Source organism: Xenopus laevis, chromosome 1S (genome assembly GCF_017654675.1).
Source record: "Xenopus laevis strain J_2021 chromosome 1S, Xenopus_laevis_v10.1, whole genome shotgun sequence".
NCBI lineage: Eukaryota > Metazoa > Chordata > Amphibia > Anura > Pipidae > Xenopus > Xenopus laevis.
This window is the reverse complement of record NC_054372.1, coordinates 89461213-89520244: the sequence shown is the minus strand read 5'-3', so window position 1 is coordinate 89520244 and position 59032 is coordinate 89461213. Positions and strand designations below refer to the sequence as shown.

At 40.2% G+C, this 59032-nt stretch overlaps 1 protein-coding gene across 2 annotated transcripts; it reads left to right on the top strand.

Moving 5' to 3' along the window:
- Window positions 1-12873: 12873 nt before the first annotated feature.
- Window positions 12874-43663, top strand: arrdc2.S (arrestin domain containing 2 S homeolog). Of its 2 annotated transcripts, none has more exon segments than NM_001127823.1 (8): window positions 12874-13427; window positions 37879-37945; window positions 38243-38390; window positions 38881-38983; window positions 40424-40680; window positions 41075-41255; window positions 41900-42051; window positions 42165-43663. In NM_001127823.1, coding segments are annotated over 8 exon segments (1239 nt in total). In that variant the 5' UTR covers window positions 12874-13150; the 3' UTR covers window positions 42219-43663.
- The last annotated feature ends 15369 nt before the right edge of the window (window positions 43664-59032 follow it).

The following is a 59032-nucleotide window of genomic DNA, read 5'->3' as shown; positions in this document are numbered from 1 at the left end:
TTTACATGAAGCAGGGTTTTACACATGAGCTGTTTTACTCAGTATCTTTTAATAGAGACCTACATTGTTTGGGGGGTATAGTTTTCCTTTAATGGAACTCAGGGATTCTACTCAGCAGGGTTGAAGTTATGAAATGTATCTGCTAAAGTCTGTGACCCTGCCCCCATTATTGAACTGTTTCAAGGAGGTGAAACATTAACATATAACGCAGTTGAAAATTTTATTTTCTGGTGTATTTTTAAACATTGCAAATCCTTGGACAGTGAACTTTAACTTACTCTGTATTTTTAATTGTTCAGTCATTTATTCTCAGCCTTACTCACTCTGCTCTCTTGCTCTTTCCATCTGTTACATTTGTCAAGGTGCTCCAGTATACAAAAAAATTAAATAACAGGTTCTTAGCAGATGTTAATTTCCGTTAAAGATAATTAATAGAAACAAAAGTAACTGACTAAAAGCCCTATAGTTAGCAAATTGCTCCTTTAAAGGACTATTGTGTATTTTTATCTATAATGTAATTCTAGTTTAAGCCACTTCAGTAATATGCACACATCACGTGCAAGACTTCTTGCTTGTGAACACCTTGTAGAATTTGTGAACTGGAAACAGATCTAGCTGCAATATAGTTTGTTTGGGCAAGGAAGGGGTTACACAATGGTCTGACAAAGTCAGTAATGTGGATTATAGGAATAGAAAAAGAAAAGATTACCTTGTATACCCCAAATGTATAAATTAAGCACTTCCTTTAGAAAGAAATATTCTCTCAATCAATTCATTAAACAATTTTTTTCCCTTCAAATATAATTAAGCCACATACCCCAATTAATTAATTAATACTGTTCAATGAATTCATGTAATTACATCAAATCCTGTGATTCCTTATTATACATAATGGATTGTGTATCCTTAATAAACTTCACCTATGTTGACCCAATGTGCTTTATGAATGCATTATTTGAGATAAATTAATTAAATAAATACCTGTGCAAACCAATTATTAACTTATATAGCTGAAAGTGCTTTCTCCAGGAGTATTAGCTTAGGGATCTTCTCCCCAAATCAAGTGCCCAAATTAACAAATAGATTTAATTAAAGAGTTTAACAAATAAAGTGACTGGCGCTGATTTGAGGTAATAAACCTTTAAAATTTCATGCTCAAACTCATTCAGATTAAACGTTTTGAGAAGAGGAAATTCATAGAAGGTGGAGTTGGTCCATAAGATCTATTTCAGTTTTTTTCTACCTTCAGGACACCACAATATGGAGGAGTGGGAGTTTCAGGGACTGTGGTCTCAATTGTTAACTTCACTGTCTGCTTTTACTGTCTTAGCTAAAAAAACATAAATCCCTGGACTCTTAAGCTGGCCATAGATGTTGAGATTCTTAAAAGATCTGATCGTCATTGTGAGACCACGATTATCTCGGAACGATCGAACGAATTGTCCATCAACTAAAAAGACCAATTTGCCAGGAAAACAAAGGGTAGCTGCCTGCTTGGCCCTGCAAACATAGATAGATTGCACTGGGACCAACAAAGATTTTTTAACCTGGCCGATCAATTTCCTGACAGATGTCTGCTGGAAAAAAATAAATAAATAAATAAATATATATATATAAACCGCACGATAATTTCAAAGGATTGGTTGGACTTTGCTAAAATCAGTCGTTCGGCAAGAGAAATCTTTGTGTCTATGGGGACCTTAAGGAGTATAAAATAGCAGAGAATTGACTCTCATGACAAGCTTTAATAAAGTAAACTTTAAGGGATTAGTGTTTTAAATTCAGATATATCCTGGTATCTAAAGGAAAGTGTTTATTTACAAGGCATATCATTTCATGGATGGATGACTCCGTGTAGGGAGATAGCAGGGCTTCCAAACACCATCTGTTACTCTTTACATTTTAACTTTTTTGTTGACAACGAAAAATTGTGTGTGGGGGAGGGGTTCATTGCAGAGTTTATCTCCAGTTGAATTAAATATGTACCAACAATTTATGTAGTCTTACTATCCATCACTTGACCCTGCTGACATTATTTGCAGAAGTTCCAGCTCTGAGATCATACTGTATATCAGATCATATTCCTGCTTAAGTAAGCAGTCTAGCATGAATTAACCAAGTAACTATGTGCTATAATCAATGTACCGTACAAGCTGTTAAAGTCAGGACCTGCGTCTTCACCTGTAGTATCTAAATAACACACAGCATGTTTTGTTAAATACATTAATATGTATTAAACAGCTCACAAACCGCACTCCAAGGACTTTTTAGGTGAAAAAACAAAAATATACTTTATTTCAACGTTTCGGCTCTACCACTCTAGCCGTCTTCAGGAAAGTGAAAACTCCACAGCAGTGAATGATTCACTGCGAAGACAGTATCACATGTATCACTGTGAAGACAGTCATACATGGTGACAAGCATCATGATATGGGAATGTTTCTAATACTATGGTGTTGAGCCTATTTATCACATACCAGGGATCATGGATCAGTTTCATTACATCAAAATACTTGAAGAGGTCATATTGCCTTATGCAGAAGAGGAAATGCCCTTGAAATGTTTCAACAGGACAGTGACCCCAAACACACCAGTAAACTTTCTCTGGATTCTAACTCGGATATAATAAATGCATATTGGTGGCAAAACAATGCTACTGGGTTTATTTAATGTTCAAATCATTTTTTAGTAGACTTTAAGGGGGTTATTTATTAAAGTCAGATTTTTTTCTAGTCTGACTTTTAAAGGGAAAAGAGATTTGGTGGGAGTCATTTTCAGAAAATAGTAAGAATGTTTTGAATTTTGATAAGTAAACCCCCTAAGTATGTTGATCCAAATTACAGAGAGACTTCTTATCTGGAAAACCAGAGGTCTGAGTATTCTGCATAACAGTCTCATAACTGTACTGGACTTTCTGTGTCACATAAATTGCCTTTTAATGACATTTGTGTTAAGTATAATATTTACTGGCCATCAATAGTAAGGTATTATGAGTAAGGTACTATACATACTGTATTTAGTGAAGTTGTGAATTTTGACGAAATTCAGTGGGAAGGAGAATGACCTTGCAGTTAAGGTATTTTTAGCTCTGCAATACCATATACATTGCCCTAAACTGTTTTTCAACGAAAAAAAAAAGCTAATGTTACAGACTGTAGTGTAAAGAAGCCTGGCTGGGCGTGTGAATGCCACTCACACGCATGTGCAAGCGTGAATAGACGGGAAGAGAGAATAGACAGTTGGGGAGAGAGGGGACCGGACTAGGGGTAGGAGGCAAGAAGGTACATGCCTGGTGCCCCCCAGCTTTGCGCCCTAGGCACATGCCTACTCTGCCTACCCCTATTTCCGGCCCTGCTTTCATGCATGCGTGTGCTCCCAAGGTTTCCCAGGAAGCTTTTCATGATAAAGCTTTACCAGACGAGGAGCATGAGTATCCCTAGCTTCAACTCAACAGCTCTCCTCAGGACCAAACCCCTGCCAATGGATAAGGTATTGAATGTAACCTCTAAGCTTGCGAGAATCTAACTTCAAATTCCTGTTGCCCTTCGAAAGAAATCGTAGAAGAAGAAGCAGAGAACCTATTGCTGACCCCAGGCTTGAGGACAGTGCCCGGCCAAGTTGGACGGGCACCCAAGTCAATCCGGGCAACTACATCGCCCCTCCTGATGTGCACGCATTAGTATGCACGCATGCACACGCGCGGACAAACGCACAAGCCGAACCTGCGTGCGCAGGAGAGAGTGCGGATTGAAGAAGCAGGGATTGCTGCCACAGGTGGGGAAACAAGGGTCTGAACTAGGGGGAAGGCAGCAGAAGAGGTACCGTGCCTGACGCCCCTCCATCTTTGCACCCTAGGCACATGCCTCTTCTGCCTACAAAAAAAGACAAAAGGCACCTCTCCAATACTCACGATCCCATAACTGCTCAACTGAAAGGTCCGGGTGCTCCGTCCACAGCGTCCCTCACTGTCCACTCAATTTCAGCAACCAAAGAAATGACAGCACTCCGGATTGAAAGGCAGGTTTATTGCAAGCTCCTATGGATCGCAGTCGCCTTACGCGTTTCGGGAATAAATCATAGGCTATTCTGCCTAATCCTCTTCTGCCTACCCCTAGTTCTGGCCCTGCTTGTGGAGGGAAACTTCAAACAAGTTCTACATTTTCATACTGGGAGGAGCTTGACACACAAACAGGGTTAACAACCTCTTTGATTTTAAAAAGGACTAATGAAGTAAGGACCCAGTTTAGATGAAGGAATACGAAGCTTGATATTCTTTGTAGACAACCACATGGAATCTCCAACCTTAAAGCTAGGAACCAGTTGGCGACATCTGTTAGCGGCATCATCTATTGATAAGAAAAAGCTTCTACAAGAGTCTGATGAGCATTAGACCAAACAGATGGACAATAGCTTGGGCAGCAGGAGGCGAAAAATCTCTTTGATAAAGATGTTTGCAAGAAGAGTGGCAGAAGGTAGCTTCTTTAAAGGAATGAAATGAGCCATTTTGTGAAAATGATCCACCAACAGAATTGTAGTAAAATCTGCAGATTTTGATAAATCTACAACAGAGTCCATAGAAATGTCAGACCAAGGTTGGCTTGGAACAGGCAAGGGAAGGAGGAGACCACAAGGAAGGGAGCGATGGTGCCAATTTCTTGCAAACATGACAGTGACAATATTATATTATATAGATATCCTTCCTCCTAGTTGCTCAGGCCAAAAATCTCCAATTCAGGCTCTGACCCCATTGGTTTATGTAAAGGCAAGGGGTGGATAGCAAAGGCATGTGCATATTTTTTCCTGTCCACTTTTTTCTTTCCCGCTACTGTAATGGAAAGTAAAGAACTTACCCCACGGGACATCCAAGATGGCGACCTCCTGCTCCACCATGCGGCTCTTCCTGGTCGTAATATGACTGCGTCAGAAACGTGTCGCCCCAGGATTGGTCGCCGGCGACGGAATGGACGCCGGCGTCAGAATGTGCGCCGGCGTCAGGACGCCAACGTGTGGACGCCGGCGTCGGCGTCATGACGTCAATGCGTCAAGTTTGGCGCCAACTTTTGGACTATTTAATTCCAAGTGCCCTTTCTGTCCTTGCCCAATTATAGGTCTATCTTGTATAGTTCCTGGGTGTGATTTCTTGATATTCTGCAAACCGTGTACCGACTTCTTGCCTGTTTCATCGATTCTGATCCTTGCCGCCTGTATTGACCATTTGCCTGATTACGACTATTCTTCTGATAAATCCTTTTGTACCGCAAACTTGGTGTTGTTGTCTCCTCCTTGGTCCACACTACAACAGAGCCTTCGGGCCCTGACAGTATAATTGGGCCATGGACCCCTCTGAGGAGCCCCAAGTTCCTAATGATGTCGGCAGAGCCGTTCGTGGATTGGCTTCCCGTATGCACACCTATGAAGCCCAGCAAACCCACTTCGGCCAGGCACTTGAAGCAATCCTGGAGAAATTATCTGCTTTATTTCCTGTGGCTCCAGTCCCTATGCCGGTTCCTGCAACTCCGCTACAGGTTTCCGAGCCTCGCATCCCTGCACCTCCTCTGTATAGCGGTGATCCGGAATCATGCCGTGGTTTCATCAACCAGTGTGAGATCCAATTCACCCTGCTTCCAGGTCAGTTTGTCTCGGAGCGAGCTAAAGTGGGCTATATTATTACCCGCCTGCAAGGGAAAGCTCTGGAGTGGGCTTCTCCTCTTTGGGAGAAGGAAGATCCGGTAATCGATGATGCCAAGGCCTTCATCCAGGACCTTCGCACAGTCTTCGATGCTCCTGGTCGGGCTACTTCTGCCTCGGCTCGTTTATTCCAGCTGCAGCAAGGGACTCGTTCTGTTCCGGAATATGCCATCGAATTCCGAACCCTCGTGGCTGAAACTTCGTGGAATAATGACGGATACCATGCTGCCTTCTACAACGGCCTGGCGATGCGCATCAAGAACGATCTTGTTTCTCGTGAGATTCCTTCCCGATGGGAGGACCTTGTTGCGTTGGCTGTGAAGGTTGACACCCGACAGAGGGAGTTCCAGGTCGAACTTGACAGGGAGTGTGCTAGGAAGTTTTCCAGGTACCAACCCACCCTGGCGCCACGCTTCCAAAGACCCTTACTTCCCAGTCCGGCTTCCAACCTTTCTCCTCCTCCTCCTCCTGCGGCACCTGCTACCTCTTCTTTACCACCTGAAGAACCAATGCAGATCGGGCGGGCACGCCTTTCCGAACAGGAGAAGCTCCGGAGAAGGGCCGCTGGGTTATGCCTCTACTGTGGGGGAAAAGCCCACTTCGCCCAGGAATGCCCAGTGAAGCCGGGAAACTCCAAAACCTAGGTAAGCTTGGGGAGACTTACCTGGGTGGAATTTGTTCTCCTCCCTATTCCTCTGCTCAACGCTTTCTTCTTCCTGTCCAAATCCAGTTAGGCTCCAAGAAGATCTCTTCTCAGGCTTTCCTCGATTCTGGTGCTGCTGGCAACTTCATGGATCGTGCCTTTGCTGTTAATCATACCATTCGGCTCCAACCCTTGGCAACTCCTCTTCGAGTCCTGGCGATTGATGATCGTCCCCTTTCTTCTGCCATCATCTCACAGTCTACTCAAGAACTCTCCTTCAAAGTGGGCACTATGCATTTGGAAAGACTGTCTTTTCTTCTTATCGACTGCCCTTCAACTCCCGTTGTCCTGGGATTGCCTTGGCTGTGTGTTTATAATCCGGTCATTGACTGGTCCTTTTCTCAAATTTCCCGTTGGAGTCCATTTTGTATACACAACTGTTTACCTGCTGTTCCTGTTGTCAAAGTTTCTTCAGTATCTTCAAGTTCTTCTCTCCCTCCTGTGTACCAAGCCTTTTCCGATGTCTTTGATAAGAAGTCCGCTGAGACTCTCCCACCTCATCGTCCCTATGATTGTCCTATCAAACTTTTACCCAGCTCCATGCCTCCCCGAGGCCGCACTTATCCGCTTTCTCCCTCCGAAACTTCTGCTATGAAGTCCTATATCCAGGAGAATCTTCAGAGAGGATTTATTCGTCCTTCTACCTCCCCTGCCGGAGCAGGGTTCTTCTTTGTTGAAAAGAAAGACGGTAGTCTACGGCCCTGCATTGACTACAGGGGGTTAAATAAAATCACCGTAAAGAACAGATATCCTCTTCCTCTCATCTCTGAACTTTTTGATCAACTCAAGGGGGCTAGTTTCTTCACTAAGCTGGATCTACGAGGGGCCTACAATCTTATTCGGATTCGTGAGGGAGACGAATGGAAGACCGCTTTTAATACTCGTGATGGGCATTACGAGTATCTCGTCATGCCTTTCGGTCTTTGCAATGCTCCTGCGGTCTTCCAAGAATTGGTCAATGACATTTTTCGTGATCTTTTGGGACAGTGTGTGGTCGTGTACTTAGACGACATTCTTATTTTTTCCAAAAACCTTTTTGATCATCGTTGCCAAGTACGTGAAGTTCTTTCCAGGTTGAGGAAAAACAATCTTTTTGCCAAATTGGAAAAATGCACCTTCGAAGTTTCTTCCATTCCTTTTCTTGGCTACATCATTTCTCCACAAGGTTTTAAGATGGACCCCGCCAAAGTTTCTGCAATTTTGGATTGGCCCCTTCCTACCAGCGTCAAGGCAGTTCAGAGATTTATTGGCTTCGCCAACTATTATAGACAATTTATCAAAAACTTTTCTTCCAAGATCCATCCAATCCTTGCCCTGATCCGTAAAGGGAACAAACCTCAACACTGGCCTCCTCAAGCTCTCGAAGCCTTCAAGACCCTCAAGGAAGCCTTTTCTTCTGCTCCAATTCTCAGACACCCTGAACCCCTTCAACCTTTCTTCATTGAAGTCGATGCCTCTCTTGTAGGAGCTGGAGCAGTTCTATCTCAAAGATCTTCTTCTGACGGTAAACTCCACCCTTGTGCCTTTTTCTCCAAAAAATTTTCTTCCCCTGAGCAGAACTATGATGTAGGCAATCGGGAGCTACTTGCCATTAAGTTGGCCTTGGAAGAATGGAGCCGCAGAATGGGTCAATCAGGCTTTGGAACAGTTTCTTCGTTGTCATGTGTCCTTGTGCCAGGATGATTGGTCGGATCTTCTTCCCTGGGCTGAATTTGCCCACAACAACGCTCTGCATTCTTCTTCCCAAAAGTCTCCTTTCTTCTGTGTTTATGGTCTCAATCCTTTGGCTTTTTCCCAAGATTTTCTTCTTACCAATGTGCCTGCGGCCAATGACCAAGCTGCTCACATGTTGGCTATTTGGCATGCTACTGCTGCAAACTTAGAGAAGAGTTCCCTGGTGCAGAAAAAGTTTGCTGATAAAAGAAGGATTTCTTCCCCTCCATACAGTCCTGGTGATAAAGTTTTTCTTTCCACAAGCAACATTCGTCTCAAGATCCCTACACCCAAGCTTGGTCCTAAATTCATCGGCCCCTTCCCTATCATCGAAATCATCAACCCTGTGGCTGTTCGTCTTCAACTTCCTCCTGAGCTGCGGATACCTAATGTTTTTCATGTTTCCCTGCTTAAACCTGCTATGTCTTGCCCCTCTTCTTCTTCCTCTCCAGCTCCTGTTTTGGTTGACGATCACAAGGAATTTGAAGTCAAAAGGATCTTGGACTCTCGTATTTCCCGAGGCTCTCTTCAATATCTTATCGAGTGGAAGGGGTTCGGTCCAGAGGAGTGTTCTTGGGTGAAAAGCTCGGACGTTCATGCACCTGTCCTGGTTCATAAGTTCCACAAACTTTTTCCTTCTTCTCCTAGCCTCGGTGGTCCTGAGGCCCCCCCTAAGGAGGGGGGTACTGTAATGGAAAGTAAAGAACTTACCCCACGGGACATCCAAGATGGCGACCTCCTGCTCCACCATGCGGCTCTTCCTGGTCGTAATATGACTGCGTCAGAAACGTGTCGCCCCAGGATTGGTCGCCGGCGACGGAATGGACGCCGGTGTCAGAATGTGCGCCGGCGTCAGGACGCCAACGTGTGGACGCCGGCGTCGGCGTCATAACGTCAATGCGTCAAGTTTGGCGCCAACTTTTGGACTATTTAATTCCAAGTGCCCTTTCTGTCCTTGCCCAATTATAGGTCTATCTTGTATAGTTCCTGGGTGTGATTTCTTGATATTCTGCAAACCGTGTACCGACTTCTTGCCTGTTTCATCGATTCTGATCCTTGCCGCCTGTATTGACCATTTGCCTGATTACGACTATTCTTCTGATAAATCCTTTTGTACCGCGAACTTGGTGTTGTTGTCTCCTCCTTGGTCCACACTACAACAGAGCCTTCGGGCCCTGACAGCTACACACTGCTGTTTTTAAACTAAGCTGTGCTAGACCAGGGTCTCATTGGATTCAGTAGGATGACAGCACATTCCTTGTGTATACAGTACCCCTTGCATTCAAGCAATGAGCAAAGGTTTGTGTTTTAGACTGAATGTAATAACCTGATTAATAAAGTATGCACAGTTTTCACAGAACATATAGTTAATGACAAATGTGCAGGAATGTTTCATAAATATTGCCTTTAAAACACAATAAAACAATGCGGACAGGGTCGGACTGGGGGGCCCACCGAGGCTGCTTCCACACACACATGCGAGTACCTTTTGCCTCAACCGGAGCAGGAGAGGGAGTTCAGGACAGCAAGGGCAGGGAGAAGGTCTGGGCCGGCAGGACCCACAGTTCGATCCTGAATTCTAGAACATTTATTAAATGTCAATATGATATACTGTAAATATAAAAACAGAAAATGATAAAATGAATAGTCTTAGTTGTGATAAATCAGATCAGGATCTTTTTTTTCTTGTGCAGCACAATGCCTAGAGAGGTCCCCTGAACTGTGGGGAGAGGTGCAGCTCCTTTCCTCCCCCCTCCCTTCTTCCTTCCTTCTTATCCAATGTCATCAATAGGTGCCGCATGCGCAACTCCTCTGCTGGACTTGTGCAGGGGAGTGTGATGTCATTTCCGCCCCCTTAGACAACGAGCACCAGACAGAACAGTGCAGGGCCAGCAGCATCCTACCCCCCCCCTTCATCTAAGCGGGACAAGCAGGGCCCCATACGAAAAAATTTCCTGGGCCCCTGGGCTGCGCCCACCACAAGTCCCACCTACAGGTCCACCCTCCACACCCGACAGGCCCACCACACACTTAAAAAAAAAAACATTGGTGCCTATGGTTCCAACGTTAATAAAAAAATATTGGTGGTCAGGGCCCACCCATTGGAAAAAACATTTGTAGTCAGGGCCCCCCCATTAAAAAAAACATTTGTGGTCAGGGCCCCTCATTAAAAAATATTGGTGGCTAGGACCCCACATGGGGGAAAAAAATTGGTGGCCAGGTACCCCCCCCCCCACGTTATAAGAAAATTGGTGGCCCCCCTTAAACGTCCATGTAAAAAAACTTGCCCCTCCAGAAGTTTAAAAAGAATTTGGTGCCCAGGGCCCCACCACACAACAGGGACCACTAAGGGTTACCTTTAGGGGGGCCCTGCCATGCTGTACTTACTTCATTAGTCCTGGTAAAGCTGCATGGTGATTGGATGAGCTGGAGAAGTTCAAACCTCAGCTATCCAATCCCTGAGCAGCTCAACCGGGACTTAAACTCCGTGACCAATAAGGTGAAGTAATGGACAGAAAATACCTCCCCTTGTGCTCCCGCCCTGCCTTCCCGAAGTCAGCAGCTCTCAGAAAGCAGGGGGCCCGGCTAATCAAGAAAGTGTGGCATGGCCGGGCCCCCCTTACCCTCGGGCCCCCTACAACTCTCCCTCCTGTCACCCTCTGATGGCTGCCCTGGGGACAAGCCCCTTGCCCACACAAAGAGCATACCGTGTGTGTTGTGTCATGAGCACTGGGGTGCACATTAAATTGTATTGTTATTGATTGTTTTGATCCTTGCAATATTTTTATATGGATAAAAATGGTTCTCACGTGCCCATTGCTCTTGTAATGGCCGGCATTGGTTTTTGGTTTGGTCTGAAATGGTTATTTAAAAAATTGTTCATTTAGTTATATAAATATGTGTTTACAAGTGTGCAAGGTTCACTGAATAAAACATGATAATAAATCTGTGACTAACCTTCATCCACAAGTGAGCCTCTGAGACAGTTTTCCCTGTCGTCCCCCCCAGCCCGTCACCTATACTGTAGAACAAATAACACTGGAACTGAGTACAGAACTTTCTCCTTGGCTGCAGATGGCAGGTTGGCAGAACCATTCCTTGGTCCCACCTCCCTCAGCCTGTTATTGTACTTAAAGGAGAACTAAACTCTGAAAATGAATATGGCTAAATATCCTATATTTTACATACTGAACTTACTGCACCAGCATAAGTTTCAGTTTCTCAACAGCAGTAATGACCCAGCACTTCAAACTTGTCACATGGGGTCACCATCTTGGTCTGCAACACTCACATACTCAGTGGGCTCTGAGCAGCTGTTGAGAAGCTAAGCTTAGGGGTCGTCACTAATTATCAAGCAGAAAATGAAATTGGCCTGTAAAATAAGCTGATGCTACAAGACTGATTATTACATTCTGATACTAGTTGAACTGATTTCTGTGCTGCCATGTAGTAATTATCTGTATTAATTACTAGTCAGCCACATATTGTGACAATTGTATTCTGTGTGTACTATATATTATGTGTCGGCCCCTAAGCTCAATACGTGACAGCAGCACAGAGCATGTGCAGTGAATCAGCAGAGAAGAAGACGGGGAGCTACCGGGATTCTCTGGAGGTACAGATCTTCCCTGCTGTGGTTGCCTTGGGATGGTACAGAAACCCAAAACATAATGTGCAGCATTTCTAGCCTACTTCTGTAGTTAGGTTTTAGTTTTCCTTTAATGCTGAAACTCACAGAGAAAGGCCCCCTCCCCAGCCTGTCATTTTAAAGTACTGATAAGGTGCCTTAGAGAACATTTCCTCTCTAGCACTGCGCAGAGAATGCTTTAGGTAGGAAACAGAGACTGCTCATCTTACTCGTACATAGCCAATTACAGTTATAAATAACCATATTCTATTCCTAAAGGCTGAATGGCGTTTTTTCCAACAAAAAACAAGTAAGTATGAGCAAAAATCAACACAGCATCCCCTTAAAACACTGACCTGCCCCTCTGCTCCTCCTCTGCTTCCTCCCCCAACCCGCCCACTTTTTTTCCGCCGTGGCTAGCCCCTTCCTTTGTTCTACCTGAGGGGCTAGCTGGGAAGGGTTGGGGGATGCTAAACACGGGCACATTATGGGGGAAGGGGGGCCTGGCCTAAATCCATTCCTACCTAGACGGTCCTCATTCCCCCTAATGCTGAAACTCACAGAGAAAGGCCCCCTCCCCAGCCTGTCATTTTAAAGAACTGATAAGGTGCCTTAGAGAACATTTCCTCTCTAGCACTGCGCAGAGAATGCTTTAGGTAGGAAACAGAGACTGCTCATCTTACTCGTACATAGCCAATTACAGTTATAAATAACCATATTCTATTCCTAAAGGCTGAATGGCGTTTTTTCCAATCAACACGAGAGAATAAAGTAACTAAATAGGGACTTTTTAAAGTTAATAACAGCACAGTTGGATGTTTTGTGGAGTCATTTTCTACAGGGATTGGGGACCTCAATCAGGGTATAAATCAATGACACCCACAGGGGCTTGGGGAAGGCAATTAAAGAATATGCAAGAGGATATTTTAAGCATAACATTTTCCACTGCATTCTAGGCATGTGCTTCTTCTGCCTACCCCTAGTTTCAGCCCAGGACTCAGTGATGTTATTTTTTAAAAAACAAAAAAAATGGGCAGTTTCCCTTTAAAGGTCACAGGGGCCGTGTATGGTATGATCCACCTACTATGGGAGGAGCTAGTGTTTAGATTCCTTTCTGTCAGTTGTTGCTCAGAGCCAGGGAATTTGTAACGCCTTCGCCTTATAAACCGTGACAGCAGCTGTGTTGGTTTCTTAAACAAGAGAGGGGGCACCTCAGGGGCTGCTGGGAAATGGGAGAACAGTAATGGCAATTGTGTGCTAATATGTAGCAGACAGGGAGAAGAGACGTCTGTAGGAAGCACTTTATTGCAGACTGTCCACGTCTGGAAAGAAGATTTCTCAGAGCAGATGTGTCACTTAGGGCTGAGCCCCTCACACTGTGCATGTGTCATAGTTACTTAAAGGGAAAGCCACACTCAATGGTTCTCGGAATCATAATGCACCTTAGAAAAATAACTGATTTTAGCTTGGACTTGAGCCCCCGTATGCATGGGGTGTACAGTGCTGGTGAACTGGTGGAAGGCAAAGTGGTCTTGAAACTGTGCAAGGAACTACGGGTGTCTGCCTTAGAGGTGTGTGGCAGGGGACTGGCAATGGTTCACTGGCTGGAGAGTCGCAGCGTTGGCATGAACACCGTTTACAGTGACTTCACCTCATATGAGACCTATCTGCGGAGACGCAAGCATCTAATCAGAGGTATTTATTGTAACCCATTAAAATCACAACCGGTTTTCATCTATGTCTAGCATTTAATATTCCCAGTTTTTAATTGCAAATAATTTTTCTGCTTGCACAGTATGAAAATAACCTCATGAATGATAGTATTTGTGTTTGCATGGGCAAACAGGCGCTTACTGTGTGGCGTAACTAGCACAGGTTACCTCTATAATATATCCGTGGGTGATGCCACTGCCACAGTAGCATCTCAAACAGTTGTTGCACATAGAATTGTCTGTGTGGCTTACTATATTGAATCTGATAGAACCAGTTCTCTGATTTTTTTTTATATACAGTGAGATACATGCACAAACAAGATGATGTTTGGCATGTTCCTTTGAGGTATGCACTGTTTTTCAATTAGTTTACTATTTCTATCCATCACAGTATACCCAGGCAAAAAAGTATTGTAATAAAAACCAGGATAATTTGTGTGCATGCTCAAGCAGTTAACGAGAGGGGGGCCACATTAAACATCAGAATTTCAGCTCTTAAAGTTACCAGGAGTGGCTTTTTGGCATCCCTGGTAACTTGTGGGGTGATGACACTTGAAGCAAGTTTCTAAACTTGCCTCATTCGTGCAGCATACATGTGCACAAGTATCACAAGTATTAGCAATTATTACTAGTAATTTATAATCTTGTTAGCATTTTAATTATTCATAGTACTCTGGCCGAGTGGCATGCACTTCTGCTTTGTAGCACTGGGGACTTGAGTCTGATTCCAACTTGGGCACTATCTGCAAGGAGTTTGTATAAATGCATTCTTCCCACATCTGCATTCCCCCATGTACTCCAGTTTCCTTCCACACCTCAAAAACATACAGGCAAGTAAACTGGCTCCTGATAAAACTGTCCATAGTGTGTGTGTGAATGTGATAGGGAATATAGAATCCTTTCGTATAATATGTTTCCTTCAGGTTCATACTTGTGGATTTTTTTATTAACATCAATTTTCCCTGTTAGTTTTGTGTGGTACATAAGCACTCTACCACTCAAGATGGTCAGTATGGAACTTTTGTTCCCTGCCACATGTGAAACAAATGTATACCTCCCTTTATGTCACCACCCTTGCTATAGGCATCTGTAAAGTTGGCAATACATGCTACAATTACGATCTTTCGTAAGAAAGATCTTTCGTTCACTCTACTAATGTTAAGAGCTGAATCGTCAGATATGCATTGTGGTAGAGTGACTAGGAAAAGGTGGAAAAAGGTCACTCTAGCCTTTAATTTCTCCCCAGGTACTGAGATAGGCTCCAGGAAGGGAGCTATTAAACAGAGAACCGGCGCTCTGTTTAAAGACTTTGGTAGCCAGGGACTCCATTCCGCAGATCCAGTCCAGAGATTGGAGTTCACCTTCCACAGGAAAGCTGTCCTGTGGAAGGGCTATTTAAAGTTAATTGGAATGGGAGAGTGTGTCTCTCATCAGGGCACAGCAGGTTGGAGATCTGGCTGTGTTAGGAACTCCCAGAGGAGCTGGGAGTGACGCCTGATACTACATGAAGCAGAGGGATCCTGTCGCTGTGACTAAGAGCCAGATTTGTTGTCTGTGTGGGACATTGAAGAAAAGCCAGGAGGCTAAAAAGTTCGCTCCAAGACTGTGAGTACAGGGGTGAGCCACAACAATTGTTTTGTTTGCTGGTAGTCCACAGGGGGCCCAGCCTAGTCAGGGACTGCTCCAGAGTTGGAAGGTAGTGCCCAATGGGCTAGGTTTTTATTTTATTATTTGTTTGAATGATAAAATGGTCACCCCTGTGTCTGTGGACAATACACTGTGTTTGTGCAAAGTGGGAAAACAAATGTGTGTTTTCCTTGAAGAAGCTGTGTGTCCCTGTCTTTATGCTCCTTTTTCCTATGCTGCCTGCCTAACTGACTAATTCCTCCTAAAAGTTACGTGTTTAAGCCAGCTTGCCACAGCATGTAAAAACAAAAATAATTCTATCTGATAATTCAACATTAACGGTACAATGTTGGAGCACCTTCAAAGGTGCCCATTCAAAAGTTTCAGTCCTGCCCAAACAAGACGACCAATATCCAAGGCTTTTTACCGATCTTGGTTGCCTTGTCTCCCACCACACATGCACTGATTATTGCACAAAAGTTATTTTTTACTATAATGTCGGTGCACTCTATGGTCACCTTAAATATTTGATTGGTTCCTTTGGGTTGTTAGATTTGGTACAACCTTTATTTTATACCAACTAAAGGGGAAAATAGACTTTAACAAGCATTAGGCCCTATATAATAGGGCCCATCAAAATCACTGTAGATGGTGTTTTTGCTTAATGTTCTACCAGCAGTCTCTTTTCCCTTACAATATGCCCAATGGATGATGTCACCACTCACTCCACCCTGCACTTTGTGTTTGGTGATCAGCAAATATTTAGTATCAGGAGTTGGGAAAAAAAGGTGGGGATGATGGTGGCCAGGGAGCTCAACCTGTGACTGGAGTTATGGTGTACAAGGATCACAAAGGATTGAAGAAATATAATCAGGGACCTAACTATAGAGGAAGCAGACTCTTCAACTGCTGGGGGCCCTAGGATGTATAGGGGGCCAAGAGCAGCATTAATTGATAAGCAGTTTCATAAGAACATTTCATATATGTTTAAATTATTTTGCTCTAAGATGCAGCAACCACTAAAAATGGTATTGGCGATTTGGGTTGGACTGCCATATTATGGACAAGTTGAGTTTGAGTTTATAGTTCCTGAGCCAGGGATAAGACATTGTATGTTCATGTTATTCAGTCTTCTGTATGCCTGTATTCCCCCAAATACAAACTAGATCCTTGTAATAGTTGCAAGACCTAGCAACTGTTGCTTCAGCAGCAATAATCCTAATGGTAATGGCACAATGGACATTTTGTCACCTGCTCTAAACTTCCTCCAACCCAGGTGACAAAATACCTTTCTTCTGATCAATGTCAATTTGAATCTCTAATTACCTCCTCCTTTTGCTGATTATGCAATTAAAATCTTATACTGTTGGAGATTCATATTCAATACATATTCACATTCAATACATATTCAATAGAAATGTTTTTTTGGATGTTTTGTCACCCTCAATGGAGAAGATTTATCACAGGTGACAAATGTCCCATATACCACCAACCTAAAGCTGGGTATTTTTACTGGTTTCTTTTTCTGTAGCTGAAACATCACTAAATATGTATGCATACTATAGGTAATGTCTGAGGTTATAAGACTTTCTGCTGCCTGTTTGCATAGGTAATTCAGAACTACCAGCCACATGGTATTTAGAATTTCAAGCCTGAGAGTTGCAGAACAGTTGGTGTGAGGTTTATATTTTTATTAGAGTGCAAAAAAAATAAAAATAACAAAGGTGGTATATACTGTAGGTGATACATTTATTGGCTAACTAAGATATTCATAGCAAGCTTTCAGGAAATTATAGTTCCTTTTTGATATTCAGCTTGAAAAATTAACTAAAATCTTCTGAAAGCTTGCTATGATTATATTAGTTAGCCAAAAAAGATATGACCTTTATACCACCTTTTTGTTGTGTGTTTTTTTTTGTTTTTTTTGCCCTTTGACTTTCTAACATGGTACAACAACTTTAACTGGTATAAGGATGCCAGAAATGACATTGTAGCAGAAGGAATAGTCGTTACTTAAACAAAATACTGTTGTAGCAGAAAGAAGGATACAATAAAGATGTACTGCCTAAATAAATCCTTCTCTTAATATTAAAAACTTCAGGTCTCTGCAGATGGTCTTACTGGAGCAAACAGAGGCTTTATAAAAGGGGAACCCTGTTCACAAGGCACTCGCAGTAGTGCAAACTGAAGACTTTTGTCATTATCGCTAGATTGATCATAGGTGTAAAGGTATGGTAATTTGTTTAAATCAAACCAACCACAATTTTCAAAAATGATGGATTTGATTAATATCTATGGTATAAGGATATCTATTCTGGTGATTTGTTGGACACACTAGTTCCTGGAATTGTATGAAGCCTTGTATCGGCAATAACAGTATGTATATTATGATCACATTAGTTGGCCTTGTAGCACTACCATTACCTGGTAAAGAGGCTTTCATCTGCTGTCATAATTCTCTCGCTATAGCTAAAACAAGGTCAGATGACCCACCTCCAAGCTTATGAAAAGCCATAGCATACTGTATCTCTAGTCATAATCAGCAAATGTTTACACATGCTTGGAAAACAGTATTTCTGAGTTTAATAACAGCTGTAATTTAACAGTACAGAATAAAATCATGAAGCTAGTCACAAATGGCTTTTACAAGGACAATATATGTTATATATGCATGTTAAGAGGTGGTATTCACTGGTATGATTCAGCATAAACAGAACCATTGATTGAATGGTTAAGATTAACCAAAATTCCTATAACATTCAGGCAACTTTCAAAGTGCTACATCATAATACTTAATGTTTGCAGGCATCAGGGTCAATTGGGTAAAGCCAGAGCATTTGTCAGATGAGGCTGGAAGCAATCTACCATTAAACTGGATGTGAAATGATATGCTTTCATTTTAATAAATGGAGAAATAATTGTCATTGCTTTGACATCATAGGGGGAATTTACAATGTGAAAGACAGTGTACCGGGTTTTTGCATACTGCACCCTGCCTTCTACAATAATTGCCTGCATTCTTTTTTTATAGCACATGGTCACCCCATGTGCGGTGTAAGCCCCCTCCAACTAGTACATTATCCAATGAGAGTGGTGGCAGGCTTAGTTCCTTGTACTTACTGCCTGCCCTATTGGTGGTTAGGACAGTGCTGGTCTGCACTTTTAACCAGATGTTTTAGGTTGCATAAAACCAGGCTCCAATTTATTGTGAGTGAGAATGCAGGGACAGTATGCACAGTATCATGTATTGATGGGTAATATGTTATTTTGGGTGCATGGTGCAGTAGAAGAAAATCATACCTAAGTATCCAGATCTAAGAAAAAAATCGAACTGTGCTACCTAGTGAATTATTTAATTTATTAAAAATTTGTGTTGATTATGTATACAAGGCAGAAATGGGTGTGCACCACAGATTATTTTGTCCTGAATGTGCGCCTTAAAATCTGTAAGAATGATTGTCCATTAGATATTCATAATACATTTCCAGTGAGGCAGAAAAATAAAGCTAAACTATATACTTTTTATTTTACAGGAAATGCATGTAAAGTGCTGCCCTCTCAAGGCTGAAATGTAAAATTGCGCATGCCACACTTTCTGCATAGTTATATAGAGTATTTCAGATAAACTGGTATGAGGGTTTGTTTGTTTGTTATCCAGTTGCTCAGTACAACGTAGAAATACATGTGCAACTGTATATTACATACTGTGAAAGGGAATATGTATCTCTACAGTAGGTTTAACATAAACAGGCCATGCATAGTGAAGACTTTATTTTCGGTTTATTATGGATCCAGAAGTCTAATCTTGGCACCTCCCATGTCATTCCAAAAAGAAACATTACATTACTTGACAGAAAATATATTATTTATTTACTTGAAAGTGAGCCCTCTGTTTTAGTCTATATCTATATCTATCTCTCTCTCCATTTCTGTGAGACAAACAACACAACAGTAACAGCTATAGTGAAACTCTCTGCACGCAGACACAATTTGTTGCTCTAGAATAGCATATGCAAATGTCTGAGCTACTCTGAATCTAGTAAACCCAGAATAAAGTATATCGGAGTGATAACTTTAATTTTCCCCATGTTGTTAATAAGGATCAGTCTTCTAGAGAGTAAGAGGAGAGCACTCAAAATGCAGAATTAACTGCTTGAAATTATTTATTCCAGTCTGTGAGACACAGACTGGAATAAATAATTTTAAGCAGTTAATTCTGCATTTTGAGTGCTCTCCTCTTACACTCTAACTCTAAGACTGATACTTTTGGATGAACGGTACATCTATACAAGAGGATTGAGGCATTCACTCTATAACCGCTGCTTGGCTGAGCACAGATTCTCCCTTATTCTGTTGTTAATAAGGAATGAGGCCAAGTGGTGCCATGCAATAGTACTATTATGTACCAAATACTGTGCAATATTGTTTAATTTAGTCAAGGTATTTTCTCTATAGAGTGATAGAAAGTGCTAATATTTTAAAGGAGAACTAAACACTAAAAATGAATATGGTTAAAAATGCCAAATTTTACATACTGAATTTAATGCACCAGCCTAAAGTTTCAGCTTCTCAATAGCAGCAATGATCCAGGACTTCAAACTTGTCACAGGGGGTCACCATCTTGGAAAGTGTCTGCCACATTTACATGCTCAGTGGGCTCTGAGCAGCTGTTGAGAAACTATCTTAGGGGTTGTTGCAAATTATCAAGCAGTAAAATAATTTGGCCTGTAATATAAGCTGATGCTACAGGGCTGATTGCTAGTTGCACTGGTTTCTGTGCTGCCATGTAGTAATTATCTGTATTCATTACTAATCAGACCAGCCTGATATCATGGGACCTTGCCAAATGAGCGGATCTTCAAGTATATGGCCAGCTTTAATCTCAACTAATAAAATATCTACAGCCTTGCAGTCCTGCATCAGTGCCTGGCTAGCCTAGGTTGAGGGGGGGGGGGTAGAGGAGGAGACAAAGAGTTAAGGTGGCCATAGACGTGCAGGTTTACCTTCACAATGATGTGCCATCTCCTGACCTGCCACTAACCATTCAGTAGTAAAAGAACAGATCAGCTGATCTTCTGCCCCTGACAGCAATTGTATGAAAGATAGGTCCGACAAAAGCTGATGACAGTCTCCCACTGATATTGTCAGATCGGCAATACATGCAGAGATATTATCAGTAGCCGTCAGAAATTTTCTAACCTGTTAGATCGTCTGAACGGCCGATCGCCATGGCACGAAAAATGTGGGGACACTCCACATACGGCCCGTTAATCGTACAAATCAAAGATTCATACGATCAAATCTTTGCGTCTATGGCCAGCTTAACACTGCAGAGGGCATTCACTAAAATAGGTGCTAAATTGATAAAAGAAAATATGATTGGTTGCTATTGGTAACTGCATTGGTGCAGTTTAGCACCAATGTTTGTACATAAGCTCCTGCAAGCTACCGCTACATTCCTGTAACATGTTGTCTCACTGATAAACATTTAACTAACAAATTCTGTGTTACATGTAGTGTTAAATGTGTGACAGAATGTGAACCAAGGGAATTGTGATACCTGTGCACAATGGTGTTGGTACTATAAATGAATCTCTTGCTAATCTAGCAGCCCTAACACCAAATTACTTGTTGGGGAAAAATACCTTCTAAAATTCCTGACCACCTACTGTATGTACTAGCCAAGCTAAAATATGTTTTCATAGTTTAGCAATCATGGTCTAGCAATTACATTACATTACAAGTTGAGATTGCATTTGTCCACAAAGATGGGAACTTCCATTCTTTATACAAACTTATATCTGCAAATGTTATAACTTTTTTAATACAAGTAAATAAAATCTGGTATGCCAGTGAGCAAGAAGTTAGTGTACCAGCCCTGCATTGCCAGAAATATGAATTGTAGAATAGTTTTAAACTATTCTACAGACAGGAAACATAAATTCCTATGAGAAGTACCTTGCCTATATACTGTATGTAATATATTTATGAAAAGGCTGACATAGGTCAGACTATATTTACATTATAGTGAGGACAGCACAACAAAATTCTGTTCTATAAGTTATGCTACCAGATGTACATCACTGCTTAGAAAATATAACCTAACTGTTAGTGTTTTCTTTCATGTAAATGAGTAAAATTTGTTCATGTCCTCATAAGCATTTTTAAGCTGAGGCTAGCATTGTAAAACAGGTTTATGAAGAAAATATTCTTCAGCCTTTGGGACCACTGTGGATGTGTACAGTACATCCTTGCATACAGCTGTTACTATACTCTATATAAATACACATACGCTTTGTACCTTTGCATATGATTATGGCTCTTTTAAGGCCTCACAAAGTAAACATGTTTTGCTGAACTGCCTGCTCATACTTTCACTTAAGAAACACCCAGGAGGCCAATAAAGGAAAAACTGTCTGCGAGAAAAACATTCCGCTGATATCATTCTCCAGACTATAAACAGTTATGGCCTCTCCTAATCAATGCTCTCTGCTGGATGTGGAAAATATTTCTTCAAACAGGCTCAAGTTGGCATAATCAATATATATTTAAACTTTTCTCTAGAAACCCTAAGTAAGGTAACGAGTTGATAAGTCTCAGGGAAATATATATATATATATATATATATATATATATATATATATATATATATATATATATATATATATATATATATATATATATATATATATATATATATATATATATATATATATATATATATATATATATATATATAGCATAAAGCCCCACTCAGAAGTTAAAGGATATACTGCATGTTTTCCTGTACCACTGGCTGCCACACAACCCCACTGCATACCAGATGTATCTCCATATTTAACAGTTAGCAAGGTGTTTTGTTTTTTTTCATCAGATGCTGCTCCTTTTTTTTAAAAAAAGGCATAGAGTTAAATGTTAACTGCATCAGTCCAGAGCACTTGCTCTAACTCCCAAGGCCTCTGGCTTGTCTAGATGCTGTTTTGCATACCTCAGATGTTGATGTTTAAAATGAGGCTGTTTTTTTCCTTACGACTCTTCCATGTAGACTGTGCTGGTACAAGCAACTCTGCGCTGTGGAAGGGTGTCCAAACTTTTCTACTTAATTACCATTTTGTTTGCATGTATGCTTTTTATTTTGTCTTTATTGTTACAATGGTATTGCTGCCTATTCTGTGCTTCATACTTTGTGGCAATTATTTGGGGAAGTCAAGTCTCTAGTTTCAGTCTGGCAGCTCAGTGATCCAGGAACATTCTGAACTGTTACAATTCGCTACATTTAGTTGATACATTTCTCAGCTAATATTCCACAGCTACTATTGTAACAGTTGCCTTTAATGAAATGTAGGGATTCTGCCAGGGCTAAAGATAATAAATGTATCAATTTGGAACAGTTAAAGAGTCGGCACCCCCCCCCCCCCGAGTTGGTTTAGAAGGTAAAAAATTAAACTTTACACTTCAATATTAGAAAACCTTTCACAAATATAAAGTAAAATTGGAAAAAGTCTTTTTCTGGTGATCTATAAGAAACCAACTGAACTGAAAAAAGTGTTTTAGCGTGAACAAGGGGACCTGTCACACACACACAAATTCAAAATCCTATTTTATCACATTAGTCAAGCAAAATGAACTTTAATTACACTGTATAAATTATTTGATCCTTGTTTCCTTCAGTCTGGGAATTCATAATTATAGCAAGCAGGCAGGAGCCATTTTGTGGACACTGTTATTAAGAAAAGCTTTGCATCAAGAATCTTGTTTGTGCACCAAAATGGGGGACCTGATGTCCATCCCCATGCACTGGCTACACAATTAAATGGTGAAGAGAACAGGGGAATAAATGGAGAGCAGTGACATCTAGGAAGTGCTGAATGGAAAGTGAAAGTAATTGTCTGCCCTGCCTCTATGCCTGAGGCATAGAGGAGGGGCAGACAATATTTGATTGACAGCTGAAATTTTTAAATGAGCTTACAACAGCTATGAATGCTTTAATAAAAAACAGAAATTGGATTTCATGATTAATTTGAAAAGGACTTTTATTATACAGATGTTTGTGTCTGGGTGACAGGTCCACTTTAATGCTACTGAAGCTGAATGGAAGCAAATCTGCTTTAACGGGATCTATGGTCGAAATCTATAATCTTTCCTAGGCTTTGAGTTTATTTGTAATTGCAATGTATTTTTTTTTTTTTTACGGTTTGGATGCTAGAATAGCTGTTACTTTGCATGTCAGTGTATTCCCCCAGAATCTGCTCAGTTCACTTGTAAAGAAAACCTCACAGCCAGCAGCTGTCTCATCTGCCTAGCCCGCCCACCCCACAATGAAAAAACAGTAGGCGGTCAATGCTAGGACGGGCATCATCATAAAAAGCAGGAAGCATTGCAGCGATTAGTAACGAATCGGCACAATCTCCTTGTGCTCGCTGCAATGCTAGGATGACATTGCATGAGCACATGGAGATCACAGTGTAGTGGGAGTAAAAAACAAGTAATGTGCTGTGATATCACTGTGCGTTATTTCATTGCTTGTGCTAGACTTCCCCCTCTCTCCCAAGTCTCCCCCTCAGCTGTGTGCTCAGCCTGCTGTTTTTTTCATTGGTGGGTGGGCAGGTAAGGGAAATGAGATGGCCGCTGGCCGTGAGGTTTTATTTACAAGTGAACTGAGCAGGTTCTGGGGGAATACACTGACAGACAAGGTAACCGCTATTATAAAAAAAATAATGCATTGCAATTACAAATAACCTTATAATCATTCCTCAAAGCCTAGGAAATATTATAGATTTCGACCATAGATCCCCTTTAAAGGAACAGCACAGTGTAAAAATAAAAAGAAATTAAGCAGGTAATTATCCAAAAAAAAAGGCTGGAGTGAATGGATGTCTAATATAATAGTCAGAACACTACTACAAGTAATTAATCTCAGACGAGCAGAGGCAACAGGCTTCAATACATTTTGGATCCTTCTTTGTGTCATGCTCAAAATGGGTTGCACTACATTATTCACTGATGTTGATAGCTGGATTCTCTTTCTATCTGACGTACTTGACTTTGAAAAATCTTATAATGAGCTCCTGTTCTTAATGTATCCAGATAAGCATATTTCTGTTTCTAATATACTTAGCTTGCTACTGGTGACTTTTGATGCCTGGTTTGAGACTGATAATATGCTACGTGCAATGTAGCAAGTAATTCCAGGGTTTATTTCTGTGTCAGTAGCAAAAGTACAGTCTATATATTACGTGTTACATTAGGGTGGAGCTAGTGTATATGTAAAGCATTACCCTGGCTTGGCCAATAAAATGTTTGCGTGTCCTGTAAAAAATGCATAGATAGTAACACTGTAACTGAGGTTAAAAAAAAAAACACACATTCATCAAGTTTCAATTTTTTGTCTACATGGAAAGCTTCCTAGCTAACTCAGAAGATAAACTTGCTAGTTGATTTAGAGGAAGACAAAATAAAAACCCTTCTGAAGCATCTTCAATTTGACTTTCTCTAAAGGGGCAAATAGACTAGTTCCTGGATCCAGAGAGGAGGGCTTTGGTGGGGACATTGGCAAACAGGGAGGGGAGAGCTGCAGAGTGGAGGGCAGAGGGGTAGGAAGAAGACCCTTGCCCAGCACCCCCCTATCATTGCACCTTAGGCAAGTGCCTCTTCTGCCTACCCCTAGTTCTGGCCCTGACTAATACTAATAATAGAGCTCACTGCAGCTTTGACATTTGGTTAGGACACTTTATTTATGCTTCTCTATCTACTGTACGTTATGGGTAGAGATACTTTTAGCCATCATTACCCACACAATGGATGCCAGCTATTACTGAGTTGTTTAACAGTATAAAGACTAAAATAAAAGTAATTCTAGAATTAAAAAACTTCTCTGAAGCAGTCTCTGCTTTTCCCGAAACTCAGAAGCATGTTAACAATACAATTTAAACTGCTCCAAAAAATGTTTTCTAACATTTTATAAAATGTGTTTTGCTTCACCCCGCATGTTTTCCAGTAGCAGAAAACATGAGGGTCCCTTATTCAGATTAGGAAAATGGATGTTTTATTTTAAGATCAAAAAAGCTTGGTTTTTCTGTATTGTGAGTTATGTAGTTGTGGATATTTTTGTCTACATCCACTATACTGTGTGTGTGTGTATATACACAATTGTTTCTTAAAAGGATTAAATGTAGTTTTAGTGAATGAGAAAGTATAAAGCTAATGGCATTGATTCCCAGTGAGACAGCTTCACATGGTTCTTCTTTTCACCTTGTTTTGGAACTCCTAGTGGTTCATTTTAGTAGTTTTTGTGTGAGTAGTCTTTTCCCCAGTGCAGCTTACAGTCTAAAGCTGAACATACAATTTAAAGGAGTATAAAGCTGACACAGTCAGCAAGTCTGAAATAAAACCTCACTTCAGCAGTAATCTGCTTTGTTGAGTGCTCTCTTTTCTACAATTCATGGCAATTTATCCAAGTTGAGCGTTACACCTTTAAAGGATTGATGCACCTGGTTAATACACAGCAAAGGTAGTGTGCTGGAAGATAACTCCTGTTCTTAAAGTATAAAGAAAGGTATAATCATTCGGGGATGGAAAATGTTGGGCACTAGTGATGGCGGGTCATGCTTTCCCGACCCACACCCGCCTGACACCAGCCCTCCCTGCCCCCGCCCTACTTATGGGTTTCTTTTATAGACCCCACCAGCCTATGACCGCTAAAAAGAGGCGGGGCAAGAGGCGCGTGTCTATAAAAGTTCATCCTGGAAGTCAGAAACCGGCATTTGGAAGGTGCGAGTTCAGCCCGAACCCGTCTGTCCGCACATCACTATTGGGCACTCCAAATTTAATAGAACTGCTTTCTTGAGGCCCTGTGCTCCTTTTAGCTAGAAACTGCTCTGATTTGGGGTACCTTCTGTTGCCTCTTCAGCCCTGAGCCAGGTGTATAAGCACTATAAAGTGAAAAGCTAGCTTTTTACTTACGTTTCACTTTTCACTTTACTGTGAATGTGCACCCAGACTGGAGCAGAAATATTTAAAAAGAAGATGGTGGCATTGCTCTCCTGCAGTAGGACCCTGGTCATTGCAGTGTTCGGTTAACAGGATCAACAGGTGTCTCAGGTAAGCAATTATAATTACTGCTGGGGTTCCTGTTGAAATAGGGCCAGATATCAGTTGGACACATTGTCACATTTCTGCTGGAAGAACAATAGTTAATTTGGCTGTAAACAGACCTTTCCTCTTATTTATGAAACATCTTAAGTCACATAAAATATCTTTCAGATCATGGGTTCATAGCAGCAAGAACCAAATTAATTAAATGAGAGAATTATTAAATCATTGGGGGGTGGCAAATATTAGGCACCCCCCTCCAGTGATTATACCTTATACCCTTGGCCGGTGCTGCTGTTAGCACAAAACAGGCACTAGCTGGGGTCCTTCAGAGCAAACACCATAGAGCGACCTTCTTTCCACTTCTTCTTTCTTCTCACCGGATGAATATGAGCAGTAGAGTGAAAAAGCAAACAAAGACAAAAAACCAAAAAAGCCAGCAGTTTCCTGCTAAAAGAAGCACTGGTCAGATAAGTGATTATAATTTAATCTTTTTTTACCTTCTAAAATTTTTATTCAATACGTCAAAAAGGTGTAGAGTGCATTATGTACAAAAATACATTTTATGTAAGGACATACATTAAATCTACAAACAGTTACAAAATTAAAAGGGAAGAGCTTAAAATACCTGTGCATAATTATAGATTCCTGGTTCTGGGGCAGGAAGAAAAACATGTAATCTGTTATTTATAGATCACAAACATGGAGTAATTAGGTAGGGGATACCTGTAAACAGTTTGTTATATTATTGGTACAGTATAATATGTATGGAATTTCAGATTCTAATTTAAGGTGAACTCAGTGTCACCCCTATACATTTGTAACCAGGGTTGGACTGGCCTGGTGGGATACCAGGAAAAACCCGGTGGGCCCGACCCTCAAGGGCCCCCTGCGGGCCAGACCCACTCTTCCGATATTGGACAATATTCGTGCCATGCACCGCCATCTGCACATGTGAAAATAACCTAATAATAATTTTTCATGTGTAAATTGTTTGGTCATGTGGTAATTCAGCCAGCAGGTAGTGCCAACCCCTAAGGTTGGCATCTAGGGGAATTCCCCTTCAGGAACTTGTATAAGGCAGTACCTTGCTAAGGCACTTCTTCTTTTGCCTAACATCACCCACAGGAGAAACAGACAATAATGAGTCAGACCAGGTGTGTTCCAGATCCTTGCTAGTGATTGTAAGGCACGAGAGTTAAGCTGGCCATAGATGTTGAGATTTTTAAAAGATCAGATCCTGATCGTGAGACCACGATCTTCTCAGAACGATCGTACGATCGTACGAATTTACCATTAACTAAAAAGACCAATTTACCAGGAAAACAAAGGGGAGCTGCCTGCTTGGCCCTGCAAACATAGAGAGATTGCACTGGGACCGACAAAGATTTTTTGACCTGGCCGATCAATTTCCCGACAGATGTCGGCCGAAAAATCGTAAGATGTACGATCGTTCGAATACCACTAACCCCACGATAATTGGTCTGGCTTCCCTAAAATCGGTCGTTCGGAAGGAAGAATCGTCTCGTCTATGGGGAGCTTTAGTTAGGGCCAGCTAGCAAGGACAGCTTGTGTTCCAACAAGGAATTTAGGTTTGGGGTGCTGCCCTCGGCAATTGTGTGCCAGACAGGGAAGAAAGTGTGTAGGAACTAGGTAAGTGGCAACCTAGTTGGGCCAGCAGTCCAGTGGAAGCTTGGGCACTGTATGCAGACACTGCAGAGAGGAAGGGGGAGAGCCATTCCAAGAAGAGGTCCCTTTAAACGTCTAACACCATTCTGCCTGTCCACTTCTGTATAATAGGGGTCCTGGAGGCTTCAGGGAGACATGCTGTTTGAGTGTGTTTGACAGGGGAATTGTGAAAGGATTTCCTGAGAAGTGTATGTTAATAATTTGTTAACTCAGTAAGTTTCTGGTCCATCTTAACTCCAGTCTGCCCCTGAGAAGCTGCAAAATAAACATTCGTCTTGGTTCATTGCAACTACGTGCATCATGATTTATTCACAACCTAAAGGCCCTGTGGGTGCCCTGGCTGGGAGCATTCCAGTTAGGGGTGACCCCTTTACAGGAACACAGCTAAGATGTGCCAATGTCACAATTAAACCCTCTGCCACCCAAAGGTGCAACTTAATGGGCATGAGTTTTTTTTTTTTTTTCTATATTTTATCAACATCAGGTATCATGCAACCAAATATATAACTATTTTTGGTCAACATTCAATCACTTTTCTCCAGGATCTGCTATCATACACGAGATCTTTCAACAAATTATAGAATGCACAGAAAATGTAATTTACACAAACAATTATTTGCGCAGAGCCATCCATCCCTCTACACACAGATTTTATAAAATGTGCACAAGAACTGAGAGAGAACAGTTATTTTTCTAGGTAGCAAGCAATCTAATAATAAATCTTTAAGTTGGCCAAACACATACAACTATTATGGTGCCCCTCTAAATTGGACTGATATCAGTGTACTGTGGATATGTGCAATATTTCCATACACATACTGTATTTGGATGACATGTTTGTTTTTATAATAAGCGGGGCTCCAGACATGTGGGTCATTGGGCCAGACATTGATCTAGAACAATCTGGTCTACATTTACTGTATATGTACAGACAATAACTTGGCTATGGCTGTTTTAATAAGACAGAGAAAATGCTGTGCACTGAGTGAGCAGGTACAGGTATAAACCCCATATTTATTTTGTTAGACAAAAGTGCATATAAAAATGCATATAATATGTATGGCAATAGAAAGCCCAATCAACATTAATATTATCATTGTTAACATGCATTTATAAAGCACCAATATATGTTGCAGCACTGTGCAATAAATGGGTGTATACATTGAACATATTTATAGACAAAAAAACAGAAGAAAAACCCTAGTAACCGTAGGAGAGGTAAAGAGGTCCCTGCACACACCAAATTCCTGGACATCGCACTCTTCGGATCACATCAAGGAATCGCTTGCTCATCAAATCATTGGTAAAAAAACTTCATTTTATTTAAATATTGAACAAATTAACAAACTGTTCAACCCTGCGCCATGAGGTCTGACGCGTTTCGTGTCACTGCACATCAGAGACCTCTTCATCAGAGACCACTTCAAGAGGTCCCTGCCCAAAACAGTTTACACTCACATGAAAATAACTGTTAAAAAGTTGACTTCAAACATGCTTAAATTAAGTGCTTAATTAAGTGTGTTGGATACCTTATTTCCTTATGTGTCTATAACTGGTTATAAATAGCAGAAATAACTGGGAAAAATAACCACATGCATCAGCTTAAACCTGTGGCTTAAAGTAACAGTGTCACGGTCGGCACCCTACACCAGAACAGAAACCAAGCACCCTGGTCTCGGCTCGACTTCACCAGTTAAGTGACCGCCTTTGGCTTCGGGAGGAGCCCTCGGCTTACTCAGATGCCACCTGGACTTAACGAGAGGTGCAAGTTCTGGCAGGCAATGGGGCACGACTGTTTACAAGGATACTGGAAGATAGGAAGCCACCAGGAACCGGCAGCCTGGGCCAGCACAAGCAGGTAGAATAATCAGACAGGCCAAAATCAGGATAGAGATAGCGTAGAATGGTCAATGGACAGGCAGAGGTCAGGATTGGAGATGTCAGAATAGTCACAGACAAGCAGGATCAAGATTGGAGAGTTCGGAGTTAACAGACAGGCAAAGGTCAGGATTAGAGAGATCAGCGTAGTAAATCAGGCAGGCAAGGGTCAAACACGGTAGATAAATCAGGACTCACAAGTAATAGCACCCAGGAACAAGCTAATTTGAACCTAACAACGGGCAACTTGCTGAAACCTAAATTCCCCTTAAATACATTTGAATTTGGCGCCATTGCGCGCTGACGTCACACGCCAGCGTCACTGCGCCTTTAAGAACCGAGCGTGCGCGGCACCAGGAAGTGAGCAGGATCTGCGCAGTGGGCGTCCAAGCCGAAGGAGCGGCGGAGGACCCCGCTGCCCACTAGACCACCAGGGTAAGTCCTGACAAACAGTAAGAGCAAAAAATTTAAGTGTTTCTAAAGTAAATCAAATACAATGTACTGTTGCCCTGCACTGGTAAAAGTTATGTGTTTGCTTTAGAAAGACTACTGTTGTTTATATAAACAAGCTGCTATGTATCTATGAGCCAATTCAAATCTAAAAGAGGAGAGAAGGCACAGGTTACATAGCAGATAACAGATACGCTCTGTAATAGAATACAATCGTATTCTACAGAGTACATCTGTTATCTGCTATGTAACCTCTGCATTGAATGACTGCCCCCATGGCTGCACTGCAGCTTATTTACTGTATATAAACAATAGTAGGATTTCTCATACCTCCCAACATTTTGGAAATAGAAAGAGGGAGAAAAAGATTTGCTGTGCAGAGTGCATTGAAATTTTTGACCATGCACATTTTGTGGCCACACCCCCTAATTACCATGTTAATTTTCTCTCTTCAAAAGCATTGATGTGAATGGGCATTTTTTCTAGGCAAATGTGTTTAAAAATTGAGAAATGCGGCATCTATGCCTGCCAAAAAAATTGCTCATCACTAATTTTCTCTCCAAAATCTACCCTGTGTCTTCAGTGACAGGCAGGGCAAGGCAAGACTGGCATTTTCTGGGTAGTTTTTCTGCCACCGGAGAAAACGCATAGCGTGATGTTAACATTAAGGTGAACCCTCCTATTCCCCACACAATTTATTAAAATATAAATGATCCAGAGTAGTTTGACTGACTGTCAAAACTATACTTGAAGTAAATTGAAGTATTAACCACTGCTTCCATCAATCTACACCACTTCATACAGGAGTATTGGTCCTTCTTGTTGCTGACTTTCTTAGTTTGTTGCAGCTAAATTTTTATCCACAAGTAACCACAGTTCCATTTGCCTCATTTAGTTCCATGATTGGCATAGGTAGCTGTAATTTTACATAATAGTTGTATTAGAATCAGAAAGTGCTTATACATTGCCATCCTCCAAGTCTTTATAAAAAGATACAGTAAATCAAAAGTGAGCTCAATACCAACAGCATTTTAAACCTTGGTCCAATAAGAGGCAACTGCTCAGTGCACATGATTGTCCAATCTTGGCTCCTTTTGCCCACAGCAGCGCGTTCCTAGTTTTTTGTCCCTAGCAAGTCAATATGTGTGTTTTGTTTTATTAGAGTTTCTTGTAGTGCAGTGAGTAGTCTGACTTGCTACACAGACTTTGTTATTGTGACAACTAGAGATATTAGTGGGCACTACTGATCAAAACACCCCAGTGCCCTTAGGATCACTATGGGAATGGTACCACTGCCCTGTCAGAAAAAAAACACAGCTATAAAAACAAGCGTCTGTTAGAGCCACTTCCCTTGTAGTTGCTGCATGGTTGCTCAATTCAGTTATATTACTAGATGTTACTGGGTACCACAATAAAATGATTTATTGTGCTTGAGTTAGGAGCCAAACGTTGGAATAAACATCACTTAAACCTTTTTCACTTGACAAAAGACCTAGAGTGCGGTTTGTTTGTTATTTTTGTGTATATATATATATATATCTCTATATCTCTATCTATATACTGTATATAAAAATATATATATTTTTTTTTCTTTAAATTTGAATATCCCTGTGCCCCATTGTTTTTGTGTGAATATTTTCTGGCATACTCGAACTGGAATGACCTACAAGCATTAAAGGCAGAGGTCAGTTCTTTCCCACAATACATGACTGATTTATACATTAGGGAACTGACGATGACCAGTGGTAATATTGCTGGGATTATATTTGTGCCAAAGTAAATGTCAGAACCATTTGTTTTAATTTGTCTTAACAGGAAGTTACTTTACTTCCTTTATATGGACGCTAGGTGGTGTGTTTGGTTTAGGCTAGGAAGCAGATTATTGATAGGCTGTTTTGCTTTTACTGGGGAGATAAATTCTAATTCACTTCTGGTCTGAGAGTGCCAGGGGAAAAGTCTTTTCTATGCACTTGTGGACTTTTTTCTTTAGTAAACGTTTGATGCGTTTAGTGGCACCCAACAATGTATCTAAGGCACCAGCGTAATACTACCATTGTGCCAATGCCAGTGCCACAGATTGTATGTATATAGATATTTATTAATAAAGCACCACAAATATTACAAGGGATAAACACAGTGATCATTTATAAATTATACAATAAAAATATATAAATATACAGTCTATCTACATAGATTGTACAGTTTTGGGTTTTTCCTTTTATCTGTCTAGAAATTTATTTTTATAGACTCATATAACTGTATTGAGACTGTTCTATAGGAAGTTGTATGATATGTACTTATCCGTAAACCCATTATACAGAAGGCTCCAAATTACAGGAAAGCCATCTCTAATAGGGTCCATTTTAAGTAAATTAATCTAATTTTTAAAAAAACTATTTTTACTTTTTCTCTGTAATAATAAAATAGAACCTTGTACCTGTTATGTTAACTAAACTGCATAAATCCATATTGATGGCAAAGCAATCTTATTGAGTTTATTTAATGTTTAAATGATTTTTTAGCAGACTCATGGTATGCTGGTCCAAATTACTGAAGGATTTATTCAAAAACCCCTATGTCTCAAGCATTCCAGATAATAGTTCCTATACCTGTTTTTAATCTGATACCTTTTGATTGTAAACTAGGGTTGCCAACTTTTCGCCTGGTGCAACCCAGGCAGAGGGTGGGGCCTTGACAAGGCGGGGTAATGATGCTGTGGGGGTGGAGTAGTGATGTCAGGGGCAGGGCTATGACAGTAATAGAAAATCCTGCCCGGTTTTCCTAATTTAGAAATCTGGGCAGGCAGTTTTGACCCAGGCAGCCCTTCAAAAAAACTGGGCTGTTCGGGTCAAAACCGGGCAGGTGGCAACCCTATTGTAAACTCATGGGAGTAATCCTATTTTTATTCTATTTGTTTAATCATTGTAACAACTTTGTTTGTTATACATAAATCCAAAGCACTTGCTGGCACTATAAAAATGATAATGATGATATTGTTACATTGGCCATTACAAATCTTGTTTATTGAATCTTTCACCAAAGGTTCATCAAAATACCAAACTGAATCAGAAACCAAATTTGTATATTCCAAGTTCTACAGTTTTGTAGTTATATTTTAGAATTGTGTGCCTATTTATATTTTTGCTCCAGTGCAGTCACCCAATGTGATATAATGAGCTCCCTCCTTTCATTTTTTTTAATTTAAAATCATTTCAGTACTTGTGTTATTAAATGGGTTCCATTATGTCAGAATGGAGGTTAATAGGTGTAGAAAAGAAGAGTGAAAAATAAGGCTGGTTGGAAGTAGGAAAAACAGCTAGCCACAGGCCTTTTAAGGGTACAAGTATGGGATCTGTTATCCGAAAACCAGTTAGCCAGAAAGATCTGAATTATGGAAAGGCCATCTCCAATTTTATCCAAATAATCTAAATATTTAAAAATTATTTCCATTTTTTTTCTGTAAGAATAAAACAGTACCTTGCACTTGATCCAAACTAAGATATCATTCATTCTTATTGGAAACAAAACCAGCCTTCCATCAGATTTATTCAATGATTACTTAATTTTCTAGTGGATTGTAAGGTATGAAAAGACAGATTATGGAAAGATCCGTTATCCAGAAAGCCCCAGGCCCGAGCATTCTTGATAACAGGTCCCTGTAATGGCACATAAGAAGATTTGCTGCCTGTGATAAATCTGTGCTATCACAGATGACAAATCTCCCCAAAATACCTTCCCCTTGCCAAATAACCTTCAGATCACTGCATGTAAAACTAATTGCTTGCAGCAGTCCAGCTAATCGCAGAAAAATGCAAAAGAAGAAAATTTCCTGTTAAGCAGGATCGTCATGGGTAATATGTTTTACTTGTCGAGATCCGAAGGTTAGGCATGGAGAAGGGATTTTTGCACCCCGTGGTATTGCAAATTTACCACAGATGACAAATCACCCTGTGTGCCTGCACGCTTAATTATAATAACATTTAATGGATGAGGGAAACCTGAAAAACTAGTAATTTTCATATGAAAGTCCTGAAGAGCCACAACCCAGTAGAAGCTGGAGCCTGGACCAGCCTCCCCCCACCAGCACCAGATGTAGAACGGAATGCTTCCATCAAAATATTGATTGAATATTGAGCTTCTGCTTTGTCCTTAAAAGAAGGGTTATTTTCTACTTTTTCTTACCCAAACTTCCCAATGTAATTAGAGATGCACTGAATCCACTATTTTAGGATTCGGCCGAACCCTAAATCCTTTGAGAAGATTTGGCCAAATAAACCGAATCTGAACCCTAATTTGCATACGGAAATTAGGGAAACAAGAGGGAAAAAACCTGTGCATGCAGGAGGGCGTGATGAATTGTTTTTTGTGTGACAAAATTTCACGATTTTTTTGGATTCGGTTTGGCCAGGCACTAGGATTTGGTGCATCCCTAAATGTAATTAAGATTTAACATTGAATTAGTATTTGTTTCATGATATCACTCGATCAGGGAATGTAATTAACTCAAACTAATTCTTATAGAGTGGGACTGAACACCATATGGCAGCAGCCCTAGAATGGTATGAAATAATCCTTTATTTACATTGTAAAGTGACGGCTATTTAATTCCAGGAGCCAGTGTCATAGTGATACTTGTACAGTACAATCCAACCACGTGTGGGCGTAAGCAACACACACAGCGTTTACTTTCCACACACAGAATACTGATATCTGGTTCCTGGAACCCTTTTCTCCTAAGGGACTGAAATTCATTTTGCTGATTGAATCTTTTTTGTTAAATATCTTTTATACGTGTTCTGCCTCCGGCTGAGAAATTTGATCTAGAAAGCCCTTTAAGGCTTTAACTGTGCAGTGGTTGAACTGACGTATCTTCCATCAGAAGAAAAATGTGTTTAACTCAGTGGGAAATAAAGAAATTACCCTACACTATACTTTTCTTTCTCTTGGCATCTGTCCCTCTAAATCGTTTTCCAGAGTTTAGGGCCACTTCCATAAAGGAGGGCACATAAGAAGCTTAGCAGTTATTGTCAAGTTTGGGTGACCCTGGGACTTAGCAGGACCCACTGACTTCACATCTTGTTTTCTTAACGCTTATTCTGTTGTTTTAATTTGTTAGTTTCTGTAATACTTCGACTATAAACTGCAATGTACTTCAGCATATTGACATCCCACGTGGTGGCAATTGTACCGCAGCACCAACTAACTCACATCACAGATATTAACGCAGCAACTCCATATATTAACTGCAAGTCTGCGACTAACATTATAGCTGTGATGTAGTCATGACCTGACCTACGGTGCGTTAAACCACAAAACATGCACACTATACACACTGTATCATCCCCTTCCGAATAGTACAGTACATGTGAAAGCTGCTGGCTGGCTACGTTCCGCGCACGCGCAATCTACTTGTTTTGTACAAGAACCCTTGGACTTCTTTACCTCAATACGGACGTCCACCAATTAATCTTAAACAGCTGCTTGCAAGACACGCCCATGGGATTAGTCATTGGTCCACCTGCCTGTGAATATCCCTAAATGCCCCGCCCTTATAAGCACAATGACATATAAGTGAGGGATGTTGCTTTTGTGGTACAGTTAAAATCACGGGCTGGTTTGTTCTGGGTTATACAGGACGTGGCGTCCGTAGCATATTTGTCATTGTTTGACAGGTTTGTTTTTCAAGGAGCATTTTGCTTTCAGTATTGCTTTCACGCTCCTTTTCATTTCTTCGGAGCGTTGCTTAGAGCGAGCAGGATGATTTTTGACAAAGTAAAGAAATTCATGGTTGAGTTGGACTCTGCCGACTCGGATACCCCTTTAGTGTTTCACAGCGGGGACACCGTGACAGGGAAGGTGCTCTTGGAACTGGTGGCTGAAGCCAAAGTGGAGTCTGTGAAGCTGCACGCCGGGGGTTATGCCAAGGCTCATTGGACTGAGTCGCGCAGCGCTGGCTCCACTACCGCTATCACTCAGAACTACAGCGCTGAAGTGGAGTACATGAACCTGCGGGAGAGCCTGCTGCACACAGGTGAGGAGGGAATGCTCTCATCCGTTCTGCTTGTAACTATTTCTACCGAACTCCTCCTGAGTTGCATTTCCTTTTTAGAATAATCCAGTCTTTCCCCTTTCTACTTTTTGACTGTAAGCTCTAATGAGCAGGAACACCTTTAAAGCCTGTCAGTTATGTTTTATGTACAAATATTATCCATGCTGCACAATCTGCACTTTAAATATGAACCCCTTTTTGCTATCAACGATTATTAAAAAAAAATTAAAATATCCACTCAGAGGCAACTAGATGTGATATAAGATTTTTCCCCACATGTGATATTGTTACACATTATCTCCTGTTTATAAAGAAATGACTTGTAAGACTGGTGTACACTAGGCTTCAGGCAGACATGATATTCATTTTATTTGAAGCTTCTATTACCCCTAAAATTGAATTTAATTTCTGCAGGGTACCCTGCCATCATAATGTGCCATTAATTAGTGTAGTAGGGCTCCCATATCCCTCCTTTAGCAAACCAAGGCTGCCTGCACCTAAACAAGGTTGTCCTGTAACAAAGATGATCTTGAAAACTTGATGCAGGTATGGGATTGGTTAGCTAGAATCTAAGATAAGAATTATGGAAAGTCCAGTTCCCATAGACTGCATTTTACCCAAATCATTCAAAACTTGTAAAGTATTTCCTTTTTGTCTGTAAGACTAAAACACTACCTTGTACTTTATCCAAACCAATATATACTTAATCCTTATTGTAAGCAAAACAAGCTTGTTTGGTTTGTTTAATGTTTAAATAATTCTTTAGCAGACTTAAGGTATGAAGAATCACATTTCGGAAAAATCCATTATCCAAAAAACCCCAGGTCCCGATCATTCTGGATAACTGGTCCGATACCTGTATATGATCAAGACTTCCGGAAGCTGAAAAGCTACGAGGAGGGGATTTCCCTTGGATGCCCCTAGAAACACTTTATTGTAACTATCCTAACCTCTTGATGTTCTCTGTTTGTGACATGTTTTTAAAACCACAAGGTCACACTAGCAGCACATCTATACCTAGTCTAACCAGCAGTTAGGAAAAATATTGCAAATTCCCTATCTTTGCACTGGCTATAGGGGTAACTGCTTGTACTCGGCCCTCCTCTCTGTTGAACTACAATTGTTTGTAGTTACTGGGAACTTAAAGTTCAACAGCTGGAAGTTGGAAAGTTGACATTTTGTGCATCACAATACTGTATTACGATCTATAAACATGTGTTTTGTTGTGTTTGGAAAAGTCTTTCGTTTATTTTGTTTTGCAAATATTATTAGCATTATTTATGGAATTATTGGCCAGCTAATAGTAACAGTGATGTGTTATACCGTGAGTGATTAATATTTTGGTTTTGCACACTTTGACCTAAGTTGTATTGCAGTTAAAAAGACAGATTTTATTTATTTTTTTAAATATAGGTTATTCTGAATGTATAATTATGAAGGATGTAAACGTGTATTGGTGTAAGTTTCCTGTCACACACGTAGACAGTCTAGCTGTTTAAAGTTCTTTCATGTGACTGGTCTTACATTTAAAGACCTATCTTGACTTAAAACTGGAAGCTGTGATGCTAACTTAAAATCCCAGCAGGAAGTGCTGCAAGAACCAAGGGTCTGTTGTATACAGAAAGTGTAACTGTTTCGTTTTCCTTTTCAGATAATGGCACACTTACTGTCCTGCCACCAGGAAGGCATGTATTTCCCTTCCACTTTCAACTGCCTGAGTGAGTAGATTTTTTTTTTTTTTTTTTTTTTTTTTTTTTCTTTCTGAGATGACCCTTCTTATACTATATTATCCAGTCATAAGGAGATAAACGTTTACACTGCCAGCCACCTTACTTAAAGGTTATATCTACTGTATGTCCTGTATGTGTCCATGTTCAGTAGCCTCTCATCTGCTTGAAATTTATTTTTTTTCCCCCATTAGAGAAATGTCACAGAAATGCTTTGTAGACCGTAATATCTGCAGATTCTGAGAAATCATGGGTAAACCAAATTCATAAATCTGTCATTTTCTTTAGGACCTTGGTAACATCTTTTGAAGGAAAGCATGGAAGTGTTCGTTATTGGGTAAAGGCAAAGTTGCATCGTCCATGGTGTACAGTCAAGAAAGTAAAGAAGGATTTCACTGTAATAGAACCTATTGATATCAACACCCCAGATCTCTTGGTAAGTTTGTGTATACTAACTTACAGGGTGCTTCAACTGAAAATGTACTTTATGAAGGAGATATGGAACTGTAAGATTTTCCCCAGTGGGTTTCTGTATGATTTATTTAACATTTTAGTCTGCATTTCTCTAGTTTCAGTGACTCTGGTTGCTAGGGTAGCTGGGATCCTAACAAGCAGATTCTGCCTTTTATTCTGTAAAGTGTGAATTTTTAAGGCCCCCAAATCCCAGACGTTACCTTTTTACTTTGGGTGTGTGTTCATGAAGTTGTTTGATATCATCCCCACTGTTGTCGTTTAATTATTATTACACATTTTAAGTAGCACTTTATGGTCATTCTCATCAGTCCCTTCCCCAGGGAAGCCTACAGTGTAAGGTCCTTATTTTCTCATACACTAGGGTCAATTTATTCAGAAGCTGATCAACCTGCTTGTATGTCTCTTAAATGAATTTCCTGATTTAACTACTCCTCATTTTTATATTTTTGCAGGCTCCCCAAGCAGGCTGCAAAGAAAAGATTGCACATGCCTGGTACTGTAACCTAGGGCAGGTCTCAGTCACTGCAAAGATAGACCGAAAAGGCTATACTCCAGGTGAGAAGTAATACAGAAATTGTAATATCTTGTCTCTCTAAAAGTGAACGGCTAAAGTTTCATACAGGGGCGATCTTGTGCGAGGCTGCTGCTGCCGCCCTCCCTCCCGCCCACATTCTTGGCATCATAGGGGGTTCAGGGGGGTCCACAAGGCTAGTGCAGATTATGCTGTCTGTGTGCTAGGAGAGCCTTATTTATGGTTTGAAAACTGGAAATGTGCCTCTTAAAGTTACCAGGAGAGGCATTTTGCTGCATCTGGTAACCAGTGGAGCTCTGCTGCCCTTCTGTGAATGTCTCCACTTTCCTCATTGGCGTAATGCCCCTGGTTGCATAATGGCTTTATGTAAGTTTAGTTGAGATTGCTGGCATTTAGTCCACCATAATGGCTTAGAACCTATATAGGGAATGTAAACCCCCAATGTTCATAATGTAAGAAAATGTATTACAGGTATGGGACCTATTATCCAGAATGCATGACGGACCTTGCTGTAATTTGGATCTTATTACCTTAAAGGAAAACTATACCCCCAAACAATGTAGGTCTCTATTAAAATATACTGAGTAAAACCGCTCATGTGTAAAACCCTGCTTCATGTAAATGAACCATTATCATAATAATATACTTTTTTAGTAGTATGTGCCATTGGGTAATCATAAATAGAAAATTGCCATTTTAAAAAATAAGGGCCGCCCCCTGAGATCGTAAGATTCACTGTGCACACATACAAACCACATGTTAGGTCACATGAGCCAATTAACAGACAGAGTTGTGTCTTTTGCTTCCTCACTTCTTCCTGTTAGTTAGTGTTGTAGTATTTCTGGTCAGGTGATTTCTGAGGCAGCACAGATAGAGTCACGAAATGGTGGTTCAAGGCAAGAGATGTAAAAGGGCAATATTTATGTAAATATATATTCCAGTTTGGTAAGATTCTTTAATATGTCATTTAATTTGATATAAACTATCTGTTGCCTAAGTATTCATTTTGGGGGTATAGTTTTCCTTTAAGTCTACTATAAAACCATGTAAACATTAAATAACCCCAATAGGCTGGTTTTGCTTCTAATAAGGATTTTTTTGATAAAATTGAGTCTATGGGACATGGACTTTCTGTAATTCGGAACTTTCTGGATAACCGATCCCATAGCTGTATAAGGAACATTTTTTTATTATACTTTAACCATTTTGTTGTGTTCGTTATTTGACAGATTATCAAAGTAGTATCCTGTCTTTCCTTGCAGTTGTGACTATTGAACAGTGTAGTAAAAGCTGGGTGGTCCAATGGACCTGTGTAAAAGCATGCAAGGCACTGTGTGACAAATGGGTTTACATCCTCTTAAAGTAAATTTACAGCCTACCGCTTTGATTTTAATCTTTGTATGTGCCTAAGGATTAACTTTTATGGTTCCTTTATGTAAAATATAATATGTATTTCTTTGTAGGTGAAGTTATTCCCATCTTTGCTGAGATTGACAACGGCACAACACGTGCTGTGGTACCCAAGGCAGCTATCATCCAGTCGCAGGCTTTCATTGCTCGTGGCACCATGAAGCAAAAGAAATCGGTGGTAGCCACTTTGGCAGGGGATGCAGTGCCTGCAGGAAAAAGGGAAACTTGGCATGGACGTGCTCTAAAAATTCCTCCTCTTTGTCCTTCCATCTTGCAGTGTCGGATTATTCGTGTGGAATATGCTCTGAAGGTATTAATCTATTTTGTTTTTTACACCCCCCCAATATTGTCTCCCTAAAAAAACAAAGTAACATTTGAAACCTTACATTGGGAGAATATGATTGTTTGTTCTTTTTTGGACATTAATAGTTATTGCTTTGTCCTATTAACCCATGGCATCATAGAAGTTTTAGTTGGTGCTATTTGTGGTGATTGATACAATGCCATTTTTACTTTTTCATAGATTACGGCTCTATGAAAGGCAGCTTTTATGTCTTGAAACTCTTTTTCTCCCCCCCCCCCCCCATTATACATTTTAAGTATCTGATATTTAACTTGCCTATCGCATTCTGCCTCCAATTGTTGCTATTCAATCAATTCACTGTAAAGGCACAATGTTTTAAATCTTTTTCTCAATCTTTTAGGTTTGTGTTGCAATTCCTGGCTCTTCAGATTTGGTTCTGGAGCTGCCATTGGTGATTGGTACCATCCCACTGCACCCATTTGGAAGCAGAACTTCCAGTGTTGGAAGTCAGTATAGTGTTGGAAGTCAGTATAGTGTTAATTTGGAATGGCTACGTATGACCATACCTGAACAGCCTGAACGTAAGTATAAAAAGACTTGAGTTTGCATTTCACTCCGCTAGCATAATTTATTAAACTGGCAATGTTACATTTTATTGGTGGTGTATGTATACACTGGTAGATCTGTAGGTATTGTATTTTGTAGTACAGGTATGGGACCTGTTATCCAGAATTCACTGGACTTGGGGGGGAGGGTTTTCTGGATAAGGGGTCTTTCCGTAGATCTCAATACCTTAAGTCTACTAAAAAAATCCATTTACACATTAATGAAATCCAATAGGATTGCTTTGCATCCAACTGGAATTTTTTCTCTTAGTTAGGTTCAAGTACAAGGTATGTTCCATAACCACAGGCAAAAAGGAAATCTCTTTTTTTAAAAATGAATTATTAAAATTGATTATAATGAAGTCTATGGGAGAAGGCCTTTTCGTAATTTGGAGCTTTCCGGATAACTGATCCTATACCTGTAATATGTTGGCATTACAAGCACATTGCTTGTCTTTTACACATAAATTAAAGCTCAACATAATGGCATTGGAAAAGAATTGGTTTTTCATGCATGACCACTAAAAACCTTGTAACAATATTGCAGGTGGGAGTTTGATCTGTGTAGTGTTATTCATGAAACCAACGAAGTAACTTTTTTTTTTTTTTTCAACTTTTAGCTCCTCCTGATTATTCTTCAGTAGTGTCTGAAGAGGAGGCAGAACACGACCTTTCACCTCCACATCATTCTAGCATGGACTGTATTCTTGAAGGGCCATTCTATGCTTATATTCAAGAGTTCAGGAACAGGCCTCCTCCTCTTTATTCTGAGGTAAGCAAGCAAGTTCTCTGTGGATGTGTTCTGTTTTTTTTATACTTTTGGATGAAAAGTTCTGTGTGAGAAATTTGGACCAAAATTGAATAAAGTCTCCATATTCTTTTTAGGTTGACCCTAATCCTCCCACTGCAAACATCAGACCTCGTTGCATGACCTGTTGAAAGATGACTCAAACTGAATTGCCTGTTTAACTTAAAGCTATTGAGCTTAGACTGAAAATGTCCCCACCTCCAAACGAGGTTTCCTCTGGGAGAATTGGCCCAGAGGTGGGCAGAAGCAGACTTATGCCTGTCTTCCCTTGGAGAAATGAAGCTTTCCGTTCAGAGGATGGGTCTGGTGTTGAGGTGCATCGCCAGAATCTCCCAGAAAGCTGTGAAATGAAGAGAAAGCGAGGAGTTCTAACCACTATTAAACCTTTGAGTCGGTGATTATAGTCTGTTTTTATAGCATTCACATTCTGCTGAGTTCTAAAATTCTGCTTCCTGAGCCTCTAGGGGGGAAAAAACAGACTTGCAGTTAAAGAAAAGCTAAGCTGTAATGAGATTTTACTAAAACTGTACTAGTACAGCATTTTTTTTCTTTGTTCTTTTACAGAATTGTACTTTTATAACTAAAACTGTTGAAGGTCTGTCACAGCCGAACATGTTTCAGGCTTTTTGTGGCTGGAGCACAGAAACCAAACTGTTAAGGGCTGAGCATTTCATACAACCAAAGTTAATGTTTACAACACAGTCAATCTGGTCCATATTTTGCTAGCAGGTGCTGAGTTGGAGAATTTTCAACTTTTTCAGTCTTTGAACATAGCAAATCTATTTTCCACTGTAATTTCTACAATGCCTGCATATAACCAATGATTGAACTGGGATGGAAAAAAAAAAAGTTTACATTACATGTAATAGGCTTGACCTGTGGAATAGCTATAATGTATCTGCCTTAGGTTGTTATGCCATGCCATGGCAGCAGTGGCCTGTAATGTAAAAATCTTTTCTTAAACTGAAACTTAACTTGTTATAGAATACACTTTGTATTTCAAGCACAATGAGTATTTATTCAATCTGTAAAATCATCTTCTTTCCTTCAGTATTAATGAGAAGGGAGCGCTTTAAAATTGCATATGGAACTCTGTGCCTTTCTTTCTATTAAGTGACCTTTTATATAAGTCGGCTGTAAACTCTGAGGTGGGTTTACTCTTTCTGTTGAGAACATACTTCAATGGGAATTTCCAGATATTCCCTTACCTTTAAGGTTAAACTTTGGATTTGTTGCTCTAGGATGACTATCTTTCAAAACAAAAAACTGAGGAAAACAAAGTGAAAATTCCAGTTGCTGCTTGTGTAAGGGGTGAACACCTGCTTTAAGTTATAACAAAATCAGAAAACATGTGAACCCTACTGCTGCAACTTTTTTATTGCTGGAGATCTTTTTCTCCCAACTGATCTGTGAATTGCAAAAGATATAGTGTGGTATTTATGGTTATTGATTTTATTTACACAGTCAAGATTTTTACTGCATTTGTGATTGGCTGCTTTGAATATTCCAATTAATATGCAAATTAATATGCAACTATGTATGTAATTTTTCACAATAAATCTTTGCATTTAGTTGACTATAGCATTTGATTATTTTTTTTTTCTTTTTGGCGAGCAGTTATTATTCGTTTGTTTCTGCTATAAAATATATAACCAAATGCTTTCTTCTGTATTAATCTACACCACCCAATTTTAGTCTGATATGAGTATTTCCAGTACCTTTTTAGATCTCTATGCCAACTCTTACAGACAATACCATTGATACTATACTCTTGGAGTTAACACTTTAAATTAAAAGTAGGTTAATTTAAAATTAATTTAAGTGTGAACGCAGCAGTATTTTAGGACAATACTGTATGCTAATACAGGTTTCTAGATGATAGATCCCATACCTATTATCCAGGAAACATTATGGGAAGGCCATCCCCATAGAGCCCATTTTATACAAATAGTTCTAATTTTTTTTTTTTTTTTTAAATCCTCTGTATAATAATAAAACAGTACCTTGTACTTGATCCCAGCAAAGATGCATGAATCCAAATCTGCAACCCTATTGGGTTTAAATGATTGTTAGCAGTTGTGGGGGTCCAAATTATGGAAAGATCCCTTATCTGGAAAACCCCAGGACCCAAGCATTCTGGAGAATAGATCGGGTACCTGCTAGTAAAAAAAAAAACAAAACAAAAAAGGTCAAGTTTATTATGTGAGATTTTATATTCATTTCTATGAGATTTTTAGAAGTGTTTGATCAATTTGCAAAAGTTAAAAGCTCAGTGTGGAATAAATACACTTCTAAAAATCTAAAATCACATTTTGATAAATCTGCCCCATGTAATGAACACTAATGGGGGTTATTTATTAAGCTCTGAATTTTTCTATTTTTTTTTTCCAGTATTTATTAAGAGATGTTGTTAAAAATCTGAAGGGGGGTGGGGGGAATACTCCAACTCAGATCTGCCGAGAACATGTAAAAGTAAATGCAGATGTCCCGTCAACAATTCGAAGATTTTCTGAGTTGCTCTGGGAGAAAATTGTAGGTTTCGTGCAATTTTACAAAATCGTAGGTTTAGAGCACAAAATATGAGAAATTGCAGGGTTTTACGATTTTATTGTGACTTTTCCGCACAAGAAAAAAATGAAAAATTTAGTAAATAAGATTAAAGTCAATGAGAATTTTGACATTTGTTAACCCCTAATGAATCAAATCAAATAGACAATAATATCTTATTGACCATATGTGCCAAAGAGTGCTTAAATATATAACTGGAATGTTCTTTAGATTTGAACTATTATGTCTTTTACTAGATTTATTTCCATCTAATACTCAATGGCAATGGTTTTGGCTCTATATATTTATTGGGGAGGGGGTTTGAAGGAATGCTCACTATATCTGACACACCAGGATTAAGCAATTTCCCAGCTGTGTATTTACAACATTTGTTTATGTACTGTTCCTGTGCTCCCTCCTTTTCCAACACATCACCTTTTCCAACACATCAGCTGGTACTGAAGTGTTGACGTAAACTAGGTCTAGAAAAAAAGGTAGTCTTCTAAATAGCCTGGCCTGAGCTGAGCAACGGATACATTTAGATTCCAGTTATCTCATGCCCCGGTCACACTAGGTGGTGTATGTTATGAATGACCATGGTATTTTTCTGAGAATCTTGAAACTTCTTATAATTTTGACAGCTGGTCCAAAACTTTATTATGGAATGCCGTTAACTATTCAAGTTCAGTCCATTGTAAAGATTCTAAGTCTACACTTTACAACATAAAGGGTTTATTTCACTCTAAAGGAAATAATGTTGTTATTGAATATAGTGTGAGATCAAATAAGGTAAACTGGACTGTTTTTCTGTACTTGCATACAGGACCGCCATCAGAAATCGCAGGGCCCCATACGTCAAAATTTCCTGGGCCCCCTGGGCTGTGCCCACTGCAAGCCCCACCTACAGGTGCACCCTCCCCACAGGTCCGCCCCCCACCACACAGTAAAAAAAACAAAAAAAATATTGGTGGCTAGGGTTCCCACATGTTAATAAAAAATAAAAAGATATTGGTGGTCAGGGCCCCCCATAAAAAAACATTTGTAGCCAGGCCCCCCCCATTAAAAAAATATTGGTGGCTAGGACCCCACATGAGAGAAAAAAATTGGTGGCCAGGGCCCCCCCCCACATTATGAGAAAATTGGTGGCCAGGGCCCCTTAAACGTCCATGCCTTCCTGAAGTCCGCAGCTCTCAGAAAGATGGGGGGCCCGACTAATCAAGTAAGTGTGGCGTGGCCGGGCCCCCTTTACCCTCGGGCCCCCTACAACTCCCCCCCCCCCCTGTCCCCCCTTGATGGCTGCCCTGCTTGCATATGTAGTATGATGGTGTGTATGTTACACATAATAAAATCAGCCAATAAGGACAAAGGGATTAAGACACAATGGACCAGATTCAATTTAGTGAGAAAAGGGTTTACCACATGAAAACTCATGGACAAGATTCAATTTGTGATTCAATTCAGAAAATCTTAGCTCTCATATGTTTATGACATGAATACGCGATTGAAGTCTATGGGGAAAAAGCGCATTGAGTTAGGCGATGTGAAAGAGGCAGATGTAAATGGGAGGGTGGAATAGTTAAATAAAAAAATTGGAAAGAAAAAGAGTAAGAGAAAGGGGCAGAGCATATGGTTATGACACAAGCAAAAGAAAGGGGATAGCAGAGAATAGAGGCAAAATTGTGACCCAAGGAGTATGGGCTGAGTATAAGAGGAAAGAAAAGATAAGAGAGTAACATTTTAAAATGTCAAGTGGGAAGTGAAACAGAAGGGAGTGCACAAAAATAGTTTAGAGGGGGAGAGAATAAAATAAATAGGAGATGACAACTAGAAATATGGAGAAGAAAGAGAGCAGAAGTTTTACAGCAAACTAAAGATTAAAAAAGTTATGTTTTGGGCTTCCCTGCCCAAGAAAAACACAGCCCTTTAAGCAGTAAATATCTGTGCCTCTGAATATGTCCACAATAGCTCCCCATCTTCTTTTCTGCTGATTTACTGCACATGCTCTGTGCTGCTGTTACTTACTGAGCTTAGGGACTGACACACTATACAGTTAACAAATACAAGAGGTCCTCAACGCATTCTAAATATATTTAAGCCACTGAGACATTATGTGCTTTAAAGGAACAGTAACACCAAATAATTAAAATGTATTCAAGTTAGAAAATATAATGAGTGCAGTGCACTCAGCGCCGTTTCTGGGGAAGGAGCGCCTGAGGCGGCTCCTGAAATGCCGCCCCCCCCCGCACCAACTTACCTGTCAGGAGGGGAGGCAGGAACACGATTGCGGAGAGCGCAATTGCGCTCTCTCGCAATAGCGCAGCCGAATTTCCGGTTTAAAAACCGGAAATTTGGCTCTTAAAGGTGCAGGAGCGGCTTTTTGCCGCCCCTGGAATCTTCTCTGGCGCTGCCGTCTGAGGCGAGCGGCTCAGCTCGCCTCATTGGCGGAGCGCCCCTGAGTGCACTGGTAAAACAGGTATGCTTGCTTAAGAAACTCTATTATAGTTTATATAAACAAGCTTCTGTGTAGCCATGGGGCAGCCATTCAAAGCTGAAAAAGGAGAAAAGGCACAGGATACACAGCAGAAAACATATAAGCTCTGTAGTATACACTGGGATTCTTCAACTTATCTATTATCTACTGTGTATATTGTGCTTATATGGCTACACAGCAGCTTGTTTATATAAACTATAGTTGTGTTTTTGAAGCAATCACACCAGTAAAGTACAGTATATTGTCATTCCTTTAAAATACTTTCAACTTGCATCTGATTCATTAAGAATTATATTGCTTCATTATACATTTAACACAGGGACTAAGTTTTATCTGCAACTCACTGGATTTCAAGGTTAAAAACTATCACACATATTTTTAAGGCATTGAGACATTTTCTGCCTTAACCCTTTAAGTGCCAGCAGAATTTCACATTTTGGTTACGCGAAATGCCAGCCGTTTTTTGAAAGCAACAATGCTGAAAACGGCATACTTTAGATTCCAAGGCCAAAAAATCCTGAAACATTAGGTTTACCCCAGAAAACCATATATTTTTGAAAAGTACACATTCAACTGAATCCAAAATGGGTAACTATGTCTCTCTACTCCTAACTACCAAACAGCAAAGCTTGTCTGAAAGTAACAGTTTTTATAAAGATTTATCAAAATTTTGAAAAATCACTTCAAAGATTTATTTTGCTGCTCCTCATATTCCACACTGTATGAAGTACCAAGAAAAAGCACCCTGAATATGATTGCCAGGAGTCCACTGAACAGTTTGATGCCCATTGTGTATGGGTTTACCAAAATATCTGGCATTAAGAGGCTCCAAAATGAAGTTAGTGCATACAAATAGTCCTGTGGGTAACTTCAGTTAATGAAAAATCAACACATTGACTGCATTTTTTGTGAGGTAAAAACACAGAAATATAGGTTAACCCCCCAAAACCATATATTTTTAGAAAGTACACATTCTACCGAATCTAAAATGGTTACCCATGCCTTTCTGCTCCAAACTACTGAGTCGCAAGGCTTTCTCAAAATTGGCAGTTTTGGTGAAATATCTGAAAATTGCCTCAAAGCTTCAACTTTCCAGCATTATATCGCATGTGTATCACTGCATACCAAGAAAAAGCACCCTAAATATGGTTGCCAGGGGTCCTCTACACAGTTTGGTGCCCATTGTGCATAGGTTTACCAAAGTATCTGGCATTTAGAGGCCCCAAAATGAAGTTAGCGCATACAAATAGTCCTGTGGGTAACTTCAGCTAATGAAAAATCAACACATTGACTGCTTTTTTTGTGGGGTAAAAACACAGAAATTTATGTTTATCCCCCAAAACCATATATTTTTGGAAAGTACACATTCTACTGAATCTAAAATAGGTACCCATGCCTTTCTGCTCCAAACTACTGAGTCGCTTTCAAGGCTTTCTCAAAATTGTCGGTTTTGGTGAAATATTTGAAAATTGCCTCAAAGCTTCAACTTTCCAGCATCGTAATCATTACTACGATGTTGGTAATCATTACCAGCATAAAGCATCCTAAATAGGAGCATGGGGGTCTACTAAACAGTTTGATGCACAAAATGCATAGATTTACCAAACTAGGTGGCATACAGAGACCCCCAAGTACAAATAGTGCATATGAATTTTCATGTATGTCACTCTGGCTACCTCAATTTAAGCACCTGGTATGTGTATTATGTGACATAAGGACCCCCTAACAGTACAGAGACCCTAGAAAACCATATATTTTCAGAAAGTACACATTCTGGCGAATCCAATATGGGTAAATATGTGTTTGTACTGCAAACTGCCAAACTATAAAGCAATGCTGAACGTAACGGTTTTTATCAAATTTCTGAAAATCGTCACAAAGCTTGAATTTTACCCCATTATATGCCCCACATTTCATAAAGTATCAGCATGAAACATCCTAAATATGAGCGCCAGGGGTCTACTGAACACTTTGATGCCCAATATGCATAGATATACCAAACTATGTGGCGCACGGAGACGCCCAAATGACAATAGTGTATATACATTTTCATGGCTGATGCACTGGCTGCTGCAATATACAGTATGCACCCCGGTATGTGTATTATGAGACATAAGACCCCCTAACAGTACAGAGACCCTAGAAAACCATATATTTTCAGAAAGTACACACTCTGACGAATCCAATATGGGTAAATATGTGTTTGTACTGCAAACTGCCAAACTGCAAAGCAATGCTGAACATAACGGTTTTTACAAAATTTCTGAATATCGTCACAAAGCTTGAATTTTACCCTATTATATGCAAAAAACGAAATGCAGCTGCACACCTGGTCCCTCTCATCTACGTTCACGGTGCTTGGAACATCAGAGGACGGCACCTCCACAATTGGACAGAAAATAAAGTGAATCCAGCACACGTATTTTGCTCAAGGGTTATCACCCAAGTTTAATGTCAAGCCAAACGGAATTTGGCTTGACATTAAACTTGGGTGATAACCCTTGAGCAAAATACGTGTGCTGGATTCACTTTATTTTCTACCCTATTATATGCCCCACATTTTGTAATGTATCAGCATAAAACATCCTAAATATGAGCGCCAGGGGTCTACTGAACACTTTGATGCCCAATATGCATAGATATACCAAACTATGTGGTGCATGGAGACACCCAAAAGACAATAGTTTAAATACATTTTCACGACTGACGCACTGGCTGCTGCAACATAAGCACCCAGGTATGTGTATTATGTGACATAAGACCCCCTAACAGTACAGAGACCCTAGAAAACCATATATTTTCAGAAAGTACACATTCTGATGAATCCAATATGGGTAAATATGTGTTTCTACTGCAAACTGGCAAACTGCAAAGCAATGCTGAACGTAACGGGTTTTTATCAAATTTCTGAAAATCGTCACAAAGCTTGAATTTTACCCAGTTATATGCCCCACATTTTGTAACGTATCAGCATAAAACATCATAAATATGAACGCCAGGGGTCTACTGAACACTTTGATGCCCAATGTGCATAGATATACCAAACTATGTGGCGCACGGAGACGCTCAAATGGATATATAGTAGATAAAATTTACAAGGCAAAACAAAATAAGACAGAAAAGAGTGAAACGCAAATAAATCCAATTAAACCACAAAAATCAACGTTTTTTTTCCTCAGACTAGTGTAATCGGCCGTCAGAAGCACAGTTTGAATATTTTAGGTGGGCCAAAACAAATAGGTTATACGGACAGAAACAAGTGAACACAACATATGCAGAGCTGAAAATGCAATAAAATGGCTAAAAATTCAATAAAATGGCTAAAAATGTACCAAAATTGCAGTATAATCACCGAAATAACAAACAAAAGGTATTGCACAGTACGGTTAGCGAATAAGCTATTCGTAATGGCAATAAAACATTTTTTCCAGACAAAAAAGAGACAATGCGATAAGAAAAAAAAAAAGCCACAAAGCCATGTATGTGCGTGTGCGCGTGTACAATTGGTAAATTACATGTTATGTGCGCGTGTGTGTGAGTGCAGTGAGTGTGAGTGACCCCCCTGATCCCCAAAAATGTATGTGTAAGTGTGAATCTAATTGTGTATTACTGTAATAAGTGTGTGTTGGTGTGTTTGTGTGTGTAATTGTTGCACTAACCTGAAAAAGTCGCTGAAGATGTGGAGGGGCCCCAGGAAGAGCTCTGCGACGATCTGCCTGTTCCTGTGCTGTGGGGGCGGAGCTGGACGGCGCAGTACAGGCTGCAGCAGCAGGACATGTAAGTAACACGTGCCTGCTACTGCTTTGAGGCCCCTGGGCGATCGCGCCCCAAGGGCCACTCGATCCCCTGCTCTGCTCGTTGTCTAGGGGCAGGGGATCGTGTAGGAACGGAGCGAGCGGCTCTAACAGCTGTTCCTGGGGAAGGAGCGCCTGAGGCGGCTCCTGAAATGCCGCCCCCCCCGCACCAACTTACCTGTCAGGAGGGGAGGCAGGAACACGATTGCGGAGAGCGCAATTGCGCTCTCTCGCAATAGCGCAGCCGAATTTCCGGTTTAAAAACCGGAAATTTGGCTCTTAAAGGTGCAGGAGCGGCTTTTTGCCGCCCCTGGAATCTTCTCTGGCGCTGCCGTCTGAGGCGAGCGGCTCAGCTCGCCTCATTGGCGGAGCGCCCCTGAGTGCACTGGTAAAACAGGTACGCTTGCTTAAGAAACTCTATTATAGTTTATATAAACAAGCTTCTGTGTAGCCATGGGGCAGCCATTCAAAGCTGAAAAAGGAGAAAAGGCACAGGATACACAGCAGAAAACATATAAGCTCTGTAGTATACACTGGGATTCTTCAACTTATCTATTATCTACTGTGTATATTGTGCTTATATGGCTACACAGCAGCTTGTTTATATAAACTATAGTTGTGTTTTTGAAGCAATCACACCAGTAAAGTACAGTATATTGTCATTCCTTTAAAATACTTTCAACTTGCATCTGATTCATTAAGAATTATATTGCTTCATTATACATTTAACACAGGGACTAAGTTTTATCTGCAACTCACTGGTCATTTCATTTCATTTCAAGGTTAAAAACTATCACACATATTTTTAAGGCATTGAGACATTTTATGCCTTAACCCTTTAAGTGCCAGCAGAATTTCACATTTTGGTTACGCGAAATGCCAGCCGTTTTTTGAAAGCAACAATGCTGAAAACGGCATACTTTAGATTCCAAGGCCAAAAAATCCTGAAACATTAGGTTTACCCCAGAAAACCATATATTTTTGAAAAGTACACATTCAACTGAATCCAAAATGGGTAACTATGTCTCTCTACTCCTAACTACCAAACAGCAAAGCTTGTCTGAAAGTAACAGTTTTTATAAAGATTTATCAAAATTTTGAAAAATCACTTCAAAGGATTTATTTTGCTGCTCCTCATATTCCACACTGTATGAGTTACCAAGAAAAAGCACCCTGAATATGATTGCCAGGAGTCCACTGAACAGTTTGATGCCCATTGTGTATGGGTTTACCAAAATATCTGGCATTAAGAGGCTCCAAAATGAAGTTAGTGCATACAAATAGTCCTGTGGGTAACTTCAGTTAATGAAAAATCAACACATTGACTGCATTTTTTGTGAGGTAAAAACACAGAAATATAGGTTAACCCCCCAAAACCATATATTTTTAGAAAGTACACATTCTACCGAATCTAAAATGGTTACCCATGCCTTTCTGCTCCAAACTACTGAGTCGCAAGGCTTTCTCAAAATTGGCAGTTTTGGTGAAATATCTGAAAATTGCCTCAAAGCTTCAACTTTCCAGCATTATATCGCATGTGTATCACTACATACCAAGAAAAAGCACCCTAAATATGGTTGCCAGGGGTCCTCTACACAGTTTGGTGCCCATTGTGCATAGGTTTACCAAAGTATCTGGCATTTAGAGGCCCCAAAATGAAGTTAGCGCATACAAATAGTCCTGTGGGTAACTTCAGCTAATGAAAAATCAACACATTGACTGCTTTTTGAGGCCCCTGGGCGATCACGCCCCAAGGGCCACTCGATCCCCTGCTCTGCTCGTTGCCTAGGGGCAGGGGATCGTGTAGGAACGGAGCGAGTGGCTCTAACAGCTGTTCCTCCGCTCTCAAACCCGGAAATGCTGCAGAACGTAGAATCTACGATCTGTGGCACTTTGGTCCTTTGATCCACAGAACGTAGATTCTACGATCTGTGGCACTTAAAGGGTTAAGCTATCAAAAATTCAAACCCCTAAGGTTAACGTCTCAACATCTATTCTGAGCCCACTGAGCATGGAGCTCTTAGCAGCTGTTGAAAAGGGGCTGCCTCATCTGGGGCCTGAGCTAGATATACATACTGGGCACCCCTAGGCCTGCTGTTGTTCGTCATACGGTCCCCACCCTTTTATTCGCTCGAATTTTCATCATTGGGACCAGAGCAATGGGGATTGGCGCACGGGAGATTTAAAAAATGGTATCTCCTGCTCATCCCCAGTGTTTCTGAACCAATGTGGGTGTGGTTGGGCAGCATGCTGCCCCCTAAAATCCTGCTGCCCTAGGCCCGGGCCCCACCATCCCCTCTGGCAACCCCGTTCCGACACTCCTCGCGAGGCAACAGCCACCCCTCCCGCCATACCTGGTTCCCTCTTTATGTGGCAGCAGCTGCAATAGTTTTAGGGAGTATCGGCAGCAGTGGCAGTGGGTCTGCGCTGGCTTTTCCCAGTGCAAAAACTACTGATGACTATGTAGCCTAAGTAAAATGTCAATGCTTCTGGTAGCAGTAAAATATGACATTTTGGAGAGTAAATACAAATAAAATAGAATGACCAGAAACATATTTGAGCCATTTGGTCTTTATTCATTTTTATTGTGCTTGGATGTGTTTAAGTATTTAGGTGTAACCATGAGACACACATCATCATAATATAAAACAAACATTTGTAACCATAAGGTTAATTTGTGACCTCCACAAAATGACTGCTGTCTATGAATCTTGCAAAGAAAGCGACAAGAATTTCTCCAAGACTTAAATTAACCATATATATATATATATATATATATATATATATATATATATATATATATATATATATATATATATAGAACAAGGTCACTTTGTTGTGTTGTGTTTTTAAGGAGCTGTTCTGTGTTTGCAAGGGCCAAGTTATGAAAATAGGTAGGCACTATTTAGTTGTACTTGAAGTACAATGAAAACTCAGCAAGAAGAGGCTTAACACTGAGTAGCCACTGGAGGGGCCTTGACATGGCACGTGAGCTTACATATTTTGTCAGTGTGGTACTAAAACCTCATATTTTCTAACAATTATTTTTAAAGGCAAACTGTGTGCTGGCAATCTTTCTCCTTCTGTTTGTATACAAATAATGGCTTTTTATCATTTCTAGCAGCTGGTCAACTCCAGACAAGTGCTGGCACAAGGGTGCTTCTAGTAGCTGGTCAATGCCACAGTGTAGGTTAGATTGAGCAGTCTGCCTAACCTATTAGCGACTAGAAGGGGGACTACATGGGACATAACTGTCCTGTTAGTTTGCTTTTGATCCTAACCTGTGTGCTAATGATAAAGAAATCCATAACATACTGTATAAATGGGTTTCACTGCAAATAAATAGGTGTGAGATCAATTGTATCTGTTTACAATCAGGACGTAAAATGATTGGCACATTTAAACTTTCTTCAAATAACTTATAAATGACTTTAAAATATATTCCGTATTAATAAGTTTGTAGCTGACAATACTATTCCATACCCTACTGTTCTATGCCAGGAAATGTATCCTCCTGAATTGGATGTCCCCCCAACCCCCCCACATTCAATGGCTGGCTGAACCTGCTAAAAGCAACATTCCTCCAAAAACAACTCACCTATACTGCAAGTGGCTGTCCCCAGAAATACGACCTGGTGTGGCAAGAATGGTTGGATGCCACAGAGGAACCCTAGTCTCATAGATGTCAAACTAACAGGGACACAATCATATACACCTATTGCTCTGGCTGCCTATGGGTAACAGGTATAGAATCATAAATAAACTCATCACATGAAGAGGAGACAGCTAGAATTAGGGAAATGGATGCCTATCTAAAGAGTTTACTAATATACGGGAACTCACAATTCATATGCTGTACTGAGACTTATATATTAATTATGGAACCATAAATGGTTTTTTTGTTTGTTTGTTATAAAAATGCTAATTAAAAAACCTTTTAAAAATGGCATAAATGTATTATTTCCATTCAGAACTTACGAGCATAACTTATAGGATACCCCTTGACAAATTTATTACAAACTAAGGCTTAGTATTTAGCAGCTCACCCTTTGACAAGAATAAATTAAATGAAGCACTTTCTATAACCACAAATGAGCTTTTTATATCTCTTTACTGGCTGTCTGGATCACTCTTCTTTTGCAAACTACTTCAGTTCCCCTGCATTAGAAGGACGCCTCCTCACAACTGCAGTTTTATGATCTCTCCACAAGTGCTAAATGGGATTTTAATTTGGACACATTGCTATCCACTTAAGAGGAAACTATTAAGTGAGATTGGGTATAGAGCATAGTAAACATAATAATAGCATGCTGGGGTCCTTTAGTGACCAAACAGAGGTACAGCCAAATAACTTCAAAAAAATCTCCAAAGCATGTTTGTAAATTTAAAAAAGTACAGATTTATTACATCTTATAAAACATCAAATAAACGCGTTTCATGCTTACCTAGCACTTAGTCATAGGCAATCTCTAACAAATCAGTTCTTTTCTGACCTTAAATACTAGCTCTCATAGACCCTCCCCACAATAAAACCAATCACAATATTGCAAATGTGTTATACATATATATCATCCATTAGAACCAGGACTATTGGCTCAATTCTTTAGTTAACCCTAGATAGTCTAAATTTTAAATCTATGTTTCGTGGTATTGCAAATAAGTACAGTTTACACAATATAAAAAGTTAATAAATATAATTATATATAGCAAGTTACATCAAAAGTGTAATTCAATTCAAGTGGCAACCTGGTTTGTAAGTGAAAAACCTCCCTTTTACGCAGTTTTGTCAAAAGGTCTCCTCCTCTGATACCTGTCTTAATCTGTTCTATTCCTTGTATAGAAAAATGCTTTAAGTTACTACCATTGCAGTCATTAAAGTGCCTAGTGACATTGGTTTAATTGCTTAATTTAGTATTACTGACTTGGTTAATGTGTTCTCTAATACGTTCTTTTAGTGATCCGGTGGTACATCCCACATACTGTTTGCCACATTTAGTGCATGTGATAAGGTAAATGATACCCTTACTGCAGCAGTTGATATATTGTTTAATCGTATACATTCTATTGGTTACTGTTGAGCAGAATTCTTGTGAGGTTTTTAAGTGCTTGCATGTAATGCAACCGTTATGTCCGCACTCAGTAACGGAACTAGGTGGGGGCGGGCCGTGCAGCCGGGCCCGCCTCCACCCTCGTCCGTTTGTTTTTTCTCTGCGGCTGCAGCCGAATCCTGCCGGCTGCAGCACGTACGATCTGCTGTGGGGGGCCCTGCGGGGGTGCGGGCCCTGGCCCAGTTGCATCCCCTGCTCCCCCGGTAGTTACGCCCCTGTCCGCACTTAAAGCACCCACTAAACTTCAGAAATTCACCTTGTTTCCTGTGTTGTCTTTCACTATACAGTCTTGGGGACAACATGTCACCAAGAGTGTAAGCTCGTCTTGCCACATCATTTGTCCCTGGAACCAATGCATCGAAAAAATCTCCGTCTGCAAACAGAATTGGCAGAAACTTTTTTATCACCTTAACTATTCTTTTGTATTGCCTACTATATCTTGTAATAAAGGATATTTTGTGTTCACAGTTTTTTTTGTTATGTTTTTTTGTTTTGTTCCTATCTGTATTCTCAGCTTTTGCATATGCTTTTTTTGATAATCTTATTACTATATCCTCTCTCTTTAAATCTATCCTTCATATCATCAGGGGTGCTTCGCCAATGAGGCGAGTTGAGGCTGTCGCTTCAGGCGGCAGCGCCCCACTAGGTACCAGGGACAGCAAAAATGCTGCTCCTGGTACTTTAAGAGTGAATTTCTGGGGGGGGGGCAGCAGCAACTGCTGCTGCCTCAGGCGGCAAAGGGGCCAGGATCGCCCCTGCATATCATCTGCCATTATTTTATATTCCCCTATGGTTGAGCAATTCTGTCGCAACTGCAGAAATTGTCCAGTGGGAATTCCAACTATCAGGCTTCTTGGATGGCATGAATGTGCATGAAGCACTGTATTACCGCTGCACGGTTTCCGATAAATCGTTGATTTTAAACTATTTGATTTAGCTGTGAATTTCACCTCTAAAAATTCTATTTCTGTTTTTGAGAAATTATCTGTAAATCGTAAATTCAGATCATTAGTATTGATTCTCTGTACAAATTCTCTAAACTGCTGTTCTTTCCCTGTCCAAATGCATTGTAAATCGTCAATATAACTAATATATCATTTCAAATGTTGATTTTATCTGCAGCAATGTGGGTCTCCTCCCACCAACCCATATATAGGTTGGCAAAGGAAGGAGCGAACTTCGCTCCCATGGCTGTTCCACACCGCTGCAGATAATATTGTTCATAAAATAAAAAGTATTTATGTCCCAGAAGGAATCTTATAGCTAAAAGAAGAAATTCCTTTAGTTCCTCAGTTTGATCACTATATTTGTCCAAATGACTAAGTGCTAGGTAAGCATGAACTGTGTTAGGCGCCATGAGGGTTTTATTTAATGTTTTATAAGATGTAATAAATTTGTACTTTTTTAAATTTACAAGCATGCTTTGGAGATTTTTTAAAGTTATTTATGTACAGAATTTTGCCTTTTACCATTCCTTGGTGCTTTATGAATTTTTGTACTTTAGGTCATTGTACTGCTGAAAGACTAACGATCTGTAATAGAGACCCAGCATTCTGGCCCAATGTTAAGTACTGCACTCTAAAATGCTTTGGTTCTCTTGATTGCCTGCTTCCATAGTGGCTTAATACACCTAGTTCAAAGGGCACCAAAGCAACCCCAAAACATCAGTAAACCTCCTAGGGATGGTGTTCTTTACATGAAACTGTAATTTTCTCCATGTAAACAAAGAAAATCAGAAAATCTCTGATTTCACCTTATCTGTTCACAGTACTTTCTCTCCGAATAATTTTTACTTTTTTAGGTGAATTTTGGAAACTCCAGTCTGGCTTTCTTATCTTTTTGGTCAACAGTGTGGTTGTCACGGTCTCCTACCATAGAGCCCCTGTGCCATGAGTTGCCAATGGATGGAGTTAAAAGAGTACCTTTTGTCTGAAGGTTAACTGTCTGATCAACGTTCTTTCACCACAACTTAAACAATCCCTCTCTACAATATTTTATCATTTTTTATTTTCCACATCCAGGGTTATTGGCTACAGTGTAAAGGACACCTTGGCAAGAAAACATTGCATACAGTGGATAAAATACTATTTAGATCTGAGTGTGGCCATGCAGGTAATTCAAAACGGCTGAATGTGTCCTTCTTAAATTGCAGGCAGGGCTGGGCCAGGCTGGTTGAGTATCCCACCCCTTCTCACATGTCCGCGCGCAATTGAGCACGCACATGTGCGAACAGGCGTGCGTCCATGGGTAACCACACACATGAACAGGCACAGGTACGCTTGCTGGACTGGAGGTACTGTACCAGGGGAGGTACTGTAAGTGTCTGGCAACCCCCAAGCTTTGTGCCCTAGGCACGTGCCTCTTCTGCCTACCCCTAGTCCTGGCCCTGATTGCAGGCATCTGCAACTCATAACAGGTAAGATTATTTTCAAATTAAAGAAGATTTCATATTAATTTAATTTTGTTCAGTCAAGTTTAGGATCTTTGTGTGAAATAACATAAGTTTTAGTCATCTTCTTCCAGCTTTATTCGGTTGATCCACTGCAAACAAAAGAATTAGGTATATGAATAACATAGCATTGTTACTTTAAACTATTTTCTAGCCAAACTGGTGCATTATTTGAAAAAAGTGCAAAGGCGCCAGTATTATTGGCCATGACTTTATCAGCAGGCAGACTGTTATTTGTATTTCCTCAATTCTGAGAAAAGCCCAAAGGCTCAAAGGTACTATTTACAGTACCTTCCAACACATATTTAAATTTGAATGCATTTTTAAAACATTTTTTAGACTTTATACAAATTTACACAAATTATTAAGCCCTGCAAAGGGGCAAAACGAGATAGGTTCCTATGCATTGGTTTCTTACTAGTTTAGTAAAGTTTAACAATGCAAAAGTCATTTGCAGGCTATTATGAACACATGTGATTACTGAAAAAAAGATTTTATCAGCAAACACTGGGGAGTGTATTTCCTAGTTCTCACGTGAGTGCATCTACTGCTTTCA

Excerpts from the sequence above, each read along its gene's own strand:
- arrdc2.S (XM_018232159.2), top strand. The coding sequence starts at position 35,936 with ATGATTTTTGACAAAGTAAAGAAATTCATGGTTGAGTTGGACTCTGCC. Across the intron at positions 36,210-37,878 it reads GGAGAGCCTGCTGCACACAG|ATAATGGCACACTTACTGTC; the intron begins GTGAGGAGGGAA and ends TTTCCTTTTCAG. Across the intron at positions 38,984-40,423 it reads CCGAAAAGGCTATACTCCAG|GTGAAGTTATTCCCATCTTT; the intron begins GTGAGAAGTAAT and ends ATTTCTTTGTAG.